Source organism: Tursiops truncatus, chromosome 18, assembly GCF_011762595.2.
Source record: "Tursiops truncatus isolate mTurTru1 chromosome 18, mTurTru1.mat.Y, whole genome shotgun sequence".
NCBI lineage: Eukaryota > Metazoa > Chordata > Mammalia > Artiodactyla > Delphinidae > Tursiops > Tursiops truncatus.
The window spans coordinates 10034397-10106485 of NC_047051.1; the positions used below are offsets into that span (position 1 = coordinate 10034397).

The 72089-nt window shown below is 38.5% G+C and overlaps 1 long non-coding RNA gene across 1 annotated transcript; it reads left to right on the forward strand.

Moving 5' to 3' along the window:
• The first annotated feature begins 3245 nt into the window (after positions 1-3245).
• On the forward strand, positions 3246-49194 carry LOC141277022 (uncharacterized). The gene is made up of 4 exons (XR_012327581.1): positions 3246-3423; positions 6009-6185; positions 8057-8139; positions 48417-49194. It is a non-coding gene; the product is annotated as an uncharacterized lncRNA (long non-coding RNA).
• Positions 49195-72089: the final 22895 nt, after the last annotated feature.

The following is a 72089-nucleotide window of genomic DNA, read 5'->3' on the forward strand; positions in this document are numbered from 1 at the left end:
TGTGTCACACACACACAAAAAAACCTCTTGCTGTGGTTTTTCCTTAAGTACTGTGTTATACTTTGAGTTATAGAACTGAGTAATAGGAATTTAAATGTTATTTCCAAATTACAGCCCTCCAAATCATGAAACACATTTCTTAAAAATTACAGAATCAACCCTTAGCAGCCATTTTCTTTCTACCTAGTTCTCAAGAAAGACATAATCATTTCATATTTTTCAAATTGATGAACTAAATTTTATTAGCTATTTGCCCCTTGGTTTCTTTCCTGTTTACAATTCCAATAGAAATTTGGAGTGTTATCATGAGATGCTCTTTATCAGTTTGATTGTGGTATGAAAGACATAATAAATTACTTTCCTCTCAGTAAAGGAAAGTGGTCCCTACAAACCTTAACTCTCATTTAAATTACAACCTAATGCTGGTTACAAACACTGCATGGTACCTTTGTGGCTTGGTACTTTCTGTGCCTGTTTCAGCTCTTTTGATGAGCTGATCGCCTACTGAAATTACCTTCTCTGTAGATAGCAGCATGAGAAACTTTAGCAACTTCCTGAAGTGTGGCTGTACAAAATAATCACTAGAAGTAGGCATGGAAAAAAGTTCTTGGTCTTTATGTGGGACACTGTGTTAGATTCTTTACAGGCATTCTCTCACTTAATTCTCTTAATGATCTTGAAGTTGGCCATTATTATCCTGTTTTATAGGTGAAGAAACTGGATCCAGGCAGTTGAGCACAGACTGCCCTCAACTACATTCATAGCCACCAACCAAGAAATAGGCCCTCAGTACTACCCAGCAAACTCACATTTCTCAGATCCAGTCTCCACAATGCCTTTTCCAGAACTTCATTTAGAGCAGATAACCTTATATCCTTACCAACCAACTACCAAAACCAAATATGTATGCATCCTATATTACTGTATGTTCATTTGTTTGTATCCAATTTACTCTGTGTGCATTCATATTTTCTCTTGATGAGACAGAGAAGCTGCTCATCTGTTTTTAATCCTGAGCCTTGGATTTCACCAATTTTAGCCTGTCCCTCAAAACCTATGATGTCCCTTTGTCCTTGTCTCTTTTGTCCTCAGTCCCTCTCTCAAAATTGGATTGTTGCTTTGGTTTTTATTTTCCTAATGTCATCTTATTAAAGTTTCCAACATACAGAAAACTGGAAAAAAAGTGACAATGAACATTCATGCTGGTATTTTACAGTGAACATTTAACTGTATTTGCTTTATCACATATCTACCCATCACTCCATTCTTTAGTCATCTTATGTTTTTGCTGCATTTCAAAGTAAGTACGTTTTCTCCCAGCCTGTTAGCATGTATATCATTAACTAGCCAGTTTAATAAGGCAAGAAAAATGCATAACAGGCATAAGGAAACAAAAGGATGGAGGAAAATTGTTTTTTTAGCAGGTGAAATTATTGTTTACCTGAAAAATCCTAAACAACAATTCTTTTAGCAAATTAGTGAATTTAGCAGGCTCGCAAGATATAAAGTTAATATACACAAATTAATTGTATTTTTATATAAACAAGTAAATTATTGGAAAATAAAGTTTAAATAATTTACAAATACAATGCTAAAATAATTAGTAATAAGTTTAAAAAACAATGCTTAAGACCTGTACATTGAAAATAAATCATTGTTAAAAGAAGGTAAAGAACGTGTATAAATGTAATGATATATCTTGGGTAAGTTGAGTGCATAAAATAATATAGGTGTAGGCTATCTTTACACAAAGGTTAGATGAGAATGATTTTTGAATTGTTGAAAGAAGTCAACTTTGCTGATGTCATCTAAGGGAAAATCTATTCTTAATTTTTCCCCACCCCCTATCTCCTGTTTTGCAAAGATTGGATTCTTTAGTTGATAATACAGTGCATCTAAACGGTGAATATTTTTGTGTAAGGTCATTCTTAAGCCATTACACATATGCTCCTACTGAAGTCTTTGGGAAATTAGTTGTCAGTGAATCATCTGGCCTATAATCTTATGGGAAATCAATTTCCAGACATTAAATAACAGACATAACTATGAACATTCCCCAAATTGTGTAGTTGAAGACTAAATTCTAAAATTGACTTTCTGATATCAATTTTTATGAAAATGAATTAATATCGATATTGTGAAACATTGGTAATCCACGAATGGGATTTATTAAATTGCAGCACAATGTGGTACTGAAAACTAAATATGAGAATATCCTATCAGAATTGCACAAATATATTGAGAAACGTTGTTCTCAGTATAAAAAACAGTAAGCAAAGAATTTAACCTTGTTTGCAAGCATTGTTAGCTGGGAATAATTCCCATTTCTGATGTTTCCTTCCTGTAAAGTGAGATCTCTTAATGTCATTGTAGGTCTCTCTCCATCCTTTATTCATCCAGCTCCAAGAGAGATTGAGTCTTTTTTGATTGTCAACTTTGGGAAGAATAAATGAACCTGCTTGACTTAGCTTCAGCTTTCTTCCTGTTTGGAATGAGCCTGTGTGTTCTAAGTTATAAATCTTAACTAGTCAGACTTCCTACCTACAGGGAGGCCTATCCACCTCTAGCACTGCACCCCCGCCCCTGCCCCCCCAACAAACCATATCCTGCAGCCTGCATTATTTTGACCTCCTAGTTTTCTGTTTTGTTGTACTTCTCAACTTGTTTATAAGCCTAGTGTATATTAAAGGTGCTTTTTATTGGGGAGGGGCTCTCAGATTCCCAAGTTTTGTTTATTCACCAGCAACATTGAGAAAGAAAAATAAACGAAAAATTCGAGGGGGACAATTTGGTCAGAAGCTTTTTGTGCATCCGGGGCCCACACCGTGGGTCTTGGACTTTAGTTTGGAGGAGAAACCTTGCTGGTTTATAGAGGCTTATTTTAGACCAAATGTGTTTTTACACTTTTGTACTTGACTTTGAATTTCTGTCGCCTGAGAAAGAAATTTTAGCTGTCATGAGGTATTTTGAGCTTAGCAGGTGACTGTAACATATGACTTATGCAATTTATGTGAGAAAATAAGACACAACCCTCTGGCTGTGTTGGGGGCTTCAGGTAGATTGCTTTAGTTTACTGCACAGGCCTTGCTTTTCCTTGTTGAGACAAAGATTCCATTGCAGAGAAGAGTTTTACAACTGTTTTACGCATCGGTTGTCAGAAGAATATTTGCCACTTTTCAACTGCAAGGCAGCTGAATTCTGCATGTGAACAGAGCACTAGAGATGTTCTAACTTTATATGGTTAGTACCAAGCCTAGGTAATCTAGGTAATCGAGATTGGAAATACTAGGTTCTATTCCTCTTTCAGGATCAAGGAGGGCACTCTGGAGGGACTGACTAACCTTGATTCCATGTGGCATTTCCTCTGACTTTCAAGAGTCACTGTCCTATCATAGAATCTCAGATCGGCTCTATGTTAACATTGTAAGTTATAACTCTGGCTTGATATCTGACACCCAAATTGTGGCTTCACCCTTGTTCTTGTGTTAGACTTAATGAACAAATAAGAGATGTGAGCCCTTATTAAATAATGCCATCCCCTTAAGATAGAAATTCAACTAAATGACATTATTACAAACCCAGAGGTAGAAGGAAACAAAAATGCTCAGTGCCTGGAACTGTTTGCCTCTAGTAATAAATTCATTTGCTTAGGAAAACAAGAAGAAACTGTAGTGGTTTGAAAGATGTACTTCAGTTTTACTGTCAAACTCAGAAGCAATGAAAGATTAAAAAAATAAAGGAACACAGGCCAATTAAGCTGGAGGAAGAGATTTTAAAAATTTATTCATTTATGTTAAGGAAGAGTAAAGAAGAAAAGGGCATCTTAAAGATGATGTTTTAGACCAATATAAAAGGGGGAAAAAGCAGTACCCAGATTCCAACTGCTCTAAAAGAAGGAAAGACATTTTTGTTATTAGATCAGCAATGATGACTGGGATCCAAACAAATCTAGCAGATAGCAGATCTGATTCCTTCAAGAAAGGCCAAGTCACCGAGGATGATGACTTCTGAAAGCCATGGGTCCCCACTCAGAGCAGTTGGAGAACCACTTCCTTAAAGAGTGGGACAGCTGTACCAAGTGGTTATAAAAAATTGGGGCAGGATTGAGAAGGAAATTCATGTGAAATATTCAAAGCATTTTTCAGCTGAGTTTCCATATGACACATCATTGCAGTTGAAACAGGCATTACCTTTGCCCTGAGGGAACTTACTGACCTTGGTCAATACATTTATGAAATGAGGATCCTAAAAGAAAGTTGAGAGAAGATGTGATGAAATCTAGATGTGAGAATCAGAGAACAAGTCCAGGCTTTGATTAAATGTCTGATGGAAGAATATTTCTAGGCGGGGATTATTCATCTCATCAAGAGTAAGGTAGACAAAATTTGAACAACGAATCCAGAACTTGTTGATTTATTCTCTATGATGATGATGATGATGAAGAATCCAGAGAAGTTATAAAAATAACAACCAGAAAGCAAAGATGAAATAAATGGAAGGGAGGCGCTAAGTTTCAACAAGTAGCATTAGCTCCCACACGGATTAGAGAAGGAAAGTGGCCACTTTAAGAAGTAGATTAAATTGTTAAGCTCAAATAGCCTTCTTGAAAGGAGTGGGGAAATAACAGAGGGAAATTCAGTACCAGTGGTATGTTTCAGTACTTCAGAAAAAAGATGTAGTTGAACAAAAAAAGCTACTCAGACGCTGGGACATTTAAAACTTTTCCCCAGGGACACAAGCTTCAGATGCATCAAACTCACTTAGTGTAGGAATCTGTTCAGGGTGGGTCTTCAGCCAAAACAAATTGGGAATGAATGGAAACTCTTCTCTAGGGGGTGAGTTTCACTGCCCAAGCAATCCCGGAGCCAGAGGCAGTGAGGCAGCCACTGTGGCACAGGACCAAAAAAGCCTCTTTCTGAGAGGTGGTGCACTTATGTCACTACATGGCATTAGGGGCCCAAGGTTTAATAGGAAAATGGAATTAAGAGGTGCTGGATGGGGAAGAAAGGTACTTGAGTTCCTGTGATTGGAGCTGACCCCATTACAGTTATCTAAATGTGCAAGGAGGCAGAAATGCCTCAAGTGACACTGTGAGGATGCAGGAAGCATAGATATTTTTTTTTCTCACAAAAATGTAAATGTAAAGAAATGTAAATGAAAGTGCTAAATGCAAGTGTAGTCTCAAAATAACTTCTTGTTCGGAGAATTTTCCTTTGGCTTAAGTAAGCAATCCAGACAATTGGTCTTGAATGACAGACTTCCTACTACGTTGAATCCAAGAATATTTTCCTTTTTTGCCAGACATCATCAGATTTCTCTTAGGCTCTTGGTAGCCCTGGTTCTGGGAATGTAATTTTGTAATTGATCTAAGGGCAGGAGAATGGCTTTCTAAACTAGATGGATCTGGAAAAACCTTGAGATAGTTCTCTGTGTCCTGTTAACTCTTAGGGTTCTTTAGAAGTGAGGCTCCTGAGGGACTAAGTATTGAATTACTATGACTTCTGGGGCTTCAGAAACTCCAAATCCATTCCAGAGAGGATCTGTTGTAGTTGCTGAAGAGACCCCACTCTACCAAGGCAGAAAAATCCCTCTTGTTGAGCCTCGGGAGAATAACAAATCAGCAAATGGTTTTTGTTTTGTAATTGAACTTTGCACATTGAACTTTAACACACAAGAATTTGATTTCAGACTTTAGTTCCCTTGGATTTCAATGTTTTTGAATTTCAACTTGTAAAAGAATTTAGTCTTTGGACTTTAATTTATTTCATGAAATTTAATAATAGAAAGGAAATCGTGTTCAAAGTAGAAGCATCTCTTTATAGGCGTTTTATTATCAAAGTATCTTCAAGATAGCATTTAATCTCTGCAGAACCTTTGTCATGCTGTATTGGACAGCATATGTGGACATAATTCGGGACAGAAAATAGAATAGGGGATACATTTTCAGCTTTTGGTATGGAGTGGATTCAAAGTTGATATATTGAATGTATTCATCTGACACATTGCAGATTCTTGTGGGGACGACTTTTAAGCTGCCTGCCACTAGACCCAGGAGGAAACTCAAAAGAGCAGAGACGTGTAGCTTGTGATCTTATGAAGGTGGCCTCCTGAAAGGTCTCCCAAGGCAGACAGCTACAACTCTTGCTGACCATAGGCTTTGATGGAAGAAATTTTCACATACTGAGGTATGGGGAAGTCATTCTGGGCTTATAACATGATTTGGCTTGAACTTTCTTATGGCCTGTCAAACATACATTGTACATCTGCTTTAACCATTAAAGAAAAGAGTGTCACTCATCATCCAGTTATACAAAGAGTTAAATCACAACCCACTGCAGTTGCCCCACTGACAGTGTGCCCTAAGGGGAATTCAGGATGCAAAAAAACAAAACAGGATGAAGCATTCTGTCCTTCAGATATATCGGGGGTCCTAGATAGTTAAGGTGCATATCTAAGGAAGAATTTCAGTGACTCCAGATTCTTGCATCTTCCTATACATAGAAAAACACTAAAATCATTAACTTGAGATATCTGTTTTTCGTGATTAGCAGTAATTTTTTACCAAGATATATGCTAGACTACATGTATTTCCCAGCCAAAAAATTCATATATATATTGGCTCTTCCCCTACCTCTTCAGAGCAGTCCCTTGAGAGTTGTTTCCTGGTCTGTAGTCCTCAGTTTGGCTTGAATAAAACTCTCTTCTTATTATAGATTTTTTAATTGATTATTTGCATCCACAGCTTCATGCTTAAGCCCAATGAGTTAAGAGCATCAAAATCTGGGGAATGGTCCTCTTTCCCACTTCTGATGCTTTGGTCATGTGAAAGGAGCTCAATTAGTTGTAGGTCTGGGCTTCCCTCTGCCCCATCAATCACCCTGCCTCTGAGGAGATTCTTAGCCTATGAGTCCATTTTGGAGGAATAACAGGGCATGCTCAGCTCAGCTCTTGTCTTTCTCCTCTTGAAAGTGACCATGAATTCTCCTCCATTATTCCACATGGGGAGTCCTGCCCTGGTCCAGTGCTTCTGTGCCTAGTTGGGTAAGTCTGCCCAATTCTGGACTTCATTATTAGCGAGTCCCAAGATATCAGTATAAGCCAGGTCTTCCAACTTGACCTCTATCAGATATAAAAATGATATTTTGGCTTCATCTTTTCTCTTTTGACTCCTGATGTAAACTTTGGTGCTCTGTTAATACCTAAGTTGATTACTCTTTCAGAGTCCTTAATTTCCTAATCTGAAATGCAAGTTAATTCAACAAATATTCAGCACCTACGACTATATATTATTGGCTGGGCACTAGGAATACAGAAATAAACAATATCACATTAGATGGTGACTACTTATGTACAAGCCTAAGTATAATATTAGAAAAAATATGTATATCGTAAAGATCACACAAAGGAAGAAGCAATCAGTCTGTCTGGTGGTTTGGAGGTAGGCATCTTTCATGGAGAAGTACATTTTTGAGCAAAATGGCCAAGCAGGGGAAGTATATTTTTAACAGTAAGAACAGGACATAATAAACACATGGGCTTATGAAGTACATGTTGTATCAGGATACTAAAAATAGTTGATAATTCCTGAACATAATTTCTTTGATAGGAAATCAGGATGGAGAGGTAGAAAGGACTGGATCATGACCATTCAAGAAACTTAAACTTCGACATTATCTTGTCAATGAGGAGGAACTTTTGAACAGCTGTACCCCAGAGAGTGATATGGTCAAGTTTACGAAACAGACCAAATGACTTCTAGATTTCTTTTTAGCTTTACAGTTATCTGATTTGTGTCTTGGGCCTTGCTGTAGATTTAGAACATTTACTTCTCAGCTATCCTAAGTCAACTCTTTACAACATTGTATTAGGATTAGGTTTGGCTGCATAAACAGAAAAGAAAATAACAGTGGGTTAAACATGACAGTTTATTTCTCTCATGTGAAAGCAATTTGGTGGGCTAGTCTTATGGCTCTACAGAATTATTGGTAATCAGGATATACTTCCCACTCTTCATACTACAAGCCCTAGAGTATGAACTTTGTCCTTATATTTCAAGATGGCAGCTGGAGATGCAGACATCATGGTCATATTCTAGAATGGCAGCAGGACAAAGGAAACTTTAAAGAAGATTTCCTAGAGGTACCTCCTACATTTTTACTTCTCAATGTCTGGGATTTATTTCTGTTGGTCACCTCTGAAGTTGGAGAAAAGCTAGGCATATGATGGCACTGAGTAAAATACTTTTTTTTTTTTTAAATCAGAGAAAAAGTGGAAAATGAATATTGGGGTAAGCAGTTAGCTGTCTCTGTTCCAGTCATAGAAAAATGAGGTATCTCTTTACCTATTTAAGTGGAAATAGAAATGGTAAGCTATCAAATATTGAGAAAGTATTACTCACAGAATTTATTTTTCTGGTTCTAGTTCTTAGTCCTACCTTTTTCTTTAAACTATGGCATCGTAACCCCCTGAATTTGAAACTCCATTTATAACACACACGATATGTATCCTCAAGTGCTGAATGCATGCTCAGCAATGGGTGGCCATGTCATCCTTCTCTATGTGACTCCTGGCACTTTGGGTATGCTGTTTTCTTTCTCTGGGATACTTTTCCCTTCTTTACTTCTGCTAATTCTGTGGGGGTTCTGTGTCACTGTTGTTTTGCCTAGAAGGGTAGGTTAGGACTCCTCCCTTGTCATAGTGGCCATAGTAATTTGTTGTAATAACTTCTTCATTGTCAGTCTTCCTAGTTGGAAGTCAGTGAAGACAGTGAGCAGCTACATCTGTTTTGTTCTCTGCTCTAGCTGTCTAGTACAATGCCTAGAAAATATAGGTGCTCAGTATATTTGTTGAAGGGATAAATGGGCAAAGATTAAATGACGGGACCCAGTTGAAAGGGTATTATCATTGAAAGTTATCATTGCTATGAAACTATTTAGTATGGTATTAATTATGCAGTGGTGACAAATTTGGGTGTGCAAAAATGTAATCATTTTTCTCCAACTCAACATTGACATTGAGCTCCTCATTCCCCTTGGAGATTTAATCTCAGCCAATTCATGGTAGACTCAGTCAAATTATGGCTTTCTTAGTCAATTCAGAGGCTTATTTTTCCCCCCAGTCAGTTCAGGATTCCTCCTCTGAGACTGCCTCTCAATTGGGGGGAAGTTCCATTACCTCAAGGCATGGAGAAGACACTACACTTGGGACGTTCTCTGCCTAGGCTGGCACCTGGCAAATGTGTCATTCTACCTGTTTCCTGGGGTCTGTGACTGTCCCAGTGTGGTGTCTGCTGAGGCATTGGGGTTCCCATTGGTCTCCAGTGACTGTGCTGCCTTCAGCCACTGGGATGTGATGAGTGTGCATGCTCTCTTTTAGTGACACACCCCTCCTTGTCTCTCTGGGAGGCACAGGCAAAATTGTGCTCTGTGGAGCTTTCTCAGGTGCCTTCATATAGACTCCTCATGCCACCATCTCTACCCACTGTCACCTTGCCATGGTGATACAGGGACCCCTTTAAGGCTTACCTCTTGTGTAGTCTCTAGTGGAAGTGGGGCACTGGTCTCCTCTATGCTCAGATCCCCAAATCTATCTGGAATTCTTTGCCCCTCACCCCCTCCCAAGAGTTTTGGCCCTGGTTGATGATGGTTAGAGGGCAGACTCTCTTTTCAGAGACCTACACCATCTAACTCTATGGCTTTCCTCTCATATCTTCTAACACTTCTCTCTTCCTTATAAATTGTAATCCCTTCCAAACTACTTTGGCTAATTTCACATGCTTTCAAGTTTATTGTTCATGACATAAATGAAATGCCACAAATACATCATGATTTTGATACTCAGAAGTCAGACTTTTTTTTTTTTTTTTTTTTTGCGGTACGCGGGCCTCTCACTGTTGTGGCCTCTCCCGTTGCGGAGCACAGGCTCCGGACGCGCAGGCTCAGTGACCATGGCTCACGGGCCCAGCCGCTCTGCGGCATGTGGGATCTTCCCAGACTGGGGCACGAACCTGTGTCCCCTGCATCGGCAGGCGGACTCTCAACCACTGCGCCACCAGGGAAGCCCTAGAAGTCAGACTTTTGAGACTCAAAAATGACTTTAAATAAAATAACTTTTTGCTTTGTCTTTGCTGCAAGTTTCAAAAGTCTGCTTTAAAACTCGGAAGCTGAGGATGAACTATTTTCATCTGCCCTCTCATCCTTTCCCTGAGACAAAGCCTACATGCCTAAAGGAGAGGGTCATGGAGCAAAATAAGAATTTTGAGGAAAAAAAATAGATGGGTTAATAACAAATTAACCCAATATATAATAAGGACAATTGATAATCACTCTAATGCTCCAAAATAATAGAATAGTAAAATAATGTTATAATGGAAAACTATAAAATCATTGAATATTTAGAAGTATTTTTAATAACACAAAAATCTTTATGTATTAACGAGTGAAGAGATGGGTATATAAAAGTGTGTACAAAGATCACAACATTATAAAAATACTCGGAGAGCATAGTCATGAGGAAAAGAAGCATAATTGTAGCATAATTTTGGGTAGTAGGACTATGCATAATTCCTATTTTTTACATTTTCTAATATTTCCCTCTAAGGAATGTGAATTATGTTTATAATCACAACATTATATATTATATATATATAAATATACATGTATGTATTTACAGTTTGATATAAATAATAAAATTTCCTATAGACAGGCCAGGCAAACAGCATCCCTTATATAACGAGGGCTAAATAAGACTATATCTGTCTTTAGATATATTTTTGTACTCTATCTGTACATATATTTTTTGGATGAGGGAAAAGAGCCAGTGGGGAAAGCTGAAGTAGCCAGGTTCCCCACAAGAAAATCAGGGGAACAACAATGTGGAGGAGGAGGACGGAAGTGCATGACTGCTTGCAGTTGGGGTGGGGGCTGCCATCAGACACTTGCTCAAATGCAGACAGATTTTGCTGTCTGCTACCACACAAACACATTTTAAGATGTATTCTACATTATAGACCTCAAAATATTTGAATTAGGTATTGTATTTCTCCTTAACTGTCCCCCTCTCCAAACTAGACATTTCCAGGTGCTGCACATTTTCGTCCTGTGACTTGGTCTTCAGAGTCCTTGTTCTGCTGGTTGCTTGTCTCTAGATGTGCGTATCCTTATCACTCAGCTTCTTAAAGTGACACTTGACTCCATATGTGGTCCAGGCAGCTCTGAGGATAGAGAAACTCCTTGTTCTTTCCCTCTAGGCTAAAGCAAGGAGAGAAGAAAGAAAAACGAGATGTGTTGTTTCTGTCTGTGGCATGATTCCCCGTCAAGATTTTCCTAAAGTCAGGGGGAGGTTACTTTGGCAACAACAATTTTATGGGCCTTTAAATAACCTCCTCCTGGGAGACCCCTGGTGGTGCAGTGGTTAAGAATCTGCCTGCCAATGCAGGAGACACAGGTTCGAGCCCTGGTCTGGGAAGATCCCATGTGCCACAGAGCAACTAAGCCTGTACACCACAACTACTGAGCCTGCACACTAGAGCCCACGAGCCACAACTACTGAGCCCGTGTACCTAGAGCCCGTGCTCCACAAGAAAAGAAGCCACCACAATGAGAAGCCCGTGCACCACAACGAGGAGTAGCCTCCACTTGCCATAACTAGGGAAAGCCTGTGGGCAGCAATGAAGACCCAGTGTAGCCAGAAATAAATAACTTTTAAAAATAAAAATTAAAACAAAAAACAACCTCCTCCTGCTTAGTGATATTTCATTTTCATAAAATAAGCAAGCCCTGCAGTGACTTGTTAAAGTAGCCGAAACTCTTCTTTTCTCTCTCATTATTTAAGAAACATATTCAAACAAATCATATAATATTTAAAAACATGTTGCCGAGATTGGTTCAAGATGGCAGAGTAGAAGGACGTGTGCTCACTCCCTCTTGTGAGAGCACTGGAATCACAACTAACTGCTGAACAGTCATCGAAAGGGAGACACTGGAACTCACCAAAAAAGAAACCCCACGTCCAAAGAAAAAGGAGGAGCTGCAATGAGACGGTAGGAGGGGCGCAATCACAATAAAATCAAATCCCATAACAGCTGGGTGGGTGACTCACAAACTGGAAAACAATTATACAACAGAAGTCCACCCACTGGAGTGAAGGTTCTGAGCCCCACGTCAGGCTTCCCAACCTGGGGGTCCAGCAACGGGAGGAGGAATTCCCAGAGAATCAGACTTTGAAAGCTAGCACAATTTGATTGCACGACTTTGACAGGACTGGGGGAAACAGAGACTCCAATCTTGGAGGGCACACACAAAGTAGTGTGCACATCAGGACTCAGGGGGAAGGAACAGTGACCCCACAGGAGACTGAACCAGACCTACCTGCTAGTGTTGGAGGGTCTCCTGCAGAGGCGAGGGGTGGCTGTGGCTCACCACGGGGACAGGGACACTGACAGCAGAAGTTCTGGGCAGTACTTCTTGGCATGAGCCCTCCCAGAGTCTGCCATTAGCCCCACCAAAGAGCCTGTAGGCTCCAGTACTGGGTCACCTCAGGCCAAACAACCAACATGAGGGAACTGAGCCCCACCCATCAGGAGACAAGCAGATTAGTTTTACTGAGCTTTGCCCACGAGAGCAACAGCCAGCTCTACCCACCACCAGTCCCTCCCATCAGGAAGCCCCTTAGATAGCCTCATCTACCAGAGGGCAGACTTCAGAAGCAAGAAGAACTACAGTTTTGCAGCCTGTGGAATGAAAACCACATTCACAGAAAGAAAGACAAAATGAAAAGGCAGAGAACTGTGTACCAGATGAAGGAACAAGATAAAACCCCAGAAAATCAAATAAATGAAGTGGAGATAGGCAAACTTCCAGAAACAGAATTCAGAATAATGATAGTGAAGATGATCCAGGACCTCGGAAAGAGAATGGAGGCAAAGATGAGAAGATGCAAGAAGTGTTTAACAAAGACCTAGAAGAATTAAAGAACAAACAAACAGAAATGAACAATACAATAACTGAAATGCAAACTACACTAGAAGGAATCAATAAGAGAATAACTGAGGCAGAAGAACAGATAAGTGACCTGGAAGACAGAATGGTGGAAATCACTGCTGCAGAACAGAAAAAAGAATGAAAAGAAATGAGGACAGCCTAAGAGACCTCTGGGACAACATTAAATGCACCAACATTCTCATTATAGGGGTCCCAGAAGGAAAAGAGAGAGAAAGGACCTGAGAAAATATTTGAAGAGATTATAGTCGAAAACTTCCCTAACATGGGAAAGGAAATAGCCACCGAAGTCCAGGAAGCACAGAGAGTCCCAGGAAGGATAAACCCAAGGAGAAACACTCTGAGATACATAGTAATCAAACTGACAAAAATTAAAGACAAATTATTAAAAGCAACAAGGGAAAAAAGACAATATATAAGGGAACTCCCATAAGGTTAACAGCTGATTTCTCAGCAGAAACTCTACAAGCCAGAAGGGAGTGGCACCATATACTTAAAGTGATTAAAGGGAAGAACCTACAACCAAGATTACTCTACCTGGCAAGGATCTCATTCAGATTTGCCAGAGAAATCAAAAGAATTACAAACAAGCAAAAGCTAAAAGAATTAAGCTGCACAAAACCAGCTCTACAACAAATGTTAAAGGAACATCATTAAGTGGGAAACACAGGAGAAGAAAAGGACCTACAAAAAGAAACCCAAAACGATTAAGAAAATGGTAATAGGAGCATACATATCGATAATTACCTTAAATGTGAATGGATTAAATGCTGCAATCAAAAGACACAGGCTGGCTGAATATATGTTCAGCCAGCCTGTATACATGTTGTCTACAAAAGACCCATTTCAGACCTAGGGACACATACAGACTGAAAGTGAGGGGATAGAAAAATATATTCCATGCAAATGGAAATCAAAAGAAAACTGTAGTAGCAATACTCATATCAGATAAAATAGACTTTAAAATAAAGAATGTTAGAAGAAACAAGGAAGGACACTACATAATGATCAGGAGTCAAGGAGTCAATCCAAGAAAATGATATAACAATTATACATATATATGCACCCACCATAGGAGCACCTGTATACTAAGGCAAATGCTAACAGTTTTAAAAAAGGAAATTGAGAGTAACACAATAATAGTGGGGGACTTTAACACCTCACTTACACCAATGGACAGATCATCCAGACAGAAAATTAATAAGGAAACACAAGTTTTAAATGACACAATAGACCAGATAGATTTAATTGATATTTATAGGACATTCCATCCGAAAACAGCAGATTACACTTTCTTCTCAAGTGCACACAGAACATTCTCCAGGATAGATCACATCTTGGGTCACAAATCAAGCCTCAGTAAATTTAAGAAAATTGAAATCATATCAAGTATCTTTTCTGACCACAACACAATGAGATTAGAAATTAATTACAGGGAAAAAATGTAAAAAATACAAACACATGGAGGCTAAACAATACTTTACTAAATAACCAAGAGATCACAGAAGAAATAAAAGAGGAAAGAAAAAGATACCTAGAGACAAATGACAATGAAAACACGATGATCTGAAACCTATGGGATACAGCAAAAGCAGTTCTAAGAGGGAAGTTTATAGCAATACAATCCTACCTCAAGAAACAAGAAAAACGCCTCAACCTCCTCCAAAAAGTTGCAGAGGAAGGAACACTCCCAAGTTCATTCTACGAAGCCACCATCACCCTGATACCAAAACCAGACAGAGGTACTACAAAAAAAAAAATTACAGATCAATATCACTGATGAATACAGATGCAAAAATCCTCAACAAAATACTAGCAAACAGAATCCAACAACACATTAAAAGGATCATACACTATGATCAAGTGGGACGTATCCCAGGGATGCAAAGATTCTTCAATACATGCAAATCAATCAATGTGATACACCATATTAACAAACTGAAGAATAAAAACCATATGATCATCTCAGTAGTTGCAGGGAAAGCTTTTGACAAAATTCAACACCTATTTATGATAAAAACTCTCCAGAAAGTGGGCACAGAGGGAACCTACCTCAACATAATAAAGGCCATATATGAAAACCCACAGCAAACATCATTCTCAAGGGTGAAAAACTGAAAGCATTTCCTATAAGATCAGGAGCAAGACAAGGATGTCCACTCTTGCCACTGTTATTCAACATAGTTTTGGAAGTCCTAACCACAGCAATCAGAGAAGAAAAGGAAATACAAGGAATACTAATTGGAAAAGAAGAAGTAAAACTGTCATTGTTTGCAGATGACATGACGAATCCTAAAGATGCCACCAGAAAACTGCTAGATCTAATCAGTGAACTCAGTAAAGTTGCAGGATACAGAATTAATGCACAGAAATTTCTTGCATTCCTATACATTAACAATGTATAGATCAGAAAGAGAAATTAAGGAAATAATCCCATTCACCACTGCAACAAAAAGAATAAAATATCTAGGAATAAGCCTACCTAAGGAGGTAAAAGACCTGTACTCAGAAGACTATAAGACACTGATGAAAGAAATCAAAGATGACACAAACAGATGGAGAGATATACCATGTTCTGGGATTGGATGAATCAACATTGTGAAAATGACTATACTACCCAAAGCAATCTACAGATTCAGTGCAATCCCTATCAAATTACCAATGGCATTTTTTATAGAAGTAGAACAAAAAATCTTAAAATTTGTATGGAGACACCAAAGATCCCGAATAGCCAAAGCAATCTTGAGGGGAAAAAACAGAGCTGGAGGAGTCAGACCCCCTGACTTCACACTATACTACAAAGCTACAGTAATCAAGACAATATGATACTGGCACAAAAACAGAAATATAGATCAATGGAGCAGAATAGAAAGCCCAGAAATAAACCCACACATCTATGGTCAACTAATCTATGACAAAGGAGGCAAGGATATACAATGGAGAAAAGACAGTCTCTTCAATAAGTGGTGCTGGGAAAACTGGACAGCTGCATATAAAAGAATGAAATTAGAGCACTCCCTAACACCATACACAAAAATAAACTCCAATTTGATTAAAGACCTAAATGTAAGATCGGACACTATAAAACTCTTAGAGGAAAACATAAGAAGAATACTCTTTGACATAAATCACAGCAAGATCTTTTTTGACCCACCTCCTAGAGAAATGGAAATAAAAACAAAAATAAACAAATGGGACCTAATGAAACTTCAAAGCTTTTGCACATCAAAGGAAACCATAAAGAAGATGAAAAGACAACCCTCAGAATGGGAGAAAAATATTTGCAAATGAATCAACTCACAAAGGATTAATCTCCAAAATATATAAACAGCTCATGTAGCTCAATATCAAAAAAACAAACAACCCAGTCCAAAAATGGGCAGAAGACCTAAACAGACATTTCTCCAAAGAAGACATACAGATGGCCATGAGGCACATGAAAAGCTGCTCAACATCACTAATTATTAGAAAAATGCAAATGAAAGTACAATGAGGTATCATCTCACACAGGTTAGAATGGGCATCATCAAAAAATCTACAAACAATAAATGCTGGAGAGGGTGTGGAGAAAAGGGAACCCTTTTACACTGTTGGTGGGAATGTAAATTGATACAGCCTCTAGGGAAAACAGTATGGAGGTTCCTTAAAAAACTAAAAGTAGAATTACCATATGACACAGCAATCCCACTACTGGGCATATACCCAGAGAAAACCATAATTCAAAAAAGACACATGCACCCACAGTGTTCACTGCAGCACTATTTGCAATAACCAGGTCATGGAAGCAACCTAAATGCCCATCGACAGATAAATGGATAAAGAAGATGTGGTACATATATACAAGGGAATATTGCTGAGCCATAAAAAGGAACGAAATTGGGTCATTTGTAGAGATGTGGATGGACCTAGCGACTGTCATACAGAGTGAAGTAAGTCAGAAAGAGGAAAACAAATATCGTATATTAATGCATATATGTGGAATCTAGAAAAATGGTACAGATGAACCAGTATGCAAGGCAGAAATAGAGACACAGATGTGGAGAACAAACGTATGGACACCAGGTGGGGGGGGAAGTGGGGGTGTTGGAGGGGGTGGTGGTGGGATGAATTGGGAGACTGGAATTGACATATATACACTAATATGTATAAAACAGATAACTAATAAGAACCTGCTGTATAGAAAATAAATAAGTAAAAATTTAGAAAAAATAACATGTTGCCCCATAAGTGAAATATAGCAGTTAATGGCTGTCTGTTAATTTCAAGATTTGTTTGAGTAGTGATAATAAGCTTAATTTTAATGTGGCATTGAATTAATAATATCAGTAAAGTGATCTCTTTTTTAACCAGCATGCTAATTGTTGCTGATTGCAGGATGGCTTTACAAAGGGAAGAATTATGACATTTCATGTTTGAAATAACATGTAGAATCACTGCAGTTCTTTGCTGTGGATGCAATTCATTCTGTAAGGACAAACACAACTCCCCTTCGAAGCTCCAAAAATGATTTTTCACTTAAGTCTCTTGCCAGCTCCAACTGTGCCACACAAAAGTACTGCAACCAGTTACAGCTGGTGACCTTTACAGTAAAAGTAACCCAGAAAAGGTAAGAAATTGTTTTTATGAGTAGTAGAAATGCCTATTCTGGAGGCTGTATAAAACACTAACTTTTACTTTAGGTGTAGAAAAGTGCCTGCAAGAATATGCCTCTTGCTATTTTATGTGTTATAATATGAAAAGGTACTCCACAGGGTTACTGGAAAAGTGCTATCAAACAGTGTTATTGATTTATTTAGTTCTACACATCTAACCTTTGGACATTTTAAGATGAAGTGCTTGTCCTTTCAATTAATCAAAAATGTTGTTCCCTTCCAGTTAGCTAGGTCTCTCGTGTCTCCATTCAGTCAGCATTTTCCCCCAGTTCTTTGGCTGATTTCCATTACTGAAGAATTAGGTCTGGTAATTAAATCCGATCTCAATCTCAGCAAAATTTTTTCAGGCCGTTTATTTAGGTTCTATGCAAAATGGAATCCCTTAGGGACAGAGAATTAATATGTTGTGAAGTGTAATTGCAGTGAAATATATTGAACAGTTATTTTTGTAGCTTCAATGTCTTCATGCAAAGTTTTCCATTTGTAGCTCCCATCCTTTATAATTAGATGTGTTCATATATTTTCTGCGGGCTTTCTACATAAACTGCTTTTCTCAATGATTTTGTATAAATCAGTATGTTTCCCACTGATTCATATATACACATACACATATATCAAAACATTCTAAAAATGAGACACAAGTATAAAAAGGTTAAAAATAAACATAAATATATAATACTTATAGCTATGCATTATATATTTATATTTTTTTAACATTCTATATCTTGATATATATCTATTTTATTTTTCTTTTTGTTGTTTGCAAGCTTTTTTTTTAAACATCTTTATTGGAGTATAATTGCTTTACAATGGTGTGTTAGTTGCTGCTTTATAACAAAGTGAATCAGCCATATGTATACATATATCCCCATATCTCTTCCCTCTTGTGCCTTCCTCCCTCCCACCCTCCCTATCCCACCCCTCTAGGTGGTCACAAACACTGAGCTGACCTCCCTGTGCTATGTGGATGCTTCCCACTAGCTATCTATTTTATGTTTGGTACTGTATATATGTCCATGCCACTCTCTCACTTCGTCCCAGCTTACCCTTCCCCCTCCCCATATCCTCAAGTCCATTCTCTAGTAGGTCTGTGTCTTTATTCCCATCTTGCCCCTAGGTTCTTCATGAATTTTTTTTTTTTAAGATTCCATATATATGTGTTAGCATATGGTATTTGTTTTTCTCTTTCTGACTTACTTCACTCTGTATGACAGACTCTAGGTCCATCCACCTCACTACAAATAACTCAGTTTCATTTGTTTTTCTGGCTGAGTAATATTCCATTCTATATATGTGCCACATCTTTTTTATCAGTTCATCTGTTGATGGACACTTAGGTTTACTCCATGTCCTGGCTATTGTAAATAGAGCTGCAGTGAACATTGTGGTACATGACTCTTTTTGAATTATGGTTTTCTCAGGGTATATGCCCAGTAGTGGGATTGCTGGGTCATATGGTAGTTCTATTTTTAGTTTTTTAAGGAACCTGCATACTGTTTTCCATAGTGGCTGTATCAATTTACGTTCCCACCAGCAGTGCAAGAGGGTTCCCTTTTCTCCACACCCTCTCCAGTGTTTATTGTTTGTAGATTTTTTGATGATGGCCATTCTGACTGGTGTGAGATGATACCTCATTGTGTTTTGATTTGCATTTCTCTAATGATTAATGATGTTGAGCATTCTTTCATGTGTTTGTTGGCAATCTGTATATCTTTGGAGAAATGTCTATTTAGGTGTTCTTCCCATTTTTTGATTAGGTTGTTTGTTTTTTTGATATGGAGCTGAATGAGCTGCTTGTAAATTTTGGAGGTTAATCCTATGTCAGTTGCTTCATTTGCAAGTATTTTCTCCCATTCTCAGGGTTGTCTTTTGGTCTTGTTTATGGTTTCCTTTGATGTGCAAAAGCTTTGAAGTTTCATTAGGTCCCATTTGTTTATTTTTGTTTTTATTTCCATTTCTCTAGGAGGTGGGTCAAAAAGGATCTTGCTGTGATTTATGTCATAGAGTGTTCTGCCTATGTTTTCCTCTAAGAGTTTGATAGTGTCTGGCCTTACATTTAGGTCTTTAATCCATTTTGAGCTTATTTTTGTGTATGGTGTTAGGGAGTGATCTAATCTCATACTTTTACATGTACCTGTCCAGTTTTCCCAGCACCACTTATTGAAGAGGCTGTCCTTTCTCCACTGTACATTCCTGCCTCCTTTATCAAAGATAAGGTGACCATACATGTGTGGGTTTATCTCTCGGCTTTCTATCCTGTTCCATTGATCTGTCTTTCTGTTTTTGTGCCAGTACCACACTGTCTTCATTACTGTAGCTTTGTAGTAGAGTCTGAAGTCAGGGAGCCTGATTCCTCCAGCTCCATTTTTCGTCCTCAAGATTGCTTTGGCTATTCGGAGTCTTTTGTGTTTCCATACAAATTGTGAATCTTTTTGTTGTAGTTCTGTGAAAAATACCAGTGGTAGTTTGATAGGGATTGCATTGAATCTGTAGATTGCTTTGGTAGTATAGTCATTTTCACAATGTTGATTCATCCAATCCCAGAACATGGTATATTTCCCCATCTATTTGTATTATCTTTAATTTCTTTCATCAGTGTCTTATAATTTTCTGCATATACAGGTCTTTTGTCTCCTTAGGTAGGTTTATTCCTAGATGTTTTATTCTTTTTGTTGCAGTGGTAAATGGGAGTGTTTTCTTGAGTTCACTTTCAGTTTTTTTATCATTAGTGTATAGGAATGCCAGAGATTTCTGTGCATTAATTTTGTATCCTGCTACTTTACTAAATTCATTGATTAGCTCTAGTAGTTTTCTCTTAGCATCTTTTGGATTCTCTATGTATAGTATCATGTCATCTGCAAACAGTGACATCTTTACTTCTTCTTTTCCAATTTGGATTCCTTTTATTTCTTTTTCTTCTCTGATTGCTGTGGCTAAAACTTCCAAAACTATGTTGAATAAAAATGGTGAGAGTGGGCAATCTTATCTTGTTCCTGATCTTAGAGGAAATGGTTTCAGATTTTCACCATTGAGGATGATCTTGGTTGTGGGTTTGTCATATATGGCCTTTATTATGTTGAGTAAAGTTCCCTCTATGCTTACTTTCTGGAGGGTTTTTATCATAAATCGGTGTTGAATTTTGTCAAAAGCTTTCTCTGCATCTATTGAGACGATCATATGGTTTTTCTCCTTCAGTTTGTTAATATGGTTTATCACATTGACTGATTTGAGTATATTGAAGAATCCTTGCATTCCTGGGATAAACCCCACTTGATTATGGTTATGATCATTTTAATGTGGTGTTGGATTATGTTTGCTAGTATTTTGTTGAGGATTTTTGCATCTATGTTCATCAGTGATATTGGCCTGTAGTTTTCTTTCTTTGTGACATCTTTGTCTGCTTTTGGTATCAGGGTGATGGTGGCCTCGTAGAATGAGTTTGGCAGTGTTCCTCCGTCTGCTGTATTTTGGAATAGTTTGAGAAGGATAGGTGTTATCTCTTCTCTAAATGTTTGATAGAATTTGCCTGTGAAGCCATCTGGTCCTGGGCTTTTGTTTGTTGGAAGATTTTTAATCACAGTTTCAATTTCAGTGCTTGTGATTGTGGTCTGTTCATATTTTCTACTTCTTCCTGCTTCAGTCTCAGAAAGTTGTGCATTTCTAAGAATTTGTCCATTTCTTCCAGGTTGTCCATTTTATTGGCATATAGTTGCTTGTAGTAATCTCTCATGATCCTTTGTATTTCTGCAGTGTCAGTTGTTACTTCTCCTTTTTCATTTCTAATTGTATTGATTTGAGTCTTCTCCCTTTTTTTCTTGATGTGTCTGGCTAATGATTTATCAATTTTGTTTATCTTTTCAAAGAACCATCTTTTAGTTTTATTGATCTTTGCTATCGTTTCCTTCATTTCTTTTTCATTTATTTCTGATCTGATCTTTATGATTTCTTTCCTTCTGCTAACTTTGGGGTTTTTTTGTTCTTCTTTCTCTAATTGCTTTAGGTGCAAGATAAGGTTCTTTATTTGAGATGTTACCTGTTTCATAAGGTAGGATTGTATTGCTGTATACTTCCCTCTTAGAACTGCTTTTGCTTCATCACATAGATTTTGGGTTGTCGTGTCTCCATTTTAATTTGTTTCTAGGTATTTTTTGATTTCCTCTTTGATTTCTTCAGGGATCATTTCGTTACTAAGTAGTGTATTGTTTAGCCTCCATGTGTTTGTATTTTTTACAGATCTTTTCCTGTAATTGATATCTAGTCTCATAGCGTTGTGGTCGGAAAAGATACTTGATACAATTTCAATTTTCTTAAATTTACCAAGGCTTGATTTGTGACCCAAGATATGATCCAACCTGGAAAATGATCCATAAGCACTTGGGAAGAATGTGTATTCTGTTTTTTTCGGATGGAATGTCCTATAAAGATTAATTAAGTCCATCTTGTTTAATGTATCATTTAAAGCTTGTGTTTCCTTATTTATTTTCATTTTGGATGATTGGTCCATTGGTGAAAGTGGAGTGTTAAAGTCTCCTCCTATGATTGTGTTACTGTCCATTTCCCCTTTTATGGCTGTTAGTATTTGCCTTATGTATTGAGGTGCTCCTATGTTGGGTGTATAAATATTTACAATTGTTATATCTTGTTCTTGGATTGGTCCCTTGATCATTATTTAGTGTCCTTCTTTGTGTCTTGTAGTAGTTTTTATTTTAAAGTCTATTTTGTCTGATATGAGAATTGCTACTCCAGCTTTCTTTTGATTTCCATTTGCATGGAATATCTTTTTCCATCCCCTAACTTTCAGTCTGTATCTGTCCCTAGGTCTGAGGTGGGTCTCTTGTAGACAGCATACATACGGGTCTTGTTTTTGTATCCATTCAGCCAGTCTATGTCTTTTGGTTGGAGCATTTAATCCATTTACATTTAAGGTAATTATCTATTTGTATGTTCCTATTCCCATTTTCTTAATTGTTTTGGGTTTGTTATTGTAGGTCTTTACCTTCTCTTGTGTTTCCTGCCTAGAGAAGTTCCTTTAGGATTGCTTGTAAAGCTGGTTTGGTGGTGCTGAACTCTCTCAGCTTTTGCTTGTCTGTAAAGGTTTTAATTTCTCTGTCAAATCTGAATGAGATCCTTGCTGGGTAGAGTAAACTTAGTTGTAGGTTTTTCTCCTTCATCACTTTAAATATGTCCTGCCACTCCCTCTGGTTTGCAGAGTTTCTGCTGAAAGATCAGCTGTTAACCTTATAGGGATTCCCTTGTGTGTTATTTGTTGTTTTTCCCTTGCTGCTTTTAATATTTTTTGTTTGTAGTTAATTTTTTTTAACATCTTTATTGGGGTATAATTGCTTTACAATGGTGTGTTAGTTTCTGCTTTATAACAAAGTGAATCAGTTATACATATACATATGTTCCCATATCTCTTCCCTCTTGCGTCTCCCTCCCTCCCACCCTCCCTATCCCACCCCTGTAGTTAATTTTTGATAGTTTGATTAATATGTGTCTTGGCCTGTTTCTCCTTGGATTTATCCTGTATGGGACTCTCTGTGCTTCCTGGACTTGATTAACTCTTTCCTTTCCCATATTAGGGAAGTTTTCAACTACAATCTCTTCAAATATTTTCTCAGTCCCTTTCTTTTTCTCTTCTTCTTCTGGGACCCCTATAATTCAAATGTTGGTGCGTTGAATGTTGTCCCAGGGTCTCTGAGACTGTCCTCAATTCTTTTCATTCTTTTTTCTTTATGCTGCTCTGCAGTAGTTATTTCCACTATTTTATCTTCCAGGTCACTTATCCTTTCTTCTGCCTCAGTTATTCTGCTATTGATCCTTTCTAGAGAATTTTTAATTTCATTTATTGTGTTGCTCATCAGTGTTTGCTCTTTAGTTCTTCTAGGTCCTTGTTTAATGGTTCTCATATTTTCTCCATTCTATTTCCAAGATTTTGGATCATCTTTAGTATCATTATTCTGAATTCTTTTTCAGGTAGACTGCCTATTTCCTCTTCATTTGTTAGTTCTCATGGGTTTTTGCCTTGCTCCTTCATCTGCTGTGTGTTTTTCTGTCTTTTCATTTTGCTTAACTTACTGTGTTTGGGGTCTCCTTCTTGCAGGCTGCAAGTTCGTAGTTCCTGTTGTTTTTGGTGTCTGTCCCCAGTGGCTAAGGTTTGTTCAGTGGGTTGTGTAGGCTTCCTGGTGGAGGGGACTACTGCCTGTGTTCTGGTGGATGAGGCTGGATCTTGTCTTTCTGGTGGGTAGGTCCACTTCTGATGGTGTGTTTTGGGGTGTCTGTGGATTTATTATGATTTTAGGCAGCCTCTTGGCTAATGGATGGGGTTGTATTCCTGTCTTGCTAGTTGTTTGGCATAGGGTGTCCAGCACTATAGCTTGCTGGTCGTTGAGTGGAGCTGGGTCTTGGTGTTGAGATGGAGATCTCTGGGAGATTTTCACCATTTGATATTACATGGGGCTGGGAGGTCTCTTGTGGACCAGTGTCCTGAACTTGGCTCTCCCACCTGGGAGGCACAGCCCTGACACCTGGCTGGAGCACCAAGAGGCTTTCATCCACACGGCTCAGAATAAAAAGGGAGAAAAAAAAAGAAAGGGAGAAGATAAAATAAAATAAAGTTATTTAAATAATTTAAAAAATGTTTTGAAAGTAATTAAAAAAAAGAAAGAAGGAAAAAAAGAAGAGAGCAACCCAAACAAAAAACAAACCCACCAATGATAACAAGTGCCAAAAACTATACTAAAAATAAACAACAAACAAAACTGGACAGACAGAACCCTAGGACAAAAGGTAAAAGCAAAGCTATACCGACAAAATCACACACAGAAACATACACATACACACTCAGAAAAAGAGAAAAAGGGAAAAATATATATATATCGTCCACCTCCTCAATTTGGGATGATTCATTGTCTATTCAGGTATTCCATAGTTGCAGGGTACATCAATCTGATTGTGGAGATTTAATCCGCTGCTCCTGAGGCTGCTGGGAGAGATTTCCCTTTCTCTTCTTTATTTGCACAGCTCCTGGGATTCAGCTTTGGATTTGGTCCCACCTCTGCGTGTAGGTCACCTGAGCGTATCTGTTCTTCGCTCAGACAGGACGGGGTTAAAGGAGAAGCTGAATCTGGGGCTCTGGCTCACTCAGGGCGGGGGGGAGGGCCGGGTACGGGTGCAGGGCGAGCCTGCGGCGGCAGAGGCCAGCGTGACGTTGCACCAGCTCGAGACGTGCTGTGCGTTTTCCCAGGGAAGTTATCCCTGGGTCACAGGACCCTGGCAGTGGCGGGTTGCACAGGCTCCTGGGAAGGGAGGTGCGGATAGTGACCTGTGCTTGCACACATGATTCTTGGTGGCTACAGCAGCAGCAGCAGCCTTAGCGTCTCATGCCCGTCTGGGGCCCACGCTGATAGCCGTGGCTCGTGCCCGTCTCTGGAGCTCCTTTAAGCGGCGCTCTGAATACCCTCGCCTTGCGCACCAGGAAACAAAAGGCAAGAAAAAGTCTCTTGCCTCTTTGGCAGCTCCAGACTTTTTCCTGGATTCCTTCCCGGCTAGCTGGGGAGCACTAGCCCCCTTCAGGCTGTGTCCACACAGCCAACCCCAGTCTTCTCCCTGGGATCTGACCTCTGAAGCCCGAGCCTCAGCTCCCAGCCCCCGCCCGCCCCGGCGGGTGAGCAGACAAGCCTCTCGGCCTAGTGAGTGCTGGTGAGTGCCGGTCGGCACCGATCCTCTGTGCGGGAATGTCTCCGCTTTGCCCTCCGCACCCCTGTGGCTGCCCTCTCCTCCGTGGCTCCAAAGCTTCCTCCTTCCACCACCCACAGTCTCCGCCCCCGAAGGGGCTTCCTAGTGTGTGGAAACCTTTCCTCCTTCACAGCTCTCTGTGAGGTGCAGGTCCTGTCCCCATTCTTTTGCCTCTGTTTTTTCTTTTTTCTTTTGCCCTACCCAGGTACGTGAGGAGTTTCTTGCCTTTTGGGAGGTCTGAGGTCTTCTGCCAGCGTTCAGTAGGTGTTCTGTAGGAGTTGTTCCACGTGTAGATGTATTTCTGATGTATTTGTGCGGGGAAAGGTGATCTCCACGTCCTACTCTTCAGCCATCTTGAAGCTCCACCTGATGTATATCTATCTTGATGTACATATTTTGATACATATCTTCTATAGTTGTGTCTTAAATTTCTGAGTAGTTTGATCAGATCTCTTCTTGCAACTGGCAATTTAATGTCCTGAAATTAGATAGGGAGTAAGAAAATTAGCATCCAAAAATATAATGAGGGTTGCTCTTTTGAAGTCACCTCTAAGGTCATCTTATTTAGTTCATTCCTCAGGTTCACAGCTGTACAATTTCATCATAGAATGGAATTTACAAATTGCTTCCCAATGCTGTTGGTTTCTATTATTTATAATAAATTCTTACATGAATTTTTCAGGAAAGATTGCAAAAATGACTTACTAGAGGTCCTTAAGGATAGTGTTTCCCACAGAGAACTTTGGTTTATTTTATTTGTCAGTTAGTTGGTTTTAATTTTGTGTCTAGGAATATTTAGAATGATATTCCTTCCAATCACAAACTCCTTTTTACTGATAGATTATTTTTTGTCATAGTATTTATAACCACATTGCTATGGGCTGATTGTTTGTGTCCCCCCCCCCAAATTCATATGTTGAAATCTAATCCCCCATGTGATAGTATTTTGGAGGTGGGTCCTTTGGAAGGCGATTAGATCATGAGGGTAGAGCACTGAGGAATGGGATTAGTGTCCTTTTAAAAGAGACCTCAGAGAGCTCCCTTGCCCCTTCTTGAATGTGAAGACACAGTGAGAAGACTGTCATCTATGAACGAGGAAGCGAGTATATCACCAGATATTGAGTCTGTTGGTGCCTTGATCTGGGACTTCACAGCCTACAGAATATGAGGAATAAATTTCTGTTTTTCACAAGCCACATAAGCTACGGTATTTTGTTATACTATCCAAAAGGACTAAGACATACATTGATGTTCTATGACTGAAAAAATTTTATGTATACATAACACACATATGCAGATCTGAATCTCAAACAAAGAATCAGGTGGTTAAAAATAACTATATTTTTTTGTAACTGAGTTTAGTTTCTGTTCAGAGTTCCTACTCTGCTAGGTAGTATGTGTTAATATCTTCCATCAATTTAGCACCCGTTTTCTCCCCAACCCAGGCTGTGTTTGTGGGAAGAGAGAGGGGGTTGGGAGAAGGCAGAGAGGCTTTGTGATATTCAGGCACTGAGAAGGGCTGTATGCTGTGTGAACCACTCTGGCATCAGCTGAGACACTCTCGTTCCTGTTGGTCTTGGGTCATTGCACCCAGGCAGTTGCTGTGTCTTCCTTGTTCCAACCATGAGAGCTTTCTCAGTCATCCCCTGTTTCATGCTGTTTGCTGCTTTGGTGCAATGACATAATTCTTTTGTTTGACACTGAATGTGCACCCAGGTCCTCTGTGAGACCAGCTAAGGCTCTTGTTTTAGATTTCCCACGCCACTGCTATGTCTTCTGTGTTCTCCCATGTATGCTGAGGTTGGGAACACTGGGATCTTGCCAATTTTCAGGGCTCAGCTGGGCACAGTGTACAGATTTCCTTTGCTCTATGTTTTCCAAACGTATATGTCAAGGTTTTTGTAGTTTTCTCCTCTCCTCATCCCTGTAGCTGTCTAAGCCCCGGTTACCCTCTCCAGGACATCATAAGCATCTAATTGTTGAGTTCTCTCCCTCTGTTCTTTTTTTTTTTTTTTTTTTCATTAATACATCCTTTAGTTCTTGGGTTTTTTACTTAGTCCAGCTGAAAGGGGAGGATTGGTAGTTACAAGGTGGAGGGAATAACGTGACCAGAGATGATGAAGTGAATTCGAGAAGGGTGAATATCAGAAATAGCAGGCACTTGAGATTCCCCTTGAGAATGTGGGTAGGGGTCAAGGGGTCAACTAGAGATCTGTGTAGAGAGTGATGGAGCTGCGAAAAGACAGTGGATCACTGAGAGCCTGCAGTTTAAAACTTCATTTTTTTCCTCAAGGCAATGGGAAGCCTTTGAGAAGCAGAAAATGATTTAATCAAAGAAATGGGATAGATTCTAGAGAATTTATAGAGAAACGTGGAAGGAACTGGCATAGACGGGATATGTGAATGTGGGAGAACAACTCAGATATGATTCCAAGAACCCAGCCTAGGTGATGTGAGCTTTTTTTGTAGGAAGAAATGAGAGTTCAGTCTTTGAGCTATTCTTTTTCCGTGGCAACTTTGAGATGTCTGGCATGCAGTTGGAAATGTGGGATTGGAGTTCAGAAGAGAGATAAAACCTAGGCATGTGGCTATAGATGGAAACAAAAACATCAAAAATTGATTAGAGTTGAAACTGTGGAAAGAGAAGAGAGAAAGACATAGAGAAGATAAAAGTTCATCTTGGAATGGTAAAAAATGGTTAGAAACCGAGGAAGAGAAGCAAAATTAGAATGAAATGACATAGAAACGTAGAAGAAGAAGGATTTCCAAAATAGAGAGTGATTACTGGCATCAAATGTTACGGGAGAATTTTCCAGGAATATGGTGGTTTTACTGTCCAGAGTAATCCTCTCAATTCAGAACACCTGAAAATTCTGTAAAAATATGCAAAACTATTTCTATAGGCATCACTAACTTCAGGAAGTAATGGAAACTTATTTCATAGTACCTTTCCTCAAGGGAGTTGCCTTTAGGAAGCAGTTCTTCCCTTTGCGCTCACCCCCTCTTGGGATGTCTCTAGGCCTAGAACCAGAGTGTGTGCTGTGAGTGTGGATGGTGGAGGAGAGGGGACTTGGGAAATTACAAAGGCAAACCTAGGAGGAGAAGGTGATGTAAGAAAAGAATTACAAATCTTTGCTAGTTCATATCACCAAAATCTGCAGGGAAATAAATTCTGAGGAAGCTCTATCAAGGATGGGAGAGCATAATTACAGATCAGACTGAATTTATCAATGCAAGCCCACACTTCAGAGATTCTGTATCCTGTGTGCTGGACCAAATGGCTGGAAATAGTTCTAAATGTTAACTTGGCTGGTTGAATGAAAATGGTTTCACAGAGGTCTAGAGTAGATAAACTTGATCTAGGAGAAAATACTCGATCTAATGTAGCCTGCGTCTACCAAAGACAGAAGTGTTTGAGTGGATTAAATAAGTGTGACTCCCGTAACGCTGCCCTCCAAGAGATCTCAGAAGAAACTGTCTTCACCGAGGCCTTGAGTAATAAATACATCGACAAGGTGAGTACCTTTGAGAAGTGGTTCAGGGGTTCTTTTCTGTAGGCTGAGATGACAATGGGAGGTTCTACAGGGGTTATGGTCTCATAAACTCAGTGGGGATGGGAAGCGCCTAGATGCCCAAGCCAAGTAATGACATTTAACCAGCAGAAGCAAAGTGATGTCGTTACCTTCATGGGCAGCTGGGATAATAGTCAGTTGGAAGAATGTGACCCATACAGATTTTAGAGATGAATAATTGATCATGGGATTCCTAATTGGAAGCTGTCTATGGTCCTTCTTGATGTATTTAAATAAAAAACAAAAATATCTCTAGGTGTGGTGAAGGGGGCCTGACTTGAGCTTTTACCATAGATAGCTGTAGCTCCTTACCCAATTCCCAGCCCTGAGCCACATCACAGACCTGGATGGAGCCCCTTGCATGAAGGCAGGTCTGGGGCCCCTCAGAAAGAACATGCCAAAGAGTTACAAGTGTGTGCCCTTTACAACCAGTACTTTACATACTAATTGTCCTTTAAGGGATTATAGCTATTTACCATGGTAAATGGGCCCAGATATTCCAGGGAAGATTTCACAATGGTTCTAACTCAGGTGGCCCAAGTTCTACTGAGGTGTACGAGGAATAATGGGGATTTTTTAAAAGCCAGATAATATTTAGAGTTTTGACCCAGGTCTACCTCACAGTAGGTACAGTAGGTTTCTGAACATGGTTATTTACCTAGTTCCTGTAAGTTTAGATGTATATATGTATGTATATAAATGTATGTAAAGATAAATACATGTATTATATACAGTAAGAATAGGTATCCTGAGTAACTGGCAGGGTAACTAATCTTCATTAGTTTCCTGACTTGTGAACTGATGTAAGGACGATTATGGTAGGAAAGGCCAACTGGAAGTTAAGCTACAGTAAAAGAAACAAAACAATGGTTGGTACCCATGGAATTAACTGGATTTATATCTTTATCATTAGAAGCGGTTAGCTTTATGGAATGGTACAGTGGACTATGCAGTACTCAATTTTACTGCCAATACCGTGTGTAGTTGGATACTGTCTTACAAAATTCAGAATCCACTCTGAACTGTTAACTGAAATACGGTGTTCTTTTTCTTACAGCCAGAGTGTGAATGTCGAGGGATAATGAACTGGAAGTGGGGTGGATCCTGTACCTGGTATAGCTAATAACCCACTTATAAAACTTGCTTTCTGTCCCTGTGACTCTGGATTCTGTTTGTTTAGTTATGTTAGTGCCCCAGGGACAAATGCTTCTTCCAGAGGACATACAATAGTTGAATTGGAAGCTAAGCTTGACCATTTTAGACGACTCATACTTCTGAGAGAACAGCGGAAAAGGAGGGTTATGGTGATAACTGGGATGATGGATTCTGACTCTCCAGAAGAAATGAGGTTTCATTTACTCAAAAGAGAAAGAGATGAGTTTTGATAATTCCTTTGGCAGCACCTATTATCACTGCATTGAGCAGTAAGTTAGTATAAAAGTGCAGCAGACCCTTCTGGGCTAACTCACAAGGGCTGAGATCCCCCAGGTGGGAAAGAAGGTTTGTGTTGTCCATGTGGCTAAAGACCCCATACTAGTTACAATGCTGGCTGAAGAAGAAGGTAAAGCAAACTGTGCAACAGAGGGGAGAACAAGTAACTATCAACTACATCCCATGACTAGTATTTCCTTCCTTGCCATGTCATATATAAATTTATATATTCTAACCAATTTTGTTTTTCTTTCTTACCTTTTTACCAAACCATTTTTAAATAAGTTTTGTTGCTTAATTTTACATTTCAGATCATATGACTGCAGAACATTAAGCAGGCATTTAAGAGAAATGGAGGAAAAAAAAGAACATGACTCTGAGATCTTAGATTTGGAACTAAAGGCAGTAATTGGCAAGGGTGAGGGTTGCCTTCCTTTGTTGGGAGTGGCTGAAGATGTCTTGATTATTTGAGGAGCACTGCATTAGTACATGAGGCAGGAGTATTTTCCAGTGAAGAGTATATGCAGATATCAGATAGGAAGAGTACTGGGTTGTGCTAGACATCTGCTGTTGTTTGGCTACCCAGTGTCCAAACATGCTTCCGTTTGTGGGAAATCCTCTAGAGTGTGAACCTTGGTGGAAGTAAGGCATCACCTGTTATAAAATCTGAAATGGCTAGGCATTGCTCCCTGGCCCCTGGTGCTGGGGTATGACTTCACCTGGGCTCCAGCATTCCAGTGTTCCTGGGAGAATGACAAAAATTACAGAGCCAATGAAAAACACTCCTTGGTGCTAGTTTGGTAATGATGGGGAGCTCAGCAAGGGCAGTGGTTAGTGTCAGAATTCTAGGGGCAACAACATGAAGTGTTTGGTGGTGGCAACACTGAATTGTTATAGGTGGTGGTAAGCAGTGGTGGCCTCCTGGCGCCATGCAGTTCATTCTACAGTGATCCTGTCCATTTTCTCAGCCTGACCTCTCTAGCCTTCCTGTTGATTGAGTTAGCAACACAATATCCCTTCAATAAATGCCTTTCTGCTTCATAAAGTTAGTGATATTTGGTCTCTCTTGCTTGCTACCAAAAGCCTTGACCTTTACAAGACTGATTCATGCATAACATTTGATGTCTATCTAGGGACAGTGAGCACAAAATATTAAGGGTTACATGAAAAACACTGCAGATCTTAAATTTTTTATATGATGTTGTTTTCTTTACTCACCTACTTTTTCACGTAACAAAGTAAAAAGTAGAAAAAATGTAGAATAACTCCCACTAATGGAAAATTAAACCCTTTTGAGGGAGATAAATTCTTATCTATAAAGAAGAATATTGTTGAATTTCACTTGTGTTTAGGGCCAGCACAATTCTGCCTTTGTGCCTCCAGTGTGGGTTAGTTGCCCTTTTCTTCATCTAGTTCCACTGCTGGATGGAGCTGACCTGCAGGTGCAGGAGAAGGTGAAGTGAGTGCTTCGATCCTGCAGGTAAAGTGGGGAGAGAGAAAAGGACTTCCTTATTGTCTGGCCTTCAGGAGGAGTATTGCACAGATCAGACCTTTCCACACTGTGAAGGTTCATCGTCTCCTAGCATATCTCTTATATCTTAATATGCTAAAATAATTGCTGTCACCTTTTTAATGTCACCTTTTAGAAGGCTTCCATTTTATTATTCACACTTTCAGATTTCTCAAAATGGTCATTATAAAAATCCCACCCTGTATAAATCTGAGAGAAAAGAGTATACCTCTTTCTCATTCTTATGTTTGCTGGCTTCACAAAGGGAAGGAGTAATCCTTTGTCAAGCTGACGAAATACAGTGAACACTCTCATGTCAGAATTGCTAAGTACCTGGAATCTGGTTCTTAAATGTATACTCAGAATATTTTGGCTTCTATTTTGATTTTGGTGAAAATGTCCTCACAGCATCTGGCAGGCTGAAAGCAATTAACAGCTCAATTTCAGACAAAAATTCCTTTGCCCAGGGCTAGTGAGGGTTAAAGCATTGCCCGGCTGTTCTCCTCAGTCCACTTCAAGCACCAGGTGCCTGGGTGGGCTTATGTATTCTGAAGAAAATGAAACACACATAAAACAGTGAGATTCATTTAATCCATTTGATCTTTTGTGTATTGAGAACGGGGAGTGGTGCAAAGAGTGATCTATTTTGTTGGAAAATCCAAGTCACACAACATCTCAAAGATGGCAAAATAAGAAAGACATCATGTTTCTAAATTTAAAATGTTGTGCAACAGCTACCTGGAGCAAAAGCAGAAAGGTTTTGAAGGCCAAATAATGACTTTTAGTTGCTGGAAGGCATCCATGTTCAACAGTCTGTCAGGAAGAGACAGGTGGGGCTGGCTCACTGCCTGGGGTGAGGGCTGGTACAGGGCTTTTATTAAAATTACTGCACAGGAGCAGAGATGACAAACACTCAGTGGGTGTAGTAGAACCGCCAGGCCATATGTTTGGCCAGAACTAAAAGTCTCCTTCTCCAAAATAAACCTACCTAAGGCAGGCACCATCTTTTTAAAAAAATTTTGGGTACCAGGCAAATACATTCCATGATTTAGAAATACAATTTATATGCTGCTGTGTCTTCAGTGCCAATGTCTGGGCTTTATGATCTGGCTGTACAGTCACTTGAGGTATGTTATAGCAGGGAGAATGTAAACTGAATTTTAGATCTCATCTGAGGACGAGGAGGATGTTAATTTAAGTGGCTCTGCATGCTTAGCATCATGTCCATCATAGACTCTCAGAGCTAGATAGTTCTGAAGAGTTAACCAGAGTGAAGTCCTGTGGTGCAGGGTAAATTAAAGTCCTGAGAAGTAGTGTGACTTGTTTAAGGTCCCACAGCTACAAGTGGCAAACTTAAAACCACAACCAAGATTCTGACCCAGTCCTTTGCTCTCTTCACTAGAGAACATAGCTTTCCATTGTATTAGTTTCACATGGCTGCTGTAACAAATTACCACAAACTTAACAGCTTAAAACAACACACATTTATTATCTTGCTGATATGAAGGTCAGAAGTCCAAAATCAGTCTCACTGGGCTAAAGTCAAGGTGTCAGCAAAGTGCTTCTGGAGGCTCTGAGGGAAAATCGATTTCTGTGCCTTTCTAGCTTCTAGAGACCTCCTGCATTCCTTGACTTGTGGCCCCTTCCTCGCATCACTCCAACTTTTTGCTTTTATTATCCCATCATCTATTGCTGACTCTGATTTTCTTGCCCCCTCTTATAAGGACACTTGTGATTACATCAATCCCAGCCAGATAATCCAGGATAATCTCTCATCTCCAGCTACTTAATCACATCTGCAAAATCCATTTTATCATATAAGGTACCATGTTCACAGGTTTCAGAGATTAGGCTGTGGCCATCTTTGAGGAGCATTATTTTGCCCACCACTCCACTCTACCTTTGGTTATCTGCTCTCCAGTCCTCTGAAACCAAACAACATAGAAGGCAGAAGAGATTTCCAGGACCACAACTGTGTGGTAAAGCTCATGGAGCACTGGGGGTGGTTCTGTTCACTTGACACAGCACTTTTGCCTCCGTGTCAGTTTCCCTGACCCCTGGATGAGTGGAAGGGGCAATATCACTATTTTGCACATTGGTAATAGAGGGGACAGTTAAGAGCATTTTTAAGTTAGAGATTGGTTCTTAAGGCATACTTGCTTGTACCAAATAATATTTAGCAGCACTCAGTGCTTACAACAGTATTCAGAGTTCTTAGGTTTCTAATTTTTTGTTAACACTCAAAGCAGGTGGCTTCATTTGTTCCTTTAGTCATGCTTTTTTTCTTTTTATCAATACGGCAAGAGATAAGAGAACATTTGCTTAATATCTGTGTGACTTCATGTCCTTGGGAAGAGTGTGTGGTAAAGAACACATATTCATAATCCTAAATATATATAAATGGCTGAATCCAAACAGAGAGGTGCCCATTACCAAAAGCAATGGAGTGAGGGAGATGTGGAAGAGGATGAGGTCTCAGAGGTCAAAGAGGATGACTTTAGGGAGGGAAAGTCATCACCTTGGAGAATTCAGTCATTTCTGCGCTATTTCCAGACGGATTAAGGTTGTCACTCTGAATTTCTTTCCTGGGGAATGATAGGAAAGAGAGTAAAAATATTTACAATTTATATGAACCACACAATCTCCAAATAGTCTGAACACTTGGTATTATGTTTTATTAAGACAAATATAGTAGGCGCTCAGTAAATGTTTGTGGTATGTTGAATGAGTGAATCTTATCATTGAGTGATTGCATTTGCTTGAAAAATATATGAAGGATGTTTTCATTTGGGCTTGTTTGTTTCCTCTACATTCAGTGATGACTTAAAAGAGTCCTTTGACTTTTAAATTTGGGCTAAAGAAACATAGGCCTGTGGTGAGAAAAGTGCCAGATGTGGTTTGCTTAGGAGACAAAATTGAGGGAAAATATTTTGCTGGACCTTCAACAGTGTTCAAACATAGTCGCAAAGAAGTTCCTTCTATCCACCCATTGTCTCAGTGTCACTCCTTACATACAGGTTTCTTACATGGGAGGGGCCATCAACAATTTCAGAGGGTACTGTGGACCCCAAGGACAGTTGTGGCGTCAGAACCAACAAATGTGTGAGCACCCACATTGAAATATATTGTTTCATTAAACTCAACAACTTTGTGCAGTAGGTGTTGCTCCCATTATACAGATTAGAAAAACCTTGAAAGAGGTTAAGTGACCTCATAGGATGGAAGATCCAAGTATTCCAAAGCCCTTTTGTTTCAACTCCAACTCCAGTGCTGTTTTGACTTCACTCTGGCTTATTCTATCAGAAATTTCTATTAGGGAAAAGACTGAGGAAACATTGATAGAATGCCTGCAAAGAAGTGAGGTCATAAATCTAACACATCTTCAAAAGCAGGTTGAAGGGTGACAAATGACAGAAAGCAAGGTTTGAACCTTTGGTTTTGCAAAGGGTTGCAAAAGCAGTAGCTCTAGACTCAGGAGTTTTGAATCTCACGACCATCCATTTGCTTACCGTGGGACTTTGAACAAGACCCTTAGCCATCCTTTGCTCCATCTCCTCATCTGTAAGTTGAAGTGAGGGACAACACCTACTTACAGGGTGATGGTGGTTGTCAGGGTAAATAGAAGAATTCTTGCATATCCAGTTTATGGTGCCCTGGAGGCGCTTCAGCAGTGCTAATGCTAATTATTTGCGGGAAGTCAAAGACATGTTCAAATTTTTATTCATTTTAATAGGCGCTAGTCTTCCTTTAAGACTCATTCCTCTTTGGTGCAAGATTCTGAAGTTTTAGATTACTATTTTCAGGATGAATACCCTTGTCTGTCAAAATTTAATGCTTTTGTATATAAAATTTTCCACTTTAATTCTAATTTCTCTATAGAACTTTAATGTTATTACACTTTTTCTGCAACACTTTCAAAGGATCCCATTTGGGGTATTGCTTTAATTTATGTGCCACCACCCTCTCCTGGACCATTCATAGAAAAGTTATATACTAATTATGATGAATTGATAATAAAATAAAAAGACATCATCACTCATCCTACAGTACACTAACTAATCATTATTTAATTATTAACAAATACAACTGAGGTTTAGCAAAGGCCGTGTGACCCTGGACCAGCAGCCAGCTGGTTTGAGTTCTAGCCTGGCAGTGCCACTTGCTAGCTGGGTGCTTTTCCTCTGAAATATCTGCTCTCTCCTTCCATCTAAGGTGCAATTGTTCTAAGAAGGTTGTGAATCTAACTGAGAATGACTCGGTCTATGAGAAAATATGTGCTTGGAAATTGTCCTTCTAGATGGTAAACCTGAATAAAATCCTTTGCTTCAGAAATGAAAGTAGACAAGGCAACTGTTTTGTTTGGTTTGAGTGTTCTTTCACTTTTATTTACAACTGTACTCTCAGGATTATTCCCTTCCCAATTATTTCTTCTGCTTTGTGTCAACTAAAGGTAGTAAACATTGACCTGGCAAGTGGGATCTCACTTTTGCTTTCATTTCTTCCAGTGCTGGAACAAGGATTATGAGTGCCCACCTGTCCTTTTGGTATTGAAAACACAGCAGGGTATTATGACTTTACCGGAGTCTTCTAAAAGGCCACAAGATGGGGATGTTACTCCACAAACTTAGATCTTTTCATTCATTCAGCAAATAATTATTGAGTACCTACTAAGTGCTTGGCATTGTGCCAGGCTCTGGGATTACTGTGATGAATAAAAAAAGACCTTGCTCAATGGAGTTTACAGTCTCCTGAGAGTAAATGTTTGAATGTGAATTTCACAGTCCACTTAGTGCTGTGGTGGCAGAAATGCAGAGAGCTGTAGGCATGCATGGTAGGGACCCTAAATACAATTTGAGAAGATCTGGATGGTGCTCTTTGGAAGCTCCCTGGAGAAAACAGTGTCCAAGCTGAAACCTGCAGAATGCCTAAGCATTACCTAGAAGCAAAGTTCTAATCTAGGCAGAAGAATGGTGTGCCCAGAGACCCAGCAGGGAAAGTGAACATGGTTCTTTGACAATTGAAAAACGTCAAATTATAGTTGAAGCATTGGAGTGGAGAGTGGTGAGAGATGGCGCTGGATCATATCATGAAGGGACTTGGCCAAGTACAATTTTTAGGGCAATGGGAAAGCAGGTCCTCTTATACTGATTTATCCACCTGCAAGGTCTTTCTTATCCTTCTCTGACACAATCCCTGGCTAAGTGTACATGTTGTGTTCTCTAGGAAATGGTCCTTGACCCACCAAGACTGGGTTAGGATCCTCATCTGTGGGCCATGTTGCACATTATGTGCTTTCCATCCATCGCTTATGCAGTGGTGTCATTGTTAACAGATGGGGCTCGGACTTAGCTGACTGGCATTTGAGTCCTACCTCCCCTGCTTTCTAGTAAGCTCCTGGCCTCAGATTTCTCATTCAGAAAATGAGGCCAATAATAGCAGCCATTACATAGGGTTTTGTGAAACAATCTGGAAGTGCTTGGCAGATTGCCTGGCACATAATATGTGTTGAATAAACATTAGCTATAAATAAATTATAATAAATTATTGACATTAATTATCCTAAACATTAGCTGTTGATGTCCATTATCCTGGACTGTAGTTTCTTAATCACTCCTCGTCGTTGTCTTCTTTTATCTCCTAAGATTCTTATGGACAAGAACCATATCTTATTTCACTGTTACAGCTCTAGCTACTACCACCATTCCTGGAAAAGGAAGTGCTCAATCAGTAGTTATCCAAAGAATGAGAATAGTCATTGTGTTATTCAAGATAAGCCTGTGTCACAGTTAAAACTATTAACTCCAAGGTGATACAGTTGAAGAGTGTGTGTAGTGAGCTCCTCTGTGATCTGTTCCATTAGGAAATGGTATTTCCCTGAGGGCAGAAAACATGCCTGATTCAGGGTTTTAAAATCCTTATTTTATTTTTCCAAGTTTTGTTGACAGTCCTTCCTTTAATCAATGTCCATTGCTTTCTGAATTTAATGACCATTTTTATAAAACTCATTTAACCTTAAAAACTTTAATTCAACAAGAGTACTCATGTAAAGAGTAGTCAGCTCTTTTTAAGCAATATAGACATATATTCAATAGCATATAAATTTGATTTTACTTGAATTTTAACCTTAGCTATAGTCTACTTACTACAGTCAGTTAAACACTTGGGAATAATATGGCTAGTGATTTATTTTAGAATTTCTAACATATGAAATGGTGCTTAACTGACTTCTAAAAAGGTGTACATTTCTCGGTAGTTGAAAGAGCATCAGATTATAAAATAGAGATCTAAATTCTACTCTTGGATCTTCCTTAAACAAGCTTTGCAACCTTGGGAGTTCAATTTTCTTTTTATGAACCTCTGTTTCATCTCTAAACATGGCCAGATTGAGCTGGATTTCAGCTAAGGTTCTCTCTGCATTCCCAAATCCTATGATTTGATATCTTTCTATTCAGATGATAAACTAATTGAGCTTCTGGCCAAATAGACTGGTGTGGATTAAAAGCAGGCGTTGATTTCTTTTTTTACTATAAAACTTTTACTGCAACTCTGCTTTTCTGGAGAAAAGCTAAATGCCGAAAGTTAATATTTATTGAGTCCCAGCTAAATTATGCTAAGTACTTTAGATGCATTGTCCAATTAGATTGCATTGTAACTCCAAGTGAGTATGATATTATTAGACTCATTTTACATGCAACGGGGTGAGGTTCAGAGAGGTTGCATAATTTAGCCAAAGTCACATGTCTAGTAAGTAGTAGTGATGGGCTGATTCCAGAGCCAATTCTCTTAGCCATTTTGCTGTAAGAAACCATTGACTACTTCTTATAAAGGGTCTACTATTTCTCAGGCACTGTGGTGGGCAATAAACAGGCATTCCTTCATTAAATGCTCACAACACTTCTGTGGATAATTCTTATTAACTTCGTATATTTTCTTTGTAAGAGGTACTAGAAATTATAGGACAAAGGCATATTAAGGAGAAAGAAAGTCCACAAACATAAATAGGAAGAACCTGAGGCCTTGATATAGAAGATGTTTAAGGAATATAAATACCATTTTAAAGTCTAAAGTTTCTCTCTGACTTAGACTGTTTATCACTACCTATAAAACTAACTGCTATTTGGTCTGAAATTCTTTTATTCTGGAATTAATAGAAAATAAAAAGTTGAATTCTGCTCTCAAGATTCTGCTCTCAAGAATCTTAGGTTTATACTCCACTTAGGACGGCAAGATCTTGGCAAGTTAGTAATATCTCAGCCTTAGTTTTTTTCATCTATAAAATAAGCCTAATTCCTACCTTGTAGAGCTGTTATAATTATTAGGGACAATATATGCAATAATCTGGAATAATGTCTAGAATATAGAAGATGCTCAATAAATGATAACTGCAATTATTTTTATTATTGTTATATATCATTATATTACATATAATTATATTGTTATATTACATACTGTTATTTCCTTTCCCACTCAGTTTTAAACTCCTTGATACCAAGGACAATGTCTTTCCACGGTGATTTTCAGATTACAAGTATGCAAAAATATTTTTAAATAAAAGAATTAAGGTGATGCTCTGCAGTTATAAGTCCTTTTCATTGACTGGATTGGTTAGGAGAAACGGATTTGAGCTTAGATGAGAACCAGCAAGATTAATGGAGGCTCTAGAAATGGATATGGAAGGAACGTGTTCACCAGAGAGATACAGAAGAAGAATTGTAAGAATTTGGTCAGGAGCTGGGAATGATGGGGATGGAAGGTAGGCAGTCTCTGGATAACTGAGCTTTCAAGCTTGAATGGGTTAGGAAAAATGTGAGAAGCAAGCTTAGGGTGGAGAAGGATTTAAATAGTTTAGCTTGAGACATGTTAAATTTGAGGTGTGTGGTAGGTATCTAGATACATGAGTCTAAATAAATGGCATGTAGAGGGTCTCAGAGCCTCTGAGAGTGAACACAGGAAGTTCAGAGCTCTTGGCAAGTACATTAGGAATGGAAAGTTTTGAAGTAGTTTCTTAGGCTTCATTAAAACATAGTTTTTTGATGGGTTGTATGAAAACTCTAGGCTGTATTTTAGCATAAATCCCAACAAATTTCCTCCCACCTCAAATGCACTAGACCTACTTTTCTATTTTGATACCAACATGCAATGTTTTGTTGGCCTTTTGTCTTGAGAAGCACATTGAATCTTTTAAAAATGACAAAATGGAAAATAAAACCTCATCTGATAACATTTAATCCCAGTAATTTAACACAATAGAACAATTATCTTATTGCTATTATAAATAGAATTGTACATATTTTTCTAATGTTCTTAAAGATTATATCATTTCCTTGCCCTTTTCATGAAGCAAAATAGATTACCTAATTTTATCCTCTGTGTGGAGAACTTCAGTGTCATTTTCAGGCAGACAACCACTCTGCATTAGCAACTCTCTGTGAGGGGGCTTAGCTCAAAGTCTGCTCTCTTCCTCTGCCCACACTTGCACTCCCTCCTACAGAGTTCTGGGTCAAGTGGCCAATTAGGAAGCCTCAGTGTCTTAGGAAAAAAAAAACTTCTGAGAGCTGAAGAACCACTGATTCTTTTAAAATTTGCTTTCCCACACTACCAAAAAAGAAATAGAAATAAAATTAAATAATTAACTAAAAGTTATATCAATTATATTGAGTTTTAGGAAACTTCTATATGAGGCTCCTAATGTTGCTGTAACAAATTACAACACACTTAGTGGCTAAAAACAACACAAATTTATCATCCTATAATTCTAGAAGTTAAAAGTCCAAAGTAACTCTGAGCAGGTTAAAATCAAAGTGTTGGCAGGGCTGCATTTCTTTTCAGAGGGTCTATGGGGCTATTTGTTTGCTTGCCTTTTCCAACTTCTGGAGGTTGCCTGGATTCCTTGGCTTGCGGCCTGCTTCCATCTTCAGGGCCAGCAATAGCCAATCAAATCTTTCTCCCTCTGAATAGCTCTGACACAGACTCTTTTTATCTCCTTCTATTTCTAAGGATTCTGGTTAAGGACCTGGATAATCCAGAATAATCTCTTCATCTCAAGGTCAGCTGATTAGCGAACTTTATCTGCTTCTTTAATTCCCCTTTTTCTTGTAACATAATATTCACAGGTTCTGGAGATTAATGTGTGGGCATTTTAGGGGAGTCGCTGTGATTCTGCCTACAGTAAGTCCCCTACATATGAACTTCCAAGTTGCGAACTTTCAAAGATGTGAACGTGCGTTCGAATGTCCAATCATAAGTTAGTTCACATGTCTGGAGTACATTGTCACGTGCGTGCATCCTCTACAAGTGGTTGTGCTTTTGTGTACTTTACGGTACTGTATAGAGTACAGTAGTACAGTATATTTCAAGCCCAGGACGTCCAGAAGCAAGTGTGAAAGCAGTGGTGCTGTAGCTGGTACTGCTAAGAAGTGCCAGTTGATAACCATGGAAACAAAAGTGAAAATAATTGAGATGGTGGAGCGAGGCGAAAAGATGGTAGACGTCACTCGTTCGGTAACTGAAGAACTGAAGAGATTCACGATGCAGGAAATGGCAAGGGGATTTTCTTTATTTGAGGAGGCACTGTTAGTTTTGAGGCACAGGACCTGAACGTAGAACAGTCCACAAAGGTTGCAGCAGCCATTCAGAATGCAATCCAGTGCTACTGTGTCATTTATGACGAGAAAAAAAGAACTACCCAGACATCACTGGATCATTTTTTCAAGAGGGTAGATAGAATTGGATCCAGCAAGTAACCACAACCTGTGCCAACAGTTTCAGGCATGAGGGAAATTGAAGCTTTCCCTCCATCCCCTATTGCTGACAATCCTTCAGCTCTACCATCTCCCACCTCTTCTCCCTCCTCTAGTCAGTAACTCTTCTTGCCTGTTCACTCAATGTCAGACCCTGTATGCCAGCTGTTGTACTGTACTACTGTACTTTTCAAGGTACTGTACTGGAAGATTAAAAATATTTATTTTTTGTGTTTGTCTTTTATGTATTATTTGTGTGAAAAGTATTATAAACCTATTAAAGTACAGTACTATATAGCCAATTGTGTTAGTTGGTACCTAGGCTAACTTTGTTGGACTTATGAACAAATTGGACTTATGAATATGCTCTTGGAATAGAACCTGTTGGAATGTAGAGGATTTACTGTACTGTACTTCTTAACCATATTAAACATGTACCGTGGTATATAAATAGCATAATCATAAAATTTGATATGTTTATATCAAAGACATCAGGGTTCTAATATAGTTGAATTCCACATGATTGTGCTGAAAATAACCTAATTGATGCTGCTTTCTTCATTTTGATGGCAGGGGCCCATCTGAGACATGGAATGCTGAACCTCTTAAGATGACATGATTCATTGTGTAAGAGAGACAGGGAAGAAAAAGTAGTGAGTCATTGTGTGTTGCTTTGGACAACACTGTACATTAGAACTTTCTGAGATGATGGAAATGCCCTCTATCTGCACTGTCTAATACAGTAACCATTAGCCACACTTAGCTACTGAGCCCCTGAAATGTGGCTAGAGCAACTGGGAACTGAATTTTAAATTTTATTTAAATTAACTTTAAGTATCAATAGTCATGTGAGGCTAGTGGTTACCATATTGGACAGCACAACTCTAGAATCAAGACCATGGCAGACCAACTCTGAGTACCTCCTTATAGTTTTAATTCTCTGAATAGAGGAACACCTATGTGTGTGGGTATGTGCACATAGGTTTGAGTGTATGAGAAGATGATAGTGAGAATCAGAAATCTATGGGGCAATATTTCCTTCATAATATCTGACACAAACGAAACTCAACAAAATACTTTATCTTCATTATGCCAAATGAGAAATTGATGTATTTTTAAAATGGAATTTAATAGTCATTTTGCTGTCATGTTGACCAACCAAAACAACTTCCTCTTGGGAAAATAGGTGCTAAATAAGGTTCATTGACCGTTTCAGGTTCTCAAAGCATAAGAACATTTGTTCATTAATTCAGCAAATATCAATGGAGCTCCAAGTCCAAGGTGTTATTGTAGGCTCTGTGGGAAAAGCAAAGAAAGATAAAGCATAGTCCTTACTTCTAGGAAGCTTATACTAGTAGGAGAGATAAAGCTCTATCTTCCTCTCCGTATTATCGTTCTGGCTCCCTCGAATGTCCTGAAAAGACCACTGATTTGACTCCCTAGTCTCGCAGTTCCTTGATCAGCTTACACTCACTGACCTTTACTTCGAGTAGCATATGGCCACTCACCTCCTTTCCATTTCTAGAGTCTGTCATTGTCAGGAATTATTCTGTCTCTTAATTAGGTGTCTGGTCCACAGTCCACAACCTCCTGGCCTGTCAGCCTGTTCCCTCTATCCCTGTTCTTGGCCCCCCTGAAGGTTCAGTGCTCTTATCTCTCTGCTTTCCCCCGTTCCCCAGCCTTTGGTGGTTTGTACTTCTTTCCCTTGCTCTTGTTTATTTCCTGGCTTTGAACATGTTGTTCCATCTACCTGGACAACCTTCACGTATCACCTGGATCTTTACCTTCCCAATAAACACATGGCTAATAGGAGCACTGTGGTATAAAGGCCCTGAATTTAAAGTCAGAAGCCCTGGTGTTCAAATCTCAACTTGACTTTTTACTAGCTCAAAGGCTTTTTTTTTTTTTTTTTTTAAATAAGGGCAAGTTATTTAGCCTGTTTGAATCTTAGTTTACTTCTCTGTAAATGAGGGAACCTAATGTTTTGTTTCCATTTTTTTTTAAATTTTGAAATAATTTTAGACTCACAGGAAGTTCTAAAATTAGTGCAGAGAGTTGTGTATCCTTCCCCCAGCTTCCCCCAATGATAGCATCTTACGTAACCATAGGACATTATTAGAAGCAGATCATTGACATGAGTATAATTCTGTTAACTAAACTACATACCTAACTCAGATTTCATCTGTTTTTTTACATGCAGACTTTTTTTAGGGGGGGAATGTATAATTTTATAAAATTTTTATCACATGTGTAGATTTGTTTAACTTCCACCACAATCAGGATACATAAGTGTACCATCACCATGAAGAAACTCCATTGTGCTACTCCCTTATAATCATACTTCCTTCCCAATCCTAACTTCTGGTAACACCAATCTATTTTCTATCACTATAATTTTGTTATTTTGAGACTGTTTTATAAATGGGATCATTCAGGATATGTTTTTAATCTGCTTTTTTTCACTCAGTTTGCCCTTGAGATCCATTCAATTTGTTGTGTGTATCAATGTTCATTCCTTTTTATTGCTGAGTAGTATTCCTTTGCATGGATGTACCACAGTTCACCCACTGAAGGACATTTGGGTTGTTTCTAGCTTTTGGTTCTTACAAAGGAAGCTGCTGTGAATAATCAGACAGAGGTTTTTGGGAGGACATAAATTTTCATTTCTCTAGCATAAATAGCCAGGCACGTAATTGATGGGTCATATGTCTTATAGTGGAAATAACTGATTAACAACTAAATATATATCTTTTTTTTAGAATTAAAATGATCAAATATTTTTAGCTTTATAAAAAGGCCCAGTTTTGTCTTTGTTTTTGTCATTTGCCACCAATGCATGAAAACTTAATTTTAGATTATAATCAAAGTTTTCGTTTCTTTTTTTTAAAGTTATACTCCATTTATAGTTATTATAAAATACTTTCTATGTTCCCTGTGTTGTACAGTATGTCCTTGTAGCTTATTTTATACCTAATAGTTTGTACTTTTTACTCCCCTACCTCTATATTACTTCTTTCCCCTTCTCTCTCCCTACTGATAGCTACTAGTTTGTTTTCTATATCTGTGAGTCTGCTTCTTTTTAGTTATATTCACTAGTTTATTGAATTTTTTAGATTCCACAGTGGTGTTCCATTATAATGCCACATATAAGTGGTATTATACCGTATTTGTCTTTCTCTGCTTGACTTAGCATAATGCCCTGCAAGTACATCCATGTTGCTACAAATGGCAAAATTTCATTTTTTTATGGCTGAGTAGTATTCAGTTGCACATATGTACCACATTTTCTTTATCCATTCATCTGTTGATGGACACTTAGGTTGCTTCCGTATCTTGGCTATTGTGAATGATGCTTCTATGAACACTGGGGTGCATATATCTTTTTGAATTAGTGTTTTTTGTTTTTGTTTTTCCAGTTGTATACCCAGGAGTAGAATTGCTGGACCATTTGGTAGTTCTGTTTTTAGTTTTTTGAGAAAGCTGCATACTGTTTTCCACAGTGGCTTCACCAATTTACTTTCCCGCCAGTGGTGTATGAGGGTTCCCCTTCTCCACATCCTCACCAACATTTGTTATTTGTGTTCTTTTTGATGATAGTCATTCTGACAGGTATGAGGTGATATCTCAATGTGCTTTTGATTTGCATTTCCCTGATCACTAGTGATTTGAGCATCTTTTCATGTGCCTGTTGACCATCTGCATTTCCTCTATTCAGTTCTTCTGCCCATTTTTAATCAGGTTGTTTGTCTTTTGATGTGGAGTTGTATGAGCTGTTTATATATCTTGGATATTAACCCCTTATCAGTTATATCATTTACAAGGTTGTCTTTTCGTTTTGTTTGTTTCCTTTGCTATGCAAAATCTTCTGAGACACTTTTTTAAAGCAACTACATAATAATCTGCCTGATTAAAGCATAACAAACAACTTACAACTCAGAAACATGACATTCCACCAGGTCTTCTGGTTCACTCTTTTGAAAATACATGATGCCATCTTAGAGAAATCCTGTCACTGACCTTTCCTATTCTTTAGATGCATGCTACAGGGTTCGGCTTGAGTGGATCTGCCTTGACCAAAGTGTGCTTGTTTTGGGGAAATTCTGTTTTGACTTGTTTACTAGCTAATTCTTCATGTTGGAAAATGAGGTCAAGTAAACACTTGGGCACAGTCCTAAATTATAGCTATGGACACTGGGAGCTGTTTAGACCCTAGCCTGATTTAGAAGAGCAGTGTTTGAAAGCCCCAGAATGAAATGACCCAGTTACTGTGCTTTCTACTATATCTTCAAAGGCACCATCTTTTGAATTGCCCCTGACTGTCAGAAGTATGCTGGAGATAAGCCTTGTAAGGGTGCCAAGTCTGTTTTGTTCATAAAAACTTTCTCCCTGCAATCCATCCAGCCGAACCTTGTAATTATAGTCAGAGTCTTGCTCACCATGGCGACCATGGCTGCTGCTATCGAATATTAAATCTATTGATCTTGAGCATAGAGTACATCTCAGAGTTTTCAAATGACCCGTGCAGTCTCTTCCCCCAGGAATGAAGTATATTTTAGCTTCTCTTGGGTTTCTAAAGGCTCGTCTTATCTCTTGGCATAATGTGTTCTTTTGATTTGCTGGTGATTTTGTTACTTGCCAGGTGCAGATGCAAGCCAGAGGACAGAGGAAGAAGGTAGTCCAAGGAATATAGAGTTCTTGCATTTCAAGTCACCTTTCTTATGCTCTGTTGCCCTCACACCCAGGTCATTTCCTGAACTCCTCTAATTTTAAAGTGAAAGCCAATTCTTTTATTCTCTCAGGCTGTGTTGAGAAGATAGTGGGCTCCTGCAATAGAGAGTGACCCATTAAACAGAACTACCTTTAAACCTGTAATGCATAATTCCTACAGGCTGATTTATCTATCTTGGGCAAAACTGGTCAGTTTGAAATATGGCAGAGATGAACTATTACACTATGTTATAGTACCAAACTGTATTATACTATATGTAATTAAAGTACTATATCATTATATTACCATGTAATATCAGACTATGAAAATATAAACATTTGAGACATCATAGGAAAAAAGTTGATCTAAGAGTTGGGAGACCAGGGACAGTTCTTGTCTTCATTATTTAATTATTTGCTAGCTGTGTTGTTTAAGCCTTTCTTGCTCCAATTTTCTACTCTGCAGATATAAACTAACTATAATAATATGTATTTCATAGGTATCTTGATAGAATAATAAAAGATGTTAAGCTGAAGCACACTACTTTTGAGGAAGGAAAAAAATTAATATTAGAAAAAATAAGTATATTTTAGCAAACATAAGAAAAATCATAATATTTGTCAAAGGTATAATTCTGGAGACCAAAAGTCTAATTTTTTTTTTAACTTTAGAATAGTTTTAAGATATTGTGAATTCCTACCCAAGAGCTTTTCTTTCTTTCTTTTTTAAATTATTTATTTGTTTATTTTTGGCTGCATTGTTCGGCTGCATCTTCGTTGCTGCGCGTGGGCTTTCTCTAGTTGCAGCGAGCCGAGGCTACTCTTTGTTGTGGTGCAGTGGCTTGTCATTTTTGCGGAGCGTGGGTTCTACGTGCGCAGCCTTCAGTAGTTGTGGCACACAGGCTCAGTAATTGTGGCACACAGGCTTAGTTGCTCCACAGCATGTAGGATCTTCCAAAACCAGGGCTTGAACTTGTGTCCCCTGCATTGGCAGGCGGATTCTTAACCACTGTGCCACCAGGGAAGTCCCCAAGAGCTTTTCTTTCCCTTATTTTTTCTCCTAGTGGAGAGTGCTTCACACAATAGAGGTTAAAAATATTATTTCCTTGCTTTCTCAATCTCTCTTGTAGCTAGTAATGGTCATAAGTTCTAGCCACTGAGACACAGGGGTAAATCTTCTGGGTGATGTCTGTGAAGTATTTTCCTCCCTTAAAAAAATAAATGAGAACTTCACGGAGAGTTTTCTCACCTGCTCTATTTTTTTCCTGTATTTGAATGATTTCTAAGAGCTTTAGAAACCATCTTATGACCATAGGTGATAAACCCAAGGACAGAAGCCAACATGCTGAGGACAACGATGTGAAATGATGGAAGATCCTGGCTGACACAGCCATGCACCTGAACCTCCCTAGACCACATTCCTTTTGACTTTGAGAAATAAAACCTCTTACTATTTAAGCCACTTTCTGTAATATTCTGTTTATTTGTATCTGAAGTCATCCTAATCCATATAAAAAAAAGTTTCTTCCTCAGGAGCACAAACTCAGAGATCACCATTTATATACAATGTGATGGTGCTCCTTGGAGTTGTATAACCTGATGACCTTGGTCTTGGTGAACTCTTACTCATCCTTTAAGACTTATTTCAAATATCGCCTCTTCTGGGAAGTTCTCATACACAGAATAATCACTTCTAGCCAAACACAGTATCTTGTAATTATATATTGTTATAGAGATAGCAATTTTTTATAATATACTGAATTGTGATTAAATGTCAAGGAGTCCACTTCTCAAGTGCAGAAGCCCTGTCCTACCATTTTATGTATTCCTAGTGTCTAGCACAGTAGCTTCCTAGTATATAATAGGTGCTCACAAACAGTTTCTGGAATAAAACAAACTTCATTCACCTATTGAGTGATAATAGGATTTTCATTGTAGTAAAAGTTACCCAGACAAGCCGAGAAAATATTGATATTTTTCTCCATATGGATTTTAGAACAAGATATATGACAAAACATTTTTGGGTAATCGGTATTTATTTTAATGAAAATCTTAAATTTATATTTCAGGGCCACACTTCCTTCATCCCAACTCTTACCCATCCTACATCTATACCTGCAACTGAAAGATGAGACTGGATTTAGCATGATAATCCTGAGGCTGTAATGATCCATCACATCATTGAAAGATGCAGTTATGTTCAGTAGACTGTGCTTAGTAAGGTAAGAAATTATATATAGACATTTGGAGAAACGTTAGAAACCATAAGACTTGAACCAACAGAGGACTGGGCTACTCTTTTACCCTCAACCAGCAAAACTTCAGCTCAGTCACTCTGCAGGCTAATTATTATCCAACAGTTTGCCTAATTGAAAATTAATTCATTTATTCATTCAACAAATACTGTTTGATAGCCTACTATAAATTAGATTTTTTTAATGAGACCAAAGGTTATATTGGTGGTCAATATATTCAAGGGCCCTGACTGCATGGGCTTTAAATATTTGTTCACATGTTGATAATGGTGATAATGGCCCTCTTTAGGGTCAGGAGCAACCCTTCAACATCCTGACAAAAAGATCCCAGAGAGTGTTCAGCTCACTTTTTAAGCTGGGCTGGGTGAATAGGGTCCTAACTTTGATTTGAGTCATTGAATAGGGTCCTAACTTTGATTTGAGTCATTGCTGGTGTAATTCTTAGCAATGTGTCACTCTATATACAACAGGCATGTACCTAATGATGTTAATTTATTGATTATGAATTTGTTTAGAGCCTATACCAATTTTCTATTTGTCTCTATGATCTGAATACTATTCAATACAGGCCTAAAAGTAATCTCAAAGCTTATTTATGTGGTATAGCTACCCTATATGGGTAGTTCTGCCTAATCAGAAAACCAATAAAATATAATGTTAACCTGGCTTCAAACTAGACCTGACTATCCCAGAAACCACACAGCAGTGATTCAGATGCCATTGCATTGCCCCAGTGCTGATGAAATGAGCAAAGCAATTGCCCCAAATGGTTCAGCAGATTTTCCATCATAGTTCCCATCTCTCCAGAAAGCCTATGAATTTTTGGAACCCTAGTGTTCAGTTATCAGTTACTATGTGTCAAATGTTGTGCTGAGCTTAACTATATCATATCCTTTGAGCCCATTACAAATCGATGATATAGGAAATACCCCCCTGACTTACTGATGATGAAACTGAGGCTTCAAGAGCTTAGGTTCCTTGTCCAAGGTCACACAGATTGTAGGTGGACCAGCTGAGACATAAACCAGGTCTATGGGACTCCTAAGTCCATTCCTATTCGTTTTATATCATGCTTTCTTCTAGATATATCAATATGTAAAATTAACTTAATTTTTTTAACATCTTTATTGGAGTGTAATTGATTTACAATGTTGTGTTAGTTTTTGCTATATAACAAAGTGAATCAGCTCTGTGTATACATATATCCCCATATCCCCTCCCTCTTGCGTCTTCCTCCCACCCTCCCTATCCCACCCCTCTAGGTGGTCACAAAGCACCGAGCTGATCTCCCAGTGCTATGTAGCTGCTTCCCACTAGCTATATATTTTACATTTGGTAGTGTATATATATCCATGCCAATCTGTCACCTCATCCCAGCTTACCCATCCCTCTCCCCGTGTCCTCAAGTCCATTTTCTACATCTGCCTCTTTATTCCTGTCCTGCATCTAGGTTCTTCAGAACCATGTATTTTTTTAGATTCCATATATCTGTGTTAGCATACGGTATTTGTTTTTCTTTTTCCGACTTACTTCACTCTGTATGACAGACCCTAGGTCCATCCGCCTCACTACAAATAACTCAATTTTGTTTCGTTTTATGTCTGAGTAATATTCCATTGTATATATGTGCCATATCTTATTTATCCATTCATCTGTCAGTGGGCACTTAGATTGCTTCCATGTCCTGGCTATTGTAAATAGAGCTGCAATGAACACTGTGCTACATGACTCTTTTTGAATTATGGTTTTCTCAGGGTATATGCCCAGAGGTGGGATTGCTGGGTCGTATGGTAGTTCTATTTTTAGTTTTTTAAGGAACCTCCATACTGTTCTCCATAGTGGCTGTATCAATTTACATTCCCACCAGCAGTGCAAGAGGGTTCCCTTTTCTCCACACCCTCTCCAGCATTTATTGTCTGTAGGTTTTTTGATGATGGCCATTCTAACTGGTGTGAGGTAATACCTCATTGTGGTTTTGATTTGCATTTCTCTAATGATTAGTGATGTTGAGCATCCTTTCATGTGTTTGTTGGCAATCTGTATATCTTCTTTGGAGAAATGTCTATTTTGGTCTTCTGCCTGTTTTTGGATTGGGTTGTTTTTTTTTTTTTTGATATTGAGCTGCGTGAGCTACTTGCATATTTTGGAGATTAATCCTTTGTCAGTTGCTTCATTTGAAAATATATTCTCCCATTCAGAGGGTTGTCTTTTCATCTTGTTTATGGTTTCCTTTGCTGTGCAAAAGCTTTTAAGTTTCATTAGGTCCCATTTGTTTATTTTTGTTTTTATTTCCATTTCTCTCGGAGATGGGTCAAAGGGACCTTGCTGTGATTTATGTCATAGAGTGTTCTGCCTATGTTTTCCTCTAAGAGTTTGATAGTGTCTGGCCTTACATTTAATCCATTTTAAGTTTATTTTTGTATACAGTGTTAGGGAGTGTTCTAATTTCATTCTTTTACATGTAGCTGTCCAGTTTTACTAGCACCACTTATTGAAGAGGCTGTCTTTTCTCCATTGTATTTTCTTGCCTCCTTTACCAAAGATAAGGTGACCATATGTGTGTGGGTTTATCTCTGGGCTTTCTATCCTGTTCCATTGATCTATATTTCTATTTTTGTGCCAGTACCATACTGCCTTCATTCCTGTAGCTTTGTAGTATAGTCTGAAGTTAGGGAGCCTGATTCCTCCAGCTCCATTTTTCTTTGTCAAGATTGCTTTGGCTATTCGGGGTCTTTTGTGTTTCCATACAAATTGTGAAATTTTTTGTTCTAGTTCTGTGGAAAATGCCATTGGTAGTTTGGTAGGGATTGCACTGAATTTGTAGATTGCTTTGGATAGTATAGTCATTTTCACAATGTTGATTCTTCCAGTGCAAGAACATGGTCTATCTCTCCATCTGTTTATAACCCCTTTAATTTCTTTCATCAGTGTCTTATAGTTTTCTGCATACAGGTCTTTTGTCTCCTTAGGTAGGTTTATTTCTAGGTATTTTAGTCTTTTTGTGACAGTGGTAAATGGGAGTGTTTCCTTCAGTTCTCTTTCAGATTTTTCATCACTAGTGTATAGGAATGCACGAGATTTCTGTGCATTATTTTTGTATCCTGATACTTTACCAAGTTAATTGATTAGCTCTAGTAGTTTTCTGGTAGCATCTTTAGGATTCTCTATGTATAGTATCATGTCATCTGCAAACAGTGACAGTTTTACTTCTTCTTTTCTGATTTGGATTCGTTTATTTCTTTTCCTTCTCTGATTGCTGTGACTAAAACTTCCAAAACTACGTTGAATAATGGTGGTGAGAGTGGGCAACCTTGTCTTATTCCTGATCTTAGAGGAAATGGTTTTGGTTTTTCACAATTCAGAATGATGTTGGCTTTGGCTTTGTCATATATGGCCTTTATTATGTTGAGGTAGGTTCCCTCTATGCCTCCTTTCTGGAGGGTTTTTGTCATAAATGGGTGTTGAATTTTATCGAAAGCTTTTTCTGCATCTATTGAGATGATCATATGATTTTTCTCCTTCAATTTGTTAATATGGTTTATCACATTGATTGATTTGTGTATATTGAAGAACCCTTGCATTCCTGGGGTAAACCCCACTTGATCATGGTGTATGATCCTTTTAATGTGCTGTTGGATTCTGTTTGCTACTGTTTTGTTGAGGATTTTCACGTCTATGTTCATCAGGGATATTGGCCTGTAGTTTTCTTTTTTGGGGACATCTTTGTCTGGTTTTGGTATCAGGGTGATGGTGGCCTTGTAGAATGAGTTTAGGAGTGTTCCTTCCTCTGCAATTTTTTTGAAGAGTTTTTTCTATTTCCTTTCCCATATTAGGAAAGTTTTTGACTATAATCTCTTCAAATATTTTCTCAGTCCTTTTCTTTTTCTCTTCTCCTCTGGGACCCCTATAACTCAAATGTTGGTGCATTTAATGTTGTCCCAGGGTCTCTGAGACTTTCCTCAATTCTTTTCATCCTTTTTTCTTTATTCTGCTCTGCAGTAGTTATTTCCACTATTTTATCTTCCAGGTCACTTATCCATTCTTCTGCCTCAGTTATTCTGCTATTGATTCCTTCTAGAAAATTTTTAATTTCATTTATTGTGTTATTCATCATTGTTTGCTCTTTAGTTTTTCTAGTTCTTTGTTAAATGTTTCTTGTATTTTCTGCATTCTGTTTCCAAGATCTTGGATCATCTTTACTATCATTACTCTGAATTCTTTTTCAGGTAGACTGCCTATTTCCTCTTCATTTGTTTGGTCTGGTGGGTTTTTTCCTCACTCCTTCATCTGCTGCGTATTTCTCTGTCTTCTCATTTTGCTTAACTTACTGTGTTTGGCGTCTCCTTTTCACAGGCTGCAGGTTCATAGTTCCCATTGTTTTTGGTGTCTGCCCCTAGTGGGTGAGGTTGGTTCAGTGGCTTGTGTAGGCTTCCTGGTGGAGGGGACTGGTGCCTGTGTTCTGGTGGGTGGGGCTGGGTCTTGTCTGTCTGGTGAGCGGGGCCACGTCTGGTGGTGTGTTTTGGGGTGTTTGTTAACTTAGTATGATTTTAGGCAACCTCTGTGCTAATGGATGGGGTTGTGTTCCTGTCTTGCTAATTGATTGGCATGGGGCGTCCACCACTGGACCTTGCTGACTGTTGGGTGTAGCTGGGTCTTAGTGTTGAGATGGAAATCTTTGGAAGAGCTGTTGCTGATTGATATTATGTGGACTGGGAGGTCTCTGGTAATCTAATGTCCTGAACTCAGCTCTCTCACCTCAGAGGCTCAGGCCTGACACCAGGCCAGAGCACCAAGACCCTGTGAGCCACATGGCTCAGGAGAAAAGGGAGAAAAAAGGAAAGAAAAATAAATAAATAAAAATTATTAAAATAAAAAATATAATAATAAAGAAGAGAGCAACCAAAGCAGTAAACAAATCCATCAATGAAACCAAGCACTAAAACCTATAGTAAGATAAACATAACAATCAGAAGCATATCAGTCGCAGTCAGCAAACCCCAAGTCTACAGTTGCTCCCGAATTACTCTGCCTCAATTTGGCGATGAATCGATGTCTATTCCTGTATTCCACAGATTTATGGTACCTCAAGTTGGTTGTGGTGATTTAATCCGCTGCTCCTGAGGCTGCTGGGAGAGATTTCCCTTTCTCTTCTTTGTTCGCATAGCTCCTGGGGTTTAGCTTTGGTTTTGGCCCCTCCTCTCCGTGTAGGTAGCCCTCAGGCATCTGTTCCCGCCCAGACAGGGCGGAGTTAAAGCAGTGGCTGATTAGGGGGCTCTGGCTCAGTCTTGCCAACGGAGGGAGGGGTATGGTAGTTATAGTTGGAATGTGGGGTGAGCCTGCGGCGGCAGAGGCTGGCGTGACGTTGCAACAGCATGAGGCACGCTGCGTGTTCTCCCGAGGAACTTGTCCCTGTTCACGGAATCCTGACAGTGGTGTGTTGCACAGGCTCCCGGGGGGATGTGGATAGTGACCTGTGCTTGCACACAGGCTTCTTGGTGGCTGCAGTAGCAGCCTTAGCGTTTCATGACTGTCTCTGGTGTCCGTGCTGATATCCACGGCTCGCACCCATCTCTGGGGCTTGTTCAGGTGGTGCTCTGAATCCCCTCTCCTCGCGCACCCCAGAACAATGGTCTCTTACCTCTTAGGCAGGTCCAGACTTTTTCCTGGACTCCCTCCCGGCTAGCTGTGATGCACTAGCCCCCTTCTGACTGTGTTCACGCAGCCAACCCCAGTTCTCTTCCTGGGATCTCACCTCCGAAGCCCGAGCCTCAGCTCCCAGCCCCCACCCACCCCTGTGGGTGAGCAGACAAGCCTCGGGCTGGTGAGTGCTGGTCGGCACTGATGCTCTGTGAGGGAATCTCTCCAGTTTGCCCACTGCACCCCTGTTGCTGAGCTCTCCTCCATGGCTCTGAAGCTTCCCTCCCACCCACCCCTCCATCTCCGCCAGTGAAGGGTCTTCCTAGTGTGTGGAAACTTTTCCTCCTTCATAGCTCCATCCCAGAGGTGCATGTCCCATCCCTATTCTTTTGTCTCCTTTTTTCTTTTTTCTTTTGCCCTACACAGGTACATGGGGATTTTTTTGCCTTTTGGGAAGTCTGAGGTCTTCTGCCAGCATTCAGTAGGTATTCTGTAGGAGATGTTCCACAAGTAGATGTATTTTTGATGTATTTGTGGGGAGGAAGGTGATCTCCACGTCTTACTCCTCCACCATCTTGAAAGTCCCAACTTAATTTTTAAATGCTGACACTTATCCATAGGAGCAACATATTATTGCATATCAAGCATACAGTTCATGAAATAACATTGACTTTGTATTACGTATAGTTTAATCTACCTATAAAGTGAAAAACCTAAAAATTATTATAATTTTCAACTTTTTGGTCCTTCTAGGTCATGATCACCTAACAAAACTGAAGAGTCTATCATGTTCAGTGGTTGTAAAAATTAATAAACTAAGCATCTTTCATAATCTTGCTTGCTAAGCCTGATATCAAATATACAACTAAGAATGGAAATGGTATTTTTAAGCATTCTGTATGCATTTGAAATACTGGCAGAATTTCATATGTAGGAACTCTAACAATAGAAACAACTCCACCAACCTTGGTTTTAATGTGTTCTTTTTATTCATATGCCTGGTTCCCTAAAGGTTCTATCTTGAAGTGTTAACAGGGAAATCTGTCACCAGTAGAGAACTAAATGAAGTCACGAGTCATATAACAAGCAGAACAGACAAGTAACCTTTACTTGGATACTTAAGAAAATACTGGCAGAAACCTTGATACAATCAATTTGCAAATAACTTGAAGACAAGAAGGTACTTAGTGGATAATGACTAATGTTCTACTTAAAACCAAATCCTTTTAAGCTAATCTAATATGGTAGATTAAGGAGAAATGATAGATGTACTGTGTCTTGATTGCAGCAAATCTTCTGATTATCTGCATGTTACACCTATCGATGAATAAAAAAGAAAAAAAAATGTGACCTAAAGCACATAGCTGACTGGATTATAGTCACTACATAATGTCAAACATCTGGATGAAAATACCAGATGCTCTGTTTTTACAATGTCAAATCTATGTGTATAAACACAACATATACACACATGTGTGCACACAGACACACACAGAATGTATGTACTTAGAAATATCTGAATTTTTAGCCTTTGTGTTATATTCAAAGTTTTATATCAATATAAACTTGCTTAAAGTCCTATTCATATCAAAGGGTATGAATTGTGAGAAAGTTAAAAGGAATGCAAGGAAAATTAGTGAGGCATCAGAAAATACTTTCTAGGCATAGATGTTAATGATATCAGGATAATTCAATCTGTAAAAAATGTAGATAAGGGATAATGTAATAGCATTATTTGACTATGCCTACATGGTACCAAAACAACCAAAAAATATGGTCAGATGACTACACAAGCAAGTCAAATAAGTTTTTTTAAAAATCCAATGATGCCTTCAAAATTGTAATTGATAGCCTATACATGTATTGCTTGAACTTTTACAAATGGCTATGGCATGTAAAATATAGGAATTTGCTGGCCCTTGTGGACTATTTCCTTGGGGGGTGGGTAGATAGCTTAAGCAAATCAAAGACAAAATTAGGGGAAGGTTAAAGAAATGGTCAAAGACAGAACATAAAAGCCGGAGCTCCAGAAGCCAGAATAAGGTATATGGACCCTCTGCTTGTTAGTAGAAAGTTCCATCCACCTGAAACCAGAGGGCCTTTAAGACTTAAAGAAAGGCTGCCTCAGCCTGGAAAGCACCTTATATTCTTTCTGTCCCAGTTAAAACTATAAGGTTTGCAAAGCTGGGTGTTGGTGCCACATTTCTGTTTCCTGACTTTATTCCATCTCCCATCTTTCTTTGGTGATTCTATCAGTGACTCTTCCTATGGCACCTGCCTCGCCTCATCCAAAAAATCTAAGACCTCTGACCCCGAGTGGTGCTTTCATGCATCCTCCCGCACTCCCAGCAAAGACCACCAAGATTTCTTGCCACTGCACTTGCCCGCATGAGCAAATTTCCCTCCAGTTTAAAAGCTCAGCATCAGACTCTTCGCAGCTTCTAAAATGTAAGTGATAAACTCATTCATTTGAATCCATTTAGTGGGAAAAGTCCTGAGGAAAATACTTCCCTCGCAGAGAGGTGTCCAGCACATCCCAGACACTGGACCCTGCCCTGCTATGGGTACATTTAAAAAAACGACTATTCTGACTTTCCAAATGTAAGACAACACAGTTACATGGAATAACACTGATGGTGGGAATATCAGGCCAGGCAAAGAGTGGTGAACATGTAGGCAGGAGACAGGGTGAATATGGGTAGAAAAACATAAGGATATATTTGGAGGCTGATAGAACATGATGAGATTCTCAGGTCCTATAAGAATTAGCCTCCTTGCGTGCTCAAACATAAGGCTGACCCTATCTCAAACCTGTGTGATTCTATCAGAATAATATGTGGTAGTTAAATTCCATGAGTGTGTAGTAAGACTGCTTAGGAGCAAACCTTAGCCCTTACTCGTGGTGTAACTTTGGACAAGCTACTTGACCTCTGTGCCTCAGTTTCCTCAGCTGTAAAATGGGAAGGATGTTAACAGTGACTCCCTGAGGGTTAGTTAAGTAAGGGTTAAGTACATTCATGTAAAGTGCTTAGAATAGTACATGGCAGATGAGAAGTGCTCAGTAAATAATGGCTAATTATTACTTATGCTTATGACTGTTACTACCACTACCACAATGCTAAGAGTCCACCTGAAGAAAATGAGCTTAGTCATTTTTTTCTTATTTACCGAATAACTACTAAAAGCCTGTGATATACCAAACACTGTTCTTGATATTTGAATGAAATGCTGAATAAGACAGGAACCATTATTGTTGTAGTGGGGAGAAAGGCAATATAAATAGATATATTAAATAACCAAGTAAATAATTATAAACTTTGACTATTGCTATGAAGGAAACAAACATGGTGCTAAAATAGAAAAATAATGGAGGAAAATATACTAGTCATTCTTAGATTGGTCAGGAAAAGCCCCTCTCAGGTAATAACATTTAAACTGAGACCTGAAGGTTGAGAAGGAACCAGCAATTTGAAAAGGCAGAGTGAATATAGGTGTGGAAACGTGGGGATCTATTTAGAGACTGATAGATCAGGATAGGACTCTCAGTTCCCATCAGAATTAGCTCTAGAGGAACATGTGAATAGGCAGTCTCTACATTTCACTTCTTATTAATGAAACAGAAATCAGTAGTAAAAATATTTGCACCTGGCAGTAAAGGCTATTGAAAATTGTACCTTAAGGTTTTATCTAATAGCATTTAAAGATTGCAATTTAATTTTATACTCAGTGTTCATCCTTTGTCAGATAATTGACCTGTGTGTAATGCCAAGATTGTCAGCTCCACTTCCAGAATTTACCCCATATCCATCCACCTTTCTTCATTACTACTGATCATCTCCCCAGTCCAAGTCACCATTATGTCACACAAGTACAGTAGCTTCTCTAGGTCCAGTCCATAGACCACCAGAGGGAACTTAACAAAATGTAAATCAGGTGATGTATTTCCCCGGATTTGAACCTTTATATCTTCCCTTTTCCACTACAAATAAAATCCAAACTCTTTCTATGATCTGAAAGCCGCCACACAATCCAACCCCTGCCCAGCTCCTGACCAGATTCCAGGTTACGCTCTGCCTCTCTCACACTAGCTAAGTACACTTTCTCCATCTCTTTATTATATCTAGATAGTGAACAAAGCAGGAAACCAAGCCTGACATGTAGCATTTGCCAATTTCTCTAGTGTAAATACTCCTACCTTGACCAGTGCCAAGCTATAAATACAATGTCACTGGACATGGAGCTGGGCAGAAATGCACAGTTGTCCCCCTTTGTAGTGTTTCCACTGTACAGATAACAGGAGGTGTAAAAACTGCAAGAGCACAGATAATGGTGAAATTTATAATATAATTTAGGCAGTAATAAATTTTGAGTATTTATTGCCTTTGTTTTCAATAAAATTTAAGTGTAAGTTTATATAATTTATTTTTTGAAATGCATATTTTTAAAAACTGGCTTGCAGAATTTCTGAAAATTTAACAATAGGTCCTCATGAGGGGGTGCATGCTGACTCCAGGACATCACTGTATGTACCCCAGAAGTTCTTAAACACTCCTGCTTAGATTTGAATGTTTATACAAAACCAAGAAAATCCTCTGTGTTTTGGTGATGTTTTTTCACAGCTTTTTTTTTGTTGGGGAAAGTCTTTATCTCTCCTTCATTTCTGAAGGATAAATTTGCTGGATAGAATATTCTTGGATAGCATTTTTTTCTATCAGCACTTTGGCTATATCATCCTATTCTCTCCTGGTCTGTAAGATTTCTACTTGGAAATCTACTGATAGCCTTATAAGAGTTCACATGTAAGTTGCAAGCTTCTTTTTTCTTGGAGCTTTTAAAGATTCTCTCTGTCTTTGATTTTTTACAGTTTTATTATGATGTATCTTAGAGAGGATCTCTTTGAGTTTATTTGGTGAGCTATGAGCTTCATGAACTTGGATATCCAAATCTCTCTCCAGATTTGGGATATTCTCAGCCATTATTTCATTAAATAAGCTTTCTGCCCCCTTTGCCTTCTCTTTCTGGAACTCCAATAATTCACAATTGGCTCTTTGATTGGTATCCCAGTAGATCATGCAGACTTTCTTTATTCTTTTCCGATCCTTTTTCTTTGTTCTCCCTGACTAGACTATTTCAAAGTTCCTGTCTTCAAACTCACAGGCTCTTCTTCTGTTTGATCCATTCTGATGTTGATACTCTGTATTGCATTTTTTTTTCCATTTAATTCTTTGTATCCTTCAGCCCCAGAATTTCTGTTTGATTCTTTTTTATAATTTTTATCTCTCTGTTAAACTTCTCATTTTGTTCATATATTGTGTTGCTGATTTCATTGAATTGTCTTTCTTGTGGCCCGTTGGGTTCCCTTAAAACAGCTATTTTGTATTCTTTATCGAGTAAATCATAGATCTTCATGTCTTTGTTCATGGTTACTGGATGATGATTGTGATCCTCTAGTGGCGCCATGTTTTCCTGAAATTTTTTTTTCATTGCTATCTTTGCATTTGAAATAGCTGTCACTTCCTCCAGTTACATACTGCCCTCTCCAGTGTGTCCAAACTCATGTATTTTTGCCCCAACAGTGTGCTGGAACTTCTCCACTGGAAACCTGCGCTTCCTCAGAGGCTTTTTTGCCAATGGGTGATTGTCTAAGGCAGTGTTTTCTGTAGCCTCTGGACCATAGCTTAGAGGGGGCTGGAGCTCATTCATGGGTCATTGCAGGGTCCACAGCCAGGACCAAGTCTATGTGCCTATTACCTGATGCCTGGTTGGGTCAGGCTCCTCCTGGGTCTCTTGGCATATGGTGCTGGATCCCACAGCTCCCACAAAGAGACTCTGTCTGTGAGTGAATACCAAATTGTTGTTGAGGAAGATACGAACAAGGGACCTCTTAGTCAGCCATGATTATTAACACTTGAAAATTATTGAATGATTGGATGACTGTATCTTGTTCTATGGCCAAACTAAACAATATTTTTTCTAAAAAGTTAATTCTTTCTGACTTTTTTTTTCTAAAGTCACCACTTATATTTTTGTCACCCTTGCTCAAATCCTCTGAGTTGTCTGTTAAGCATCCACCTCCTCACCTCTGCTCTTCACCGGTATTGGTAAATGTAGCTGAAGTGTCCTTCCTCTACCCGTTTATATCTTTTCTAACTGCTGTCTATGGCCTAGCTCATACCCTTATCACCTTTCATTAGGGACTGTTAATTGTCTTCAAATTAGTTTCCCTACCTCCAGACTCTCACCACATTCATCCATCTTCCTGCTGCCAGAGGAACCCTCCTGAAGCACAGGTCAGATCATGACATGTCCTTTAAAACAGACCAGATGGCTCTGACATCATCAGGATAAAGTCCAAATTCCCTCATGTGCCATTCAGGCCCTTCCACAATCTGGCCTCAATCTGCCTACCCACCATTTCCTCTCAGCAAATCCTTCTACGTTTGACATGCCGATGTTTCCCAGGTGAATTCCTCAGAACACTACTTCTTCAGAAATTAATAGATGCTACATTGAACACATTCCCCATGGCCAAATAAGTGGGGATGGCAATGCTGGCCTAAGCAGAGCTTGGTAGAACTTCTCAGAGCCAAACTGTGTTGAAAAATATGACCCAACAATATATATATTTTGGGTATATATTTGGTAAAACTAGAGAAAAACAAGGGAATGATGAATACAAAATTCAGGGTAGTAGTTATCTTGTGTGGAAAGAGGGAGGTATATATGAGGGACTTTAATGGTGTTGAGCATTGTTCTGTATCTTAAGCAAGGTAGTATGTACACAAGTGCCTGTTATTTGTTGTTGTTTGTATATATTTTTTCACATTTTAACATCTCTGAAATCAGGATGTTCTTACAATTGCTGAGAGTCAAGTGACAATTGTGATGTAGTTGTCTTTACCTTAGAAATATCTTAACCAATTTCTTTAACTTATGTCCTCCTTTTTTTTTGTATGCATAAGAGTGACAACAAAAATCTAAGTGTGAAAGACCTCTTTTATTAAGTACAAAATAAATTTCTAAATGGCAAGAAAAAATTATCTATAAGTTTGTAACAGTATTTACATTCAAGTTTAAAGGTAACTCAGGGATCTTTGTGGCTGAAGTAGATTCCCTTGACTTGTTCCCCCATTATGGTAAAAGTAGATGGTAAAGATGGCTGTTAAAATAGCAAGCTCAGTGTCTCACACCTAGTAGGTGCACACTAAATATTGTTGATTGGATTTCCAGTGACTGTTAATATTCAACTCAAATGACCCACTAACATTTTCAGCAAATCTGACCTTTTCAAAAAAAAATAGAAACAGTGATTGGAAAGCTCACTTTGATTAATACCTGGCTTGATAAGACGATCTGCATTTATGTGCCAATGGGAAAAAGCTACTAGGAATTTTAAACTCAAGTTGGTCTTGCCCTTCTCCTAACTGCTGCTTTGCTTAGTTGTGTATGATGCTAATTACTTCTGTTCTCAATATCAAAACCATGATGTCCTTAAGGGACTGTGGCTTCTGTTTCGTTTATCGTATATAATGATATGTACATAGTGTTACTTAATCTGCTGTTTGATTAATGGTTCTGTTTCTAAAACGACACATTGATCACATCCTCAAAATATAGAGTTTTGGTTGTGAATCAGCTCTCTTTATATTGTCACAGGACCTTAAAATTCTACCCATGACTCTAAGTTGGAAACCATTCTGTGATATGTGAGTCTTATTTATTTGGCTCATGGTCAGTAAATCAAGAGAGATTGAAAGGTGGATAAACCGATTTACAGGGAAATCTCCATTTTCTGTGTTTACTGACCTTCAAGTGTTTGTTTGACTAGTAGTAGATCCAATAGCAGGCATACATTGGAACTAAAACCCCAGGAGACACCCAGATTCTACATATGACCCAACTTGAACTTCTCAGCTTCATGTAGACACTACATGACCTGATCATCACTTTCTGTGGAAGTGTAAGTCTTAAGTTATATAGTCAGTCTTTCTTACTGTTGACAGTCATTTTTATTTGCATACTTTTCCTTTTCTGAAAGGGCTACTCCTTAGTTCACTTGTGATCTCTATTTTTCTGTTGTTCACAATACCAACGTATTATAGTACGAAACTCTTATTAACTACTTATTGAATTCTTATCTTAATTATTTGTGAGGTAAAGACTTTGGGTAGTATATTCTATCCCTAAACTTTTTGGCATAATGAAAATGGAAGATTATTTAGAAATGGAAACTCTGTGTTCTACTTAGTTCCAATATCTTTATTATCCCTAAATCTGGACCAGAAATCTTGAGATTGTTACATTTTCTATTTGTTATTAAGAAATGATAAATCCTGGGACATAGTTCACTGTCCCAAGTTATTACATATCAAAAATTAAATCTCCCCAAGACAAATAAAATTGATGAAAAATTAATTGTGAATACAGCTCATTTAAAAAATTACACTTATATCTGCAGCCAAAAATACTTTTCTTAGTGAAGGAGACATCATTTAATTGTTAGGCAAAATTTTAGAATGATAAAGTTCTTATAGATTTAATTCATTCTAATTTAATAAGAATAGAATTAATTGCTTCTTTGGTTAATTTAAATATTAGCAATAATCATCTCAGTAGAGATTATTTAGAACAAAAAGACAATGCAGAACAAGCTTTAATAGAATTTGGCTGTCTCTAAAGACCACAGTTAAAAGCATCAACTATTTAATCTTATTTTTTTGTGAAATAATTTTCAATATGAATATTTTAAATCAGTGATCCAATTTAAATCTTGTTAAAAAGCAAGAAAAGCATGTAATCAGAAATAATTATTCTGCCAAATCTTATATTAAGGTCAAAGCTTCTTACATACTTTTGAAAAGTATTTGGGAATCAGGCCATCGTAATTTTTAAAAAAATTCCTTTTCTTTCTCATAGCATGTACATGTTCAGTGTGTTCTATGTCACTTTCTCCCTGACAGGCTCTATAAGAGAAAGTCTTCAATGTACTTGGAATAAAAAAATTCTAGATAATAAAATTCATTCTCTGGCTGGACATGCTGAAAGTCAGAAAGGGTAAAATTATCAAGTATTAACCTACTTGAAGAACTCTCCAAAATATTTCCATTAAGATTAATGATTTGCACTGCATTTATCTGAAAAAAACAATGTTAAATTGTCCAGTTTGGCATTTGTTTTATAAGAAAGATGAGAGTCTGCTGAAAAGTCTATTAAAAGTGAGAGACACACTGCAAACTAGGAGGGAAGAGTTCTGGAAACTGCTTCACGGCATTAAGGAGCCAGAGAAGGCTTTCGTGGCTTGGAGACCTGGAGTTTCAGGAAATGCTCACTTGAGACCCAGAAGAGCTATGATTGTGATTTCTGAGGTGGCTCACTGGGTGCTCCATGATCTAGAAAGCTTGTTGTGACTTGAATCTTAGTTCTTGTGGAGATTGTTAGCTCCACAAAATTAGCTGGGAAAAGTCTTACGGTTCCAGTGAAGGAGGGAAATTATCAGGCCTTGCTGATCTCTCTTCTGTAATGATCTGTGTTTAGTCAGGGTTCTCCAGAAACAGAACTGATAGAACGTTATCTGTCTATCTATCTATTGAGAGAGAGAGATAAATTTTATAAGGAATTGACTCAGGTGGCTATGGAGACTGAGAAGTCCCAAAATCTGCAGTAAGCAAGCTGGGGGCCCAGGAGAGCCAATGATATAGTTCCAATCCAAGTCCAAAGGGTTGAGAAGCAGGAGAGCTGATAACATAAGATCCAGTCCAAAAGCCAGTGTGCTTGAAACCCAAGAAAAGCCTATGTTTCAGTTTGAGTCCAAAGGCAGGAAAAGACTAATGTCTCAGCTCAAGAGTCAGGCAGGAGGAGTTCCCTTTCATTGGGGAAGATCTGCCCCTTTTTTTCTATTCAGGCCTTCAACTGACTGATGAGGGCCACCTGCATTAGGGAGAGCAATCTGCTTTATTCAGTCTACTGATACAAATGATAATATTATCAAGAAACACCATTGTAACCTGATAATACTGATAGCTTTTTCTCATATTACCTGAAAGACATCGAAAGTATAATGTCCATTCTTTGGGCACAATTTAAAATAATTGGAAGCAGGGTTTTCTGTAGAATCATTAATATTGTAGACCTGGAAGAAATTTTAGAAAGTTTTAGTCTAAGTCTCTGATTTTATCTTTACAAAGACACCACTCGTGGGGTCCCTGAGGCAATAAGAGTCCAAGCTGGTCCCTGTCCTCCTGCTCTCAGGCTAGGGCTTCTCCCACAGTCCATAGCACTTCTAAAGTCAAGAGAGCTGTTATGTGGGGAGAAGCTTGCCTTCTCTTTCACTTGCATCTGCTCCTTCTTCTCCTCTCCTCTTTCTTATCTTCCTCCAAGTGTTCTTCCTCCTGTTATCTTGCTCTTTCTCCTCCTCTTGCTGTTTCTCCTCTTTCTCTCCTTTTCCTCTTTATCCACCTCCTTCTCTTCCTCTCCTTTCTATTCCTCCCCTTATTCCTCTTTCTCCTCTTCCTTCTCTGTCTCCTTTTTTCCTGGAGTTGAAAAACTTAGGGATTGGAAAAAATACAAAACAAAGCATGCTTCCTTAACTTAGGTTTTTCTGTCTTCAGCCTGAAGGCAAAGGCTGTGATGGTCATCTCCCTGTGATGGATCCTCTGTTGAGCCAAGATCTTGGAGGTGTACCTAAAGCAAGAGTGTCCTTGAGGACTTGGAAATTGCATGCATGGTACCCCTTTGGTTGAGACTTGGCATCTCACCGGAAAAACCATTTAGGGCGTTTGCTCAGTAAAAGTAAGATTTGATTGGCACACACTATATGTTGGGTCCTATGCTGAGCACTTTAGCTCACTTAGGAGAAGGAGAGAGGTCTTAGAGTTTTCATTATAAAAATGTAGTAAACATTTAGTCACCTTTCAGCAAGTAGATAAGAATTATAGACCAGAAACCATGGCAATGATACCTATATAAGATTTCTCAAATTTTGTTATCAACATGTTTGATATTATCTTATTATTTATTATTGCTATTATTATTACTATTTTATTATTGATTCTTTGCTATATTCATTAATTCACTTGTTTATTTATTCATCTGCCTACTCAACTCCCTAACACTTAACTCCTACTGTGTGTTGGGCACGTATGGGAGGTGCACAGGTAAATAGGACAGATTTTGCTCTCAAGAGTTAATACAGCATAACAGTTAAGAATTTGGACTCTGAAATAGGATGGACGATGTTTTAAGCTTAGTTTTTGTCACTTATTTAGAAGTTACTCTCTCTGAACCTTGGTTTGCTTATGTATAAAGTAGGGATTAATAGGACTATAGTGATGATTAAATGCATGGAAAGAGTTTGGCAGAGTACTTGGAGCATAGTAAGCATTTGTCAATGCTCATCATTATTTTTATTATTGACATTAACCTTGAAGCCAACTCAGAGACTCGTGAAGGTAAATCAATAGTATAGAAGAGTGTGATGCTGTTGTCAGTGCACGATGACAAATGGAGCTGAGGAAACTTGGACTAGATCCCTGGTAGAAGGATCAAAGAAGGCTTCCTGGAGGACTTGCACTTGAGTTGAGTCCTTGGGCAGACTAGGAGCTACCTTACAAGAAGGAGTCTAAAAAAGGGTGTTCCAGGTAAAGGAGAATAGCAGTTATAAAAACAATAGGCTGTGAAAGCTCAAGGCACTTGCAGAGAAGGATTTTAAAGAAACTGACAGAAGCAGACCTCATAGAGTCCAATTTGAGGTAGAATAGTTCAATCACCCATTTTATAGATGAGGAGGTTGAGGCCTAAATGCCTTGGTTGAAATGAATTACCTAAGGTCAAACAACTGATGAGTGAGAGAGCTCTTTCACCCCACAGTCCCCCTTGCCAATGCAAAGCTGACATGGGAGAACATCCTGCTGGTAGTTTACACATAGAAGTCAAGAGTTTCTGTAGAGAAATTTGCATCAGCAGCTTTCTATACCTATCACTTATAATCTTTTTCTTAACTACCTAGATATTGACAGCTGATAAAGCAGGTATTTTTGGGTATACATTGCTAGAATTGATTAATGTTTTTCTTTCCTAGAACCCACCTAACACTTTCTATTACTACCTCTCCTCATTGCCAGATCAAAGAGCTACTTGAAAATTCTTGCTCATATGATCTAGTCAAGATGAAGAAAGGGAACAAAAGAGTTAATGATATGAAACCAAGAAAAAAATGTCCAAGTCCAACTATACTGGTTTTCAGTCCCCAATTTCTTATCATTAGTATTTATTTAGCCAATTAGTCACTCAAGAAATGGAGTTTCCATCTACTCCATTGCGTAGGAGTGTAGGACGTAGGATGTGTCCTAGGTCCTAGAGATACTGCAGTGATGGTGGGAATGTGACAAGAGAATGAATGACTGCAAAACAGTGTAACTAACTCGATGGGGAAAGTCAAAGCTGTTATGAGGGCTCCTGGGAAGGACATCTGTTCTGACCTTGAGTATTAAGGAGGGCTTTCTGGAGGAAGTAATTTCAGTATTGAGTTTTGCAATGGGTCAGAGTTAGTGAGCTAGAAAGGGTTAGTGGTTGGTGTTCCTCAGGTTAGGCTTGAGGAACAGCCAGTGCAATGGCCTGGAAGGAGGAGGGTATATTCAGGATGCAGAAGTGAATCAGTGTGGCTGGAATGGTGGGAATTCATTCATCTCCAGAGGAGAGCATGGAGAGTGATGCAGAAACTGGGTATGAAGGGCTATGTGAACATGAGAAAGGAATTGGAAGTTCATTCTAAGGACAATGTGGAATTATATACTATTTATTAGGAGACTAAAAATATCAGACTTGTAATTTTATAAAGATCCAGTTGTAGTGCAGTGACTGACCAGATAGCCTAGGCCAAGAGTGGGTGCAGGAATATCAGTAGGGGAATTTTGTAATAACTAAAGCAAGACATATTAGTGGCCTGGGGATGGAAATAAGTGGAAAGACAGGAGTGGTAACTGGCTTGGTAATTGATTGGACATGTGAGCAGATGAGGTAGAGGAGTCGTAGATGAATTGCACTCATTAGGTTCTGTTGAGCAAACCCTCATCTGACAGTGCCATTCACAGGAGCGGGGGACACTGGACTGAGGACAGTTTGGGGTTATAGAGAGGGTCAGAAAGAAATAGAATTGAGTTTAGTTTTGGATTTTTAGTCTGAAGTGTTTGTGGGTCACTCAAGTGAAGCTGTCTAGCATAAAGCAGGCAAGTGAAAATGTCAAATTAATGTACAGAAACTTAATGACTAATTATTTTCCCAAGATACTCTCTGGAAAGGGGATAAAACTCCCTGGACAAGGACCTTTGCTATCTATACTAGAATCTGGGGGTTTCCAGAACAGTCCCCACAGGGCTTAAACTGAGCCCAAAGCGCTGAGCCACATACTGGCGGGAGAATAAGGAACATCTGAAGGAGTCTAAAGGAGGAAGTCAGAGACGCTTTTAAATCTCTTCTTCATTATTAATCCATATGAAGCTGTTCTGAACGCACCAAGCTGCTCAAGTAGTAAATGAACTAATTTTGTGATCAGCTTGAAGGACACAGCGGTTAAGAACATGGGCTTTTGAGTGGATAATTCTGGTTTAGAATTACAGTTCTGTCACTTACTCTATGACCTTAGGGAAATTAATCTTTTTAAGCCTCAATTTCTGTATCTATAAATGGGATAAAACTACCCAGTTAAGTATAAAAATACCAAGCTCATCAGATTGTTGTAAGGCTTGAGTGAAATAATGTATGTAAAGTTTTAGCAAGTTGCAGTGTCTGGCAAATAGTAAGTCTCTGGTAGTTACTATAGCCACTGCTGTTGTTATTATGTTGTTATTATTATTATATGTTATTATGTATGTTATTATGCCTCCAGGGAAGGCAAATATCCTTTTCCTCCTGTTTTCTACAGCAACCAGGAGTGAAAGGAGCACACAGCCACACCCATTCACACACATGTGCACAGAGAATGTGACTATGTGTTTATTTGTAATAACAGAAGACTTCATTGTTTTCTTGCTTGAAAGCCATAACCATGTTGTTCTATGGAAATATGAAAAAGAAGTGCATCCTGTTGCCAAGTGATATGCTCATGTAATTACTAGGGAAACAGATGGGTAATCAATAGTAGACAGGTAATTGCCTTAGAAATGGATTTAGTTAAAGATTGGAAATGATGATTAAGCGTATTGTTCTTATGATAGTGGTATATAGGCAGTTCATGGTCAATTATAATAAAAAATCATATTGAAAAGAGCATCTTATTTCTGCTTTCAAGCTAATAAGGAGCCAATACTTTCTCTGTTATTGAGCCAAGCTTTGGAAGAAAATGGAACCACTAATTGTGCTAGACAAATGCTTTATTCTAGGCTACTTTTCCTTCCAAGGAAGGAGTTCAGTATTGAAAAAGTCCAATTATCTATTCATTCATTCAACCAACATTTAACGAACACCCCCTATTATTCTTTTATGTACCTCCTACTCTGTACGTCCTTCCTCCACTTTGCCCCCCATATACTCCAAACTGACACACAAATTTAGAAATGGACACCTTACACACACATGTGTCTGTTGGCAAGGTAAATTGACACATTGGCAATTTGTTGGCAAGAGCAAACAAAAATGAAAATAGTATGTTAGGAGAGTGGAATAATTTTTTTCCAATGGTAAAATTTTATTTTAAATTTATTTTAATATTATTTTATAAGATACCAAAAATAAATACTACAAAGAATTGTTTTGTACGTGGTCAGAATCCAAGATACCATCTTGAAAGTTCCGGATAAAAAGGCTTCACTACTTTTAGAATTCAAATAATATGAGAGAAATAAATGGTTCTGTTTCTCGATGTTTTATCTCATTTTCTATTGTGAGAGGCATTTACAAGTATATTGAATTTCTCTTGCTTATGAATTCAACTGCTGCTGCTTTTCCACAAACAGCCTTAATCCTTTGTTTGGCTGTCAAAGTTGCTACTGCAGGAATTATGATGCTGCCAACAGAGAATTCAAGAACTAAAATGAAGAGGTTTTTAAAATGCCAATGCATACTTCCCCCCTTTTCTGGATATTTTATATACATATATATGTGTGTATATACGTGCGTGTGTGCGTCTGTGTATACATATATATATATATATATATATATATATATAAAGAATGACAATCCTACATTAATTCTATTCTATATAATATTATTTATATATATAATATTAATTCTATATAATATTAATTCTATATAATACTAATTCTATATGAATATATATACATATATATATATATATATAAATTCCTATTAAATGCTAACCTTGTTCAGGGCAGAGACCATAAAGTTTACTTAATCTGAAAACATGCTCTCTATGCTATATTTATTATTATACAATAAAATAAATATATTCACTAATTAGTATATCAGCTAGCACTGAAGAGAGAAAATGGAAATGCTGGCTTTCATGGGAGTAGATTTCCATAGCTTTCCTCACGCCCATGCCAAGTTTTTGTTTTCTTTTTCTTTCAGCTTCCTAGACTCTAATTTTCAATCACTCAGGTTAGTTTCCCAATCATTGTCGGGAGGAGAGACTCAAGTTTTATTGTCTACTTTCACAAATATTATATCACTATTATTTAGTATGATTAAATAAAGAAAACAATGACTAAAATTATAATGATTGATTTTAAAATTTAGAGAGAATAACTATCTCTAAATGAGAGAGCTTCATTTAGGCTAAAAAATTGTAAGGAAAGTGCTCGCTTGCCAAAGATGCTGAGTTGCAGGTGTCTATTTCCATCCTGCTGAGGGCACATGTGACCCTCTGGAGCTCCTTCCCAGCCACCTGCTACAAATTTAAAGGCATAATTCCAAAACTTTTTTCCTTAAGATGCAGAATTGAAAGAACAATATTTTAAAATATGCTTAAAGATAGGAAGAAAATACAGCAATCAATGGTCTTCCTGCTTGTATATTATTCTACTCAAAACTCTCTAGACAAAAATCATTCTCGTCCTTTGGTGACAGAAGCAGATGTTTCAAAAAGGCCTGGATCACACAAAGTCAGACTTTGCCTAGCGGGGAAAGCATTCTTCATTGACAACCATCTGGATTTTGACTAGATGAAATGTGATAATGCAGAATATTGCCTCATAGTATCTATGGAGGTTTGGCTGATAATACCAACGATGATTTCAGCAAGGCCATTCACAGGGAGCAACTGCATTTATATGTATGTGTATGTGTATGTATGTATATGTGTAAGTGGCGTGCATGTGTGTATGTGTGTGTGTGTGTGTGCGCGCGCATGCAAAAGTGTTTAATTCCACTTGCCCGATGCATTTTTTGCTTATATTACTTTCCTCACCTACAAGGTTACTGACATAATTTAACACCAACAGTCAAAGTTGTTAAATTGAAATTTTTCAAAATTAAAGATATAATTCCCAAGTGAGTACAGGGGACTTTGAGACATTAATCTGTAAAATTTCAAGGTCCTAAAAGTTTAAAACTCTGAAAAGAAGGGAAAGATTGTGGACACATGCTCCCATTTTGAGGTGCTGGCAATGTGAATGGATTTGCAAGACATGTAGAGGTACACTTTCCCCCTGTACAGTCCTTGAGTCAAAAGACATGATCACAGGCCAAAGCAGTTTCCCTGTCAGATGCCTCATTTCACAGAACACAGGTGTGGTCCTATGCAGGTAACTCTATGTACAAGGCAGGAGAGGCCAGGCTTCTGTGGGCCTCTTTTTTTTTTTTTTTTTTTTTAATATCTTTACTGTAGTATAATTGCTTTACAATGTTGTTAGTTTCTGCTGTATAACAAAGTGAATCAACTATACATATACATATATCCTCATATCTCCTCCCTCTTGCATCTACCTCCTACCCTCCCTATCCCACCCTGCTAGGTGGTCACAGAACACTGAGCTGATCTCCCTGGGCTATGTGGCTGCTTCCCACTAGCTATCTATTTTACATTTGGTAGTGTATATACGTCCATGCCGCTCTCTAACTTCATCCCAGCTTACCCATCCCCCTCCCTGTGTCTTCAAGTCCATTTTCTATGTCTGCGTCTTTATTCCTGTCCTGCACCTAGGTTCTTCAGAACCATTTTTTTTTTTTAGATTCCACATATGTGTGTTAGCATACGGTATTTGTTTTTCTCTTTCTGACTTACTTTGCTCTGTATGACAGACTCTAGGTCCATCCACCTCACTACAAATAACGCAATTTTGTTTCGTTTTATGGCTGAGTAATATTCCATTTTATATATGTGCCACATCTTCTTTATCCATTAATCTGTCAATGAACACTTAGATTGCTTCCATGTCCTGGCTATTGTAAATAGTGCTGCAATGAACATTGTGGTACATGACTTTTTGATTATGGTTTCTCAGGGAATATGTGCAGTAGTAGGATTGCTGGGTCATATGGTAATTCTATTTTTAGTTTTTTAAGGAACCTCCATACTGTTCTCCATAGTGGCTCTATCAATTTACATTCCCACCAGCAGTGCAAGAGGGTTCCCCTTTCTCCACACCCTCTCCAGCATTTATTGTTTGTAGATTTTTTGATGATGGCCATTCTGAGGCGTGAGGTAATACTTCATTGTAGTATTGACTTGCATTTCTCTAATGATTAGTGACGTTGAGCATCCTTTCATGGGTTTGTTGGCAATCTATATATCTTCTTTGGAGAAAATTCTATTTAAGCCTTCTGCCCATTTTTGGATTGGGTGGTTGGTTTTTCTAATATTGGGCTGCATGAGCTACTTGTATATTTTGGAGATTAATCCTTTCTCAGTTGCTTCATTTGCAAATATTTCATCCCATTCTGAGGGTTGTCTTTTCA